Source organism: Rhinopithecus roxellana, chromosome 11 (assembly GCF_007565055.1).
Source record: "Rhinopithecus roxellana isolate Shanxi Qingling chromosome 11, ASM756505v1, whole genome shotgun sequence".
Taxonomy (NCBI): Eukaryota; Metazoa; Chordata; class Mammalia; order Primates; family Cercopithecidae; genus Rhinopithecus; species Rhinopithecus roxellana.
In genome coordinates this window covers 27,558,827-27,630,915 of record NC_044559.1, presented here as the reverse complement: position 1 = coordinate 27,630,915, position 72,089 = coordinate 27,558,827, and positions in this window count along the sequence as shown.

Here is a 72,089-nt window from a genome sequence, read left to right as displayed (position 1 = left end):
GACAACAGAACCTGTAGTTGTTTGAAGAGGAGGTTTCACTAGTGACCTGTACCCTTGGTAATAACAGGCTTTATAGGTAACAAAATGTGTTCTCTCCCTACTTAATCACAAAACACCAATCATGAGATAATGCTTAGTAAAGCTGACTCATTTCCTCCTTTACAGATGAAAGGAGTTGTCCAAGAAATGACAATCTCCCAGGGGAATTTTCCTTCAGGTCATTACGTGAGTCTCTTTAAAGCATGGCGGACTGTAACATTAGGTTGTCAGCTATTAGGTATATTAAAAAGTGAATTTTATTATGAAATAATATCATACATTTAAAGCCCGGTCCAATTTTATCTTGAAATATGTGAGAATTGCTGATTTCAGATGCGATTCAGAAGAAATAGCTCGACTTGTATAATCAGGTGTCCAGAAGATTGAAACTTCTATTTTATTAAAATGTGGACTTAACGTTTGCTTTCCTTTTTGTTTTCAGCCAAGCAAGGTTTGGAGATTCTGCAGCTGTCACCCCCAGCGTCTCTGTAGGATAGCCTCATGCCCCTCTTCACCCAGGTCTGCAGGAGGGTGGCAGTGTGGCTTGAGAAGGCTGGGTGGCGGGAGCTCGGAGCGGGTGCGGTGTTCCCACCACACTGCGGCGGCTCAACTGCCTGGGCTGTGGGGTTTCCAGCTGGGTCATGTTGACTTGAACCGACTCAGCAGGCGGTGACCTCCTGGAGCACCTGAAGGCTCCAGAGAAATATGATGGGAAACCAAGAGGCCTCCACCTCCCTGACTTGCTGCAACCTCCTGGGCTTTGCAGTCAGGCTGCTTTTGCAGATGCACTCCTCAAAGCTAGTTCGGGAGACATTTATTTTTAAATATACAGGAAGCCAAATACGTTGAGAGAAAAGCCGCCTAATGCATTCCTCCGCTCATCTCCAAAGTCATAGCTAGTGTTCTAGACCCGATTTTCGTCAGACTTTCCAAAGACAGAAAGAGCCTCCTCTACATAGGGCTTCCTTCTTTGCCTTCATCTGTAATGCGAGCCTTGCCCTAGGTTGCCTCTTTCTCTACTTGCTCTGTCTGCTTCACAATCCTCCTGTCATTTCAGCAGTTAGTTGTACCATGCTTTTTGTTGTTAGGAAATCACAAATTGTGAAACACATTCAAGTGAGCACATTTAAAAATAACCTAGGCTTCTCTACTATTTAGGTAAGGCCACTTGCTTGTTTGGTGTTGCTAATGGGAATAAGAGGCTATGTGTGATTACCTCTAGAGCCTGCTTGTTTGCTCTGAGGAAAGTTTTATTGAACAGCCACAGGCTGCGTTCCAGAACATTGGCCAAACACTTTGCAAGTGTGTGCTGTTGAGTCCTAGCACCGTCCACTCCACTGCTGGGAAAGGAATATGCCCTGGGGACGGAGATCTCTTTGCAGAATGCCCTCGTGGGCTGCAAACTCATAAGATTTTTAAGGAGTGGTTGTGGACCCCTGATAAAAGCCCATTGTCATTTTGAGCTTCTGGAAATCCACAGGTCTCTAATTTTGTAAAAGGTGCTTTCCATGCCTTGCGGTCTATTCTCTCAGGGAAATGTAATCTGAATACTGTGTTGCAGGGTGCTGGTTGGAGGGCAATTGCTGATACACTGTGGGCCCAGAATAGATTGGTCACGTTGTATTTCTCCCTTTTCACCCTAACAAATCAGAGACCCGATGGTACTGTTCCTAATTTGGAGTCTGAGAGTCTCAGCCTCGCCTTATCTTTCACCAGCTAGGACAGCAGCTAAGACTGAAGGTGCACGTATCCGTGTTTTCCTCCGGGCCACCCTGTTCCCCACTCTGTCCCTCACTGATCTGTGCATAAATTGGGCAGATCTACTTAAATCTGCTTTACACAGCAGGCTTTTATATAAGCGTTCATTTGAAAACCAAGAGATGTATAAAGGCCTTTTAGCTTTATTTTGAGGTAGATAGGGTCTCACTCTGTCACCTAGGCTGGAGTGCAGTGGTGGAATGATGGCTCACTGCAGCATTGACCTCCCAGGCTCAAGTGATTCTCTTGTTTCAGCCTCCTGAGTAGCTGGGACTAAATGAGCACACCACCACTCCCAGCTAAATTTTTTTCATTTTTATTTTTAGTAGAGACAAGGTCTCACTATGTTGCCCAGGCTGGTCTCGAACTCCTAGCTTCAAGTGATCCTCCTGCCTCAGCCACCCAAAGCATTGGGATTTCAGATGCCTGGTGCATAAATGCCTATAGATGTTGAAAAAGGAAGGGAACGTGAAGGAAGTACCCCAGAGGCTTGTGCAACCTCACCTGAGCACTCAGAGGAGGCCTCTCAGGCAAGGAATGGACAAGGGATTGAGCCAGCTCACATCTGTGGTTCCTCCTTAGGTTCATGGGAGCTCGTCCATAAGGCATAGATTGGTTCATGATAGAGATCAGGAGTATTGTCTTGGTGTCAAGTACCTTGGTGCCTGGCTGCTGTTCTGTACCATGTGGCCTCCAAGAGTGGCTGGGCTCTAGGATTCAGATGATCTGACTCCTAGATCATCTGAAAAAGAAAAAGATGTTGAGGCTTCTTTTTCTCCAGAGTCACCTAAATTTAAAGTCTGAGAGGCTGATAACTACGGCTGCCATTTATGACATGTTGAGCAGTGTGCTACACAAGTTCCATCATCTGCCTTGAGTTCTCGTAGCAACCTGCTGATACAGAGAGTCTATTCTTTAACAGAGGAGAAAAGAAATATGAGCCGGTGAACTAGGGTGATTTGACCAGATTCACACAGCCAGAGACTATCAACTCAGAACCCCGTCTCCTGGGTCTTGATGTCTTAATCGGTTTGGAATCTTATAACAAAATACCTGAGACAGGTGGCTTACACAACAGACAGTTATTCCTACCACTTCTGGAACTGGAAATCTGAGAACAGGGTACCAGTGTGGTGGGTTTTGGGTGAGGATTCTGTTCCTGGCTTGGAGATGACTGCTTTCCCACTGTCTTCTCACGTGGCACAGAGAGAAGCAAGCCTCCTGTGGTTCCTTTAGAATCCCATCTCAAGGCCGTCATTCTCCTGACCTCATCTAAACCCTCCCCCTCCCAAAGGCTGAACCTCCTAATACGTCACCTCAGGCAGTAGGGCTTCGGCATAGGCCTTTGGCCCAGAGGAGTTGGGGACAGACATTCAGTCCATAGCACTTGGGTTTGCAATCCATGGCTTAACTGTAGACCTTCAGAGCCTTGCTCAGCATAGAAAAATCTCAGTGTGATCTGACAAACACCATCATGAGGCCAGCAGAGCTTCCCCATGTGAGAGGATGGAGGTAGGCAGGTGAGCCCTAACTGCCCAAACGAGGCCTCACCTTTTGGTTAACGAGTTGATGGTATTTGCTTTCCCTCGAGCCTCACACTTGAGGTTCAAGAGCTTGTTCCCAGCCTGGTGAGGTAGCTCATGCCTATAATCCTAGCACTTGGGGAGGTCTAGGTGGGAGGATCACTTGAGGCCAGGAGTTTGCAACCAGCCTATGGGCCACATAACAAGACCCCATCTCCACAAAATTAAATTTTTTAAAAAGTTAGCTAGGTACGGTGGTGCTCACCTGTGGCCCCAGCTACCAGGGAGGTTGAGGTGGGAGGATCTCTTGCCCCCAAGAGGTCGAGGCTGCAGTGAGCTTTGATGGCACCACTGTACTCCAGCCTGGGCGACAGAGCGAGACCTCGTCTAAAAAAAAAAGTTTGCTCTCTTCCTCTTGACCTAAATGCTTTCTTCTTCTCAAAAACCAAGATGACTTTCCCCTTCGCCCTCTCAGTGATACCCCGATATGTCCCTTCTGTTGGGTGTTCCCAGGCGCTGCCCTGCTTCTGCCCTCCCTGCCTCAGGCAGGTCTGGGCTCTGCCTCCAACCTTTCCTCCCTCCAGTCATGCGTTCCCCTCTCCGTCTCTCAAGACTTCTGCACACAATGACCCGGTCAGTCTTAAAATGCTGCTTCCAAAATGTCACTTAGTGAAAATCTTCCCACTCATCTTAGTCTATTCCAATCTCATTGACTCTTTCACCCATCATTTTATTCAACAAATGTCTAAGAACACATTTAGGCATGGGTGTTTCATTGCCAAGCAACATGAACGTGCGTCTGCCTGAACACATCATTTTAATTAAACATGCAAAGTCATTTTCAATACAAGAGCAAAATACTCTCTCTCTAAGAGACACAGAATCAGAAAGTACTTAGGCACATGCACGTTTCTGCACTGCACTCGTCCATTCTCCATCCAAACAGCAGTTCGTGAGTGCCTACTATGTGCAGAGCAATATGTTCTCTGCACTGGGATTACAACATGAGTAAACAAACAAAATCTTCACTCTTGTGAGCTTGGATTTTAGTGCAGAGCTGAGGGGAAGAACCATTTCAGTTTAATGTATATGCGAGCTAGGTAGGAGATGCCTGATGTACAGTCATTTTAAAATAAATAACAATAACAGAAAAGGCATTTCTAGTAGCTCTTGACTAACAAACAGCCTTTTGAAATTGTGTGTGTGTGTGAAGTCTTAAAGATTTTAGCCCCTATTTGTTTTTTTATGTTGTTGTTTTTTTCTTTTGCTGTTTTTAGTTGTTTGAATGCAAAACAAAGGCGCGGAGTGCATGGGAACACATTTTAGGGGTGCCGCAGCTGGAAGTCAGCCTCTGACGGTCTCCTGCAAGACTCAGGCTCAGACGTGAGTAGTGGCCTCCGAGGGCCTGTACCTCACACAGCTCAAGTGATACCAGCCCAGCTCTTTGCCAAGCTTCCTCTAGGCAATATAGCCTGTATTCCTCTAGACAATACATTCCTAGACAATACGGACTGAATCATGTCCCCTCAAATCCATATATTGAAGTCCTAACCCTAATTGTGACTGTATTTGAAGATAGGGCATTGAAGGAGGTCTTTCAGGTTAAATGATGTCATAAGGTCGGGTCCCTAATCCAACAAGACTGGTGTCCTTACAAGAAGAGGAAGAAGACCAGAGATCTCTTTCTCTCCCGTGCACACAATGGGAAGGCCATGTGAGGACACTGAGAAGGTGGCCCTTTGAACCCAAGGGGAGAGGCCTTGTCAGACATCAACGTTGCTGGCACCTCAATCTTGAACTTTCCATCTCCAGAACTGAGAGGAAATGCATTTTTCTTTTTGTTGAAGTGCCCAGGCTGTGGTGTTCTGTTACAGCAGCCTGAGCTTCCAAACAAGGGGCTGTTTCAGGCACCTGATCCACCTGCCTTGGCCTCTCAAAGTGCTGAGGTTTCAGGGATGTGCCACCATGCCCAGCCTAATTTTTACTTTTTTGTAGAAACAGGGACTCACTATGTTGCCCCTGCTGGTCTTGAACTTCAGGGTTCAAGCAATCTTTCTACCTTGACCTCCCAAATTGCCAGAATGACAGATGTGAGCCACCGTGCCCAGCCAGGCAAGGTTCTTAATGTCTATGAGCCACAGTTTCCTTATTTGTAAACATAAGGTTGCACTTTGTTAGATGACTCCGTGTTATGATCTGGAGATATGTTTCTCTCCAAAATTCATATTTTGAAAGCTAACTCCCATGAAGATTAAGAGTGGGATTTTTAGGCCGGGCGCGGTGGCTCAAGCCTGTAATCCCAGCACTTTGGGAGGCCGAGACGGGTGGATCACGAGGTCAGGAGATCGAGACCATCCTGGCTAACATGGTGAAACCCCGTCTCTACTAAAAAATGCGAAAAGCTAGCCGGGCGTGGTGGCGGGCGCCTGTAGTCCCAGCTACTCGGGAGGCTGAGGCAGGAGAATGGCGTGAACCCGGAAGGCGGAGCTTGCAGTGAGCTGAAGTGAGCTGAGATCCGGCCACTGCACTCCAGCCCGGGCGGCAGAGCGAGACTCCAACTCAAAAAAAAAAAAAAAAAAAAAAAAAGAGTGGGATTTTTGGGAAGTGATGAAGTCATGAAGGTGAAGTACCCATGAATGGGGTTAGTGTCCTGATAAAAGGGCTTGAGGGAGGGTGTTTGCCTCTCCCACCATGAGAAGATACAGAGAAGGCACCATCTATGAGAAACAGGCCCTGACCTGCTCGAAAATCTGCTGCCTCTTTGATCTGTCCAGCCTCCAGGACTGTGAGCAATGCATTTCTGTTGTTCATAAATTGCCTAATAGTCTGAAGTATTTTGTTATAGAAGCCCCAGTAGATGAAGACATTCCAGGAAGAGCCCTGCTCAGCTCTCATTTGCGGTGTGTTTCTCGTCCACATTGAATCTGGACTTGGCCAGTGGGACTTCGGAACACATGATGCAAACACGGCTCAGCCAGCAGGATGCAAACATTGTTCAAGGGAGGGAGCACAAGACCCCAGAGCCTGGCTGCTTGGGACACAGCTGCGAGCCTCCATTCTGCAAAGCAGTTTGGAGAGAAAGACCTTGCAAAGAAAGAGGAACAGCATCCGCTATGCCTGATGCACTCGGCATGCAGGTGAGCCCTTCGTCCCGCCAGCCAGCACACTGACTGCAGCTGCACTGTGAGCTCAGGCTTCACATACAGGCCTAAGCAGAAAATTCACAGGTGTGTGGAAAATACCCAGGTATTGTTGGCTTAAGCTACTAATGTTGGGGCAGCGGGAGAAAACGGAAACACACATCCACTTTTCCATGTTGCTGTTAGGAGGAACTGCAAGACTGTGAGATCCCTGGGACAGAGCAAGCGCTCAAAAAGACTATCGTTGTCATTGCTATTTTCCATTGTACGAGATAGACCCAGGAAAAGGGCTTGTCAATTAGAGAAAAAGTCAGCACTTACCTTCTTAGCACCTACAATCTGTTTAGAGCCATGTGCTCTGGGGCTTTCCTTTAAGAAAATTACATTCTCATCCAGGCACAAGGGCTCACACCTAGAATCCCAGCACTTTGGGAGGCCGAGGCAGGACCATCTCTTGAGGCCAGGAGTTGGAGATCAGCCTGGCCAACATGGCAAAACCCCATCTCTCTCTACTAAATATACAAAAATTCGCCGGGTGTGGTGGCATGTCTGTAATCCCAGCTACTAGGGAGGCTGACGCAGGGGAATTGCCTGAACTCAGGAGGTGGAGGTTGCCGTATGTCGAGATCATGCCACTGCACTCCAGTCTGGACAACAGAGTGAGACTTGGTCTCAAAAAAAAAAAAAAAAAAGAAAAAGAAAAAAGAAAAAAGAAAAAAATATATTGCATTCTACAATGGAGTATCATTCAGTCACAAAAAAGAACAATATCCTGCCATTTGCAGTCGTGTGGATGGGACTGGAGGTCATGATGTTAGGTGAGTTAAGCCAAACACAGAGAGATAGATACTGCATATTCTCACTCATCTGTGGGAGCTCAGAAAGTGGACCTCGTGGAGGCAGAGAGTAGAATGGTGGTTCGCAGAGGCTAGGAAGGGAAGCAGGGAAAGGAGGATGGAGAGATACCGGTTAATGGACACCAAAGTACAGGCAGATAGAAGGAATAGGTTCCAGTATTTGATAGTACAGCAGGGAAATTATATTAGGTTGGTGCCATTAAAAGTGACACTGAACAGATTAAAAGTAACATTAAAAGTAATGGCAAAAACAGCAATTACTTTTGTACCAACCTTATCATTAAGAATTATTTGTTGTATATTTCAAAATAACTATTTTAAATATTTTGAACTATTTTGAATAATGTAAAAAAAGATAAATGTTTGAGCTGATGGATATCCTAGTTATCCTGATTTGATTATTACACATGGTATACATGTATCAGAATATATGTACCTCATAAATATGTAAACAATAATATATCAATACATATTTTTAAAAAATGTTAAAAAGAATAAGTGATTAAAAAATTACATTCTGGTTAACATACTTAAGATGATCAATGCATTTATTGCCCTGGGCTATCAACAAATGATCAGGGACCTCTCTCTATGAAACATATCAAATAAGTGCACATTTTGAAAATCGGAAATCAATAACAGTATCAATTTTCTGGAAAAACTTTAGAGAAAATGTATCCCTTGATCAAGGTCCTGAATGACAGGAAATATTTCAATAATGCCAATGCTAATGATACTATTAACATTTGACATTTATCGATAATGTATTCTGTGCTGGGAATGAAAAGAAGCACTTTACACGCAATGTCAGATGTAATCCTTTCCTCAGCCTGATGAGGTCGACTTTATTTTATGTGCATTGTACGAATGGGGACACAGAATGACAGGGAAGTTAAGAAACTCTGCAATCTGTTCAGTGTTGCTCCGCTAGCCAGTGGTAGAACTGGGCTTTGACCTGGGCTGCCTAATTCCAATATAGGAATTCTTCTTTTGGACAGAGAGGCTGGCAGATAAATTAAATGCATGTGTACTCTAAGAAAAATCATTCTAAAGTGGAAGGGAGAGTTAACTGGTACCATTGTTATGAGTCTAACTGGACCTGTATTCTAAAATGTTTTTATATATGTATAATATATATAAAAAGATACATAAATCAGTATATTTATATATATAAAGTGATGGATTATACATAAAATTATATATATTACTATATATATAATGATGGATTAATATACATACTTTGAGATGGAGTTTTGCTCTTGTTGCCTGGCCTGGTCAATATATTAACAGAAAGTTCTTTTAATAATTAAAGACATAGTGGCAGGGCACAGTGACTCATCCCCATAATTGCAGCACTTTGGGAGGCCAAGGTGGGTGGATCCCTTGAGGTCAAGAGTTTAAGACCAGTCTGGCCAATATGGTGAAACCCTATCTCTACTAAAAGTATAAAAAATTAGCCCAGCATGGTGGTGGGCGCCTGTAATCCCAGCTACTTGGGAGGCTGAGGCACAAGAATTGCTTGAACCTGCGAGGCAGAGGTGCAGTGAGCCAAGATTGCACCACTACACTTCAGCCTGGGTGATAGAGCGAGACCCTGTCTCCGTTAATAATAATAATAATAATAATAATAATAATAATAATAGACATATACCCTACAGTCCTAAAGCAAAATAATAAAAACGATGGCAGTCCGGGTGCTGTGGCTCATGCCTGTGAGCTGGTCATGGTGGCGGGTGCCTGTAATCCCAGCTACTTGGGAGGCTGAGGCAGGAGAATTGCTTGAACCTGGGAGGCAGAGGTTGCAGTGAGCTGAGATTGCACCACTGCACTCCACCCTGGGTGACAGAGCAAGACTCCATCTCGAAAATAAAATAAATAAAATAAAATAAAATAGAAATAAAAATGATGGCACATATGTAATGTGTACCGCATGGCAGGCTCTGATCATAGAGTGCTATGCAGCATGTACTTTTTTTTCTTCCCAACAGCCCTATGCTATAGCTTCCATTATTTTCTCCACTTCACAGATAATTTAACCTGCTACAGAGAAGTTACGCCAATGTCCAAGGTTACAGGCCTGAAGATATCATGGGTCAGTATTCAAAGCCAGGTGGCCACCTCCCACCGGGCGCTCTTACCGGAGAGCTCAATAGTTCTGTGAGCTGTTTCAAAATAGGAATTCAAATATCGGCAGAACCAGGAGACGGCAAAGTGTGCTCGGATTGCTAGATAACCTCTCGTGTATGCTATGTCTCGTGCTGAGCAATGTTTTCTCACTAAACCCTTATAGCAATTCCATGAAGCAGGCACTGCTGTGATCCCTTCAAAGATAAGGATATTGAAGTTCAGAGAATTAGTGATCGCGGATCTAGTTAAGAAAATGGGATTTGAAGCAAGACATTCTAACACAATGTAGACTCACTCGATTTTCTTTGGTCTTTTAAAAATTAATTGTATTAATAAAAGTCCTACATGCATGTAGTATGAAAGAAAATAGTTGTTTTACCTGGTCTATTATGAAAAAAGAGTCGCTTCTAGCCTTGCTCTAATAGTTCCTCCTTCTAGGGGTAACTATTTTCAAATCTCTTAACAGGCTCTCTTGGTCTCTCTCTCTCTGTCTGTCTGTCTCAACAGAGTCTCGCTCTGTCACCCAGGCTGGAGTGCAGTGGCATGATCTCAGCTCACAGCAACTTCCGCCTCCCAGGTCCAAACAATTCTCCAACCTCAGCCTCCTGAGTAGCTGGGATTGCAGGTGTGCACCACCACGCTTGGCGAATTTTTGTATTTTTTTTTTTTTTTTTTTTAGTAGAGATGGGGTTTCACCATGTTGGCCAGGCTGGTCTTGAACTTCTGGCCTCAGGTGATCCGCCCGCCTCAGCCTCCCAAAGTGCTGGGATTACAGGCGTGAGCCACGTGCCCGGCCATTCTCTTGGTATTTCTAACACAGCTCGAAAAGCCATCCTGACATTACTATCTTTTGAGTTTCCAGTTCTAGGCATCATCTATTGAAGTCCCACACTGGGAGAGGAGGGATTGTTCCCCTCTGTAACGACGCCTTCGGTGGGCTCTTCCTGTTCTGCTCACCCTTTTCTCTGCAGTTAATAATTACATGTTTGTTTCTACTTTGCTTAGTTTTTTTAAGTATTTAACCCAATTCTTCCCCAACTCTCCTCTGGTTGATGAGTCTTCTCCCAAAATGTTCACACTTGTTAATGACCCTTCCCTCGCCCTCTTCCCGGGGACCGGGACGCTGTCCCAGCAGACCCCCTCACCGGCGGACACCATTGTGCATGGGTTACTTTCCAGGCTTCCTGAAGAACTTCGTTCTGGAATTTTATTTTACCATCATCATGAAGTGACCCTTTTCTCACTTTTGTGTTTTGCCTCTATTTTCTGGATTCTGGCTGTCCTTTTTCTCGGTTAACTCCCTCAGTTTGGTGGAGCATATCTGTGTTAGCCTGTGTTCCCAACAAAGCTGACTCCAGGACGTGCATTCAGGGGAAACACCCGAGAAGGACACAGGGAGGGAGTCTGAGAGGCTAGGCAGGGGAAGGTGGCAAGACAGGTGTAACTCAGAGTGAAGGAGAGAGGAAACGGGGCAAGGGGAACAAGGAAGGAAAGCAAGGAGGGAGAGAGGGAGGCAGAAATCATCTGAGACTTCAATGCGGTCCTCAGGAATATTTGATAAGGCGGTGGGATGTGTGTGAGCTGAAGCCATCCTTCAGCCATGTCACAGGTGTCCCGGGAGCAGGCCTGCCTTAGCACCCCTGCCCCCCGAACTCAGCCATGGGTTGGGAGCAGTCCTGGGAGGAGTGGTCTCAGACAAACTTGGCCATGAGCTCCCGGTGCAGACAGGGGCTGCTCCTCAGGCGCCCCTCAATACCTCCACTTGCCTCCTGAGAAGGGGTGCAGGAGAGGTAGACAGATTTAGGGGCTGAGGTCGTGAATCTGTCCCCACACCACAGTGACGACGCGGCTGGGCGTAGAATGTTAGGGTTTTGACAGCATTGCTTCTTTGTTTTCTACATCCTGGTGTTAGCAAGTCTGAAGTCACACTGGTTTCAATTTTGCCTAGAAAATCTGTTTTATCTCCCTGGAGACTTTAGGACATTCTCTTTGCCCATGCTGTCCTCAGAGGTCACCCTGAGGAGTTGTTACTGCAGCCTGCCCGGGGCCATCCTAACTAGGCTGGCCAAAGAAGCACAGTCCCAGCTGCATCGCTGCCATTCAGTGAGAGTCCCCTTCAGTCGCTGCCATTTGGGGAAAGTTCCCTTCAGTGCCACCGGGTGATGTGTCTCTTTTCCAGCGACTATGACAACCAGGCAGGGAGCTGAGCAATTCACGGACATTATCTAATTTTATTTTCTAAAAAAAAAAAAAAAAATCAGATAACATCTATAAAGAATCTCACGCTGTCACCCAGGCTAGAGTGCAGTGGTGCGATTCCAGCTCACTGCAGCCTCGACTTCCCTGGCTCAAGGGATTCTCCCACCTCAGCCTCCCCAGTAGCTGAGACTACAAGCACTCGCCACCACCCTCAGCTAATTTATTAGTAGTAGTAGTAGTAGAGATGGAGTCTTGCTATGTTGCTCAGACTGGTCTCAAACTCCTGGACTCAAGAGATCCACCCACCTTGGCCTCCCAAAGTGCTAGGATTACAGATGTGAGCCACCACCGCACCTGGTCTGACATTATCTAATTTAATCCTTCCACTAAAGTAAGAGTTATCCTCATTTTCACTCAATCCCACTATCCCATTCAGTTGTTTTTCCTAATTTAACCTAATTTTCACAGTAAGGTCAGTATTATTGCTCTCATTTTACTGAAGCTCCGAGAGGCTTAGAAGCCCATTTAGTGTTCTATTAAACACAGCAGAGCCTGGATTTGAACTCAGTTTTTTCTAATGCCAAAAGTTTCTGGGCCGTAAAGTTGCAGAGATGAAGACAGCCTTTTAAGCAACTCCTAGTCTTATTCCTCCGGTTCTTTAAGAAGTTTCAAAACATCACAGAGTTCAGAGAGCAAGAGCAAAATCTCCTCCGCAAAATTCTCACCAATTTTGCCAAGAATTTGTAGTGGAAATAATACTGAATTCATTAAAAATAATTGTATTTAAATGCATGCATTGGAGTGTTTTTAAGGCACTAAAATGCATCCATTTGTATTTGGCCTTTCCAGAAGCTACTTAAGATAAATACCTGCTTTTATGTTTTTCGAAAGTTCATATATATACATTTATACAAATGTATATATTTATACATATATTATATATAACTTAAACATTATAATAAATATATGTAAGTATATTTATAATATAAATATATAATTATATAAATATTATATAAATATATATTTATATATTTTATACAAATGTATATAAATATATATTTGTATTATATATATAAAATAATTATATATTTATATTATATATAAATACTTATATATTTATATTATATATAATATATTATATATAAATACCTATATATTTATATTATAAATATATATTTATATTGTATAACTAGTATATATAAATATATAAAATATATAAACACATTTACTTTTATATATATTTATTATATATGATTTTTATATCTGTACAAATATATGTAAATGTATGTACATATATGTATTTCTGGCTCTCTTGCTCTTAGGTTAAGAAGCATTTCCAAATGATCCTTAGAAATGATTGCTTTCCTGTGTTGAGGTTTCAGTGAGGTTTCACTATGTTTGTCACATTACACATAGATAAAAGCAAAGTTTTATACATTAATTCAAGTGGCTATTTGTCACAATTTTCCACTGCTATATGCCATGGTAAAACAAACCATTGAGGTTAAAGTCTTGTTTTGATCCTAGCTGTCTGAACTCTGTCCTACCACTTCATTTCCACGGGCAAGTAAGAACCACAGAATATTTTCTGCTTTCATTGGAGGACTCAAAACTGTCATCGAGAAAATTAGTAATGCAGTAAATAATACAATACCAGTTACAATGGATTGAAGTCATTGCATAGTTCATTCTGCCAAAGGCTACATTTATATTATAGGCCGCATGATAACTTTGCCTAAATCTTCAAACACCTTGAGAAGATTCCAGAATATTTGACTCCTGGGTCAAGGGTGGGTCCCTTGTTCAAAACAGTTTGGAGACTCCTTTTGGGTGCCCCTCAGAGTCCTCCCAGCCTCTGGGTCTGTGATATGATCACCTCCGTCTGAGGCACTGTCTTTGGCTCATTCGTACTGAGAGCTGGTGATTAATCTGGGGAATGTTGATTCTGACAAAAACAACAACATTGAAGTGTGATTCTAAAGTCATGCCCCTGACCATCTTGTGTAATGAATTAAATCTGAAAACATTTCCAAAAGAGGAATTTCCTGATTCCCTTTCAGTACATTTTTAAATTTTTAAACCGTGTGACTGTATTACTCAGCCATTTAAAAAATTAATGGAAAACCAAAACAAGTACATTTTTTGGATTATATATAAATAGATCTCTCTCTCTCTCTCTGTCTCTCTCACACACACATACACACACACACGGGACTTTACATGATTGCAGGGGAAACACACTTCAGAATACAAAATGTCTAGTATGCTTATTATTATTTTTCTTATTTGAGGCAGAGTTTCATTCTGTTACCCAGGCTGGAGTGCAGTGGCACAATCTCGGCTCACTGCCACCTCCACCTCCCGGGTTCAAACGATTCTCCTGCCTCAGCTTCTTGAGTAGCTGGGATTACAGGCGCGTATCACCACGCCTGGCTAATTTCTGTATTTTTGGTAGAGACGGTGTTTCACTATGTCGGCCAGGTTGGTCTTGAACTCCTAACCTCAGGTGATCCACCCGCCTCGACCTCCCAAAGTGCTGGGATTACAGGTGTGAGCCACCGCGCCCAGCCCTTGTTATTATTTTTGACAACACTCTGTGACTTCATTGTCCCTGGCCTGGCATCCCATTCAGCATATGCCCATCCCTGCTGGTGAACATTAACTCTCACTGCATGGAAATTGGACCGAGTCCCCACGCTGTCCTGAGCACTTTGCACCACAGTGCAAGTCAGCGATCACGCTCTGTTCCTGACAGTTGTGTCTCCACCGTCACAGGCGTCCTGGCCTTTATAGCGAGTCCAGCGGTTTCTTCCTGCTGCCTCAGCTGATCTCCCCCACTGAGCACATTCTGTCTGGGCACCGTGACAGCACGTCCCCCAGGGCCAATGCGGCCACAGCCTCACGAGCTGCCTTCAGCACTCCTGGGGGTTCCTGCTGCGGCATTCTTCGGTTGCCATTATCCGCATCGTTTCCAGTAGAGCATTTCCAGTGTTTTTCTTGCTCTTTCCACAGTATCTCACTCAGCACTGCTGGCCATTGGAGGCTGCTGTCTGCCTTGCTCAAAGGAGAACCCCAGGGGTGATTCCACGTCCTGTCGTTACTTCTTAGGGGCATCAACAAATGGCCATCAGGTGATCCTAACTTCAAGGGCCCAGAGTCCCTCCTGTCCAGCAGGTTGTACACAGGCAGCTCTGGTACTGGCATCCCTGGATGTCACTCATTGCCACCTCAAGGGACTGGGTCTTTATTTTTTTACTTTTTTGAAAATACAATGTTAATACAATTTGTCACTATTCTCTAGGGAGCACTTATTTATTACGCTGGGATTTTATGTTTTACAAATTTATTTGTTGTAACGGCGTGCAATACCTTAGTTTTAAAACCTTATTTCCTAGATCTTTTGAGAGCCGGCTATAACCCGAGATTATTTTCATAATGGGCTCCTTATATAATGTACTTCTTAAAAGCTAAACGGTACTTATCACTTCATTTTGCATATCGAAGGACATTTTAGCTCAGTATTAATAACCCAACATTATAATAAAAATAATAATAGTAAGGATTTAAAAATCCATTACAAATCTCCCAAACCCAGGTGCACTCATTAACTCTTAGATAAAAGAAATGGAAATAAAAAAATCCAGAAGTACTTTATTTTATTCTACCTAATATAACGACTTTGAAAGAGAGAGAAGCAGAAGACAATTCTCTTGACTTCACATCTCATGTTGGGGCCAGGCACGGTGGCTTATGCCTGTAATCCCAGCACTTTGGGAGGCCGAGGTGGGTGAATCTCTTGAGGCCAGGAGTTCGAGACCAGCCTGGCCAACATGGTGAAACCTTGTCTCTACAAAAATAAAAAAAAATGGTTGGATGTGGTGGTGCACACCTGTACTCCCTGCTACTTGGGAGGCTGAGGCATAAGAATCGCTTGAACTTGGGAGGTTCAAGGCTGCAGTGAGCCAAGATCATGCCACTGCACTCCAGCCTGGGTGACAGAACAAGACCCTGTCTCAAAAAAAAAAAAAAAAATGTAGTGCTCAGTTTGCTAGGCTTGCCAGTTAAAATTGGCTGTTAGATTGAAAAACAAAAGCAAACAAGCACTCCTATCTTGCTGAGTTATTTTATTTTATTTTTGAGATGGAGTTTCACTCTTTCGCCCAGGCTGGAGTGCAGTGACATGATCTCAGCTCACTGCAAACTCCACGTTCTGGTTTCAAGCGATTCTCCTGCCTCAGCCTTTCAAGTAGCTGGGATTACAGGCTCCCACCACCATGCCCAGCTAAATTTTGTATTTTTAGTAGAGACGGAATTTCACCATGTTGGCCAGGCTGGTCTTGAACTCCTGACCTCAAGTGATCTGCCCGCCTTGGCTTCCCAAAGTGCTAGGATTATATGTGTGAGCCACTGCACCCGCCTGCTGAGTCATTTTATTAATGAGAAGGTAAAGGCCATGATTTCTGTCTTTGTCATCTTGAAGGAGGTGGAACGAAGAGAAACAAGAAAATGGGATTATTAAGCCAAAATCATGCAAACAAAATCACATGCACACAAGTTGGGCTTTTCAAACATTAGAGCCTGTTAAAATCCATCCAAATGCAGGCAGGCTGGGCATGGTGGCTCACACCTGTAACTCCAGCATTTTGGAAGGCCAAAGTGGGGGAATCATTTGAGCCAAGGGGTTCTGAGAGCAGAGCCAGAACCTGTCTCTGCAAATAAATTTGAAAATTAGCCAGATATGGTGGCATGCACCAGTGGTCCCCGCTCCTCAGGAGGCTGAGGCAGGAGGTTCCTTTAATCGAAGGAGGTTGAGGCTGCAGTGAACCATGATTACCACTGCACTCCAGCCTGGGTGACAGAGTGAGATCCTGTCTCAAAAAATAAAAAAATAATATAAAAATAAAAGTAAAGAAAATATTGGCATATTGGTCAGCAAGGCCTTTGTAAGGGCAAGTGGAGCCATTTGCAGGATTTGGAGGCATCCTCTAGGCACACAGCCGTCATTAGGTGTTATGGGTTGAATTGGGTCAAATTCATATGTTGATGCCCTAAACCTCAGTACCTAAGGATGAGACCTCATTTGGAGACTGGGTCTGTACAGATGTGATTGATGTAGGACGAGGTCCTCAGGTGCCCTAATGCAGCATGACTGATGGCCCTATGGAAACGGTGATTAGGACACAGGCACACGCCCAGGTGAACATGAAGACAGAGATCGGGATGATGTTTCTACACACCAAGGAAGGAGCACTGAGGACTGGCAAACACCAGAAGCAAGGAGAGGCCTGGAACAGGTTCTTCCTCACGGCCTCAGGAGGAACCAACCCTGCGACACCTTTGTCTGGGACTTCCAGCCCCCAGAACTTGAGACAGTCCATTTCTGTTGTTGTGGCACCCTGTCTGTGGCACTTTGTTAAAGCAGCATAGGAAACGAATCCACTAGCCATACAGTGACTCCAAACCACTAAGACATAACCCAGTCCCTGCAAGAACTTCTGGGGACATGTCTAGCGTGTGATGCCCACGACACCTGCAGGGATAACAGAAGGCAAATCGTCAGCTGAAGGCCACAGGAATAACTCAAACAGTAAGTCACCTCAGGATGCAGGTCACAGGAGACAAATAGAGAATCAGCCCTCCCAGAAGAGTCCCACAGGCTGAATGGATGTGTGTGGGGCAGGGGAGGACAGCCCATGGTATTGGAGATGGAAGTTGGAGCAACACCCCACCTCCAAGTTGGCAAAGCCCATGGTTCTCACTGGCAAGAGAAAGAGGCTTGGCTTTCAGGGAAATGTAAGCCCAGGGGTAGCAGCAGACACACCTGGGGAGGTAAAATGCATATATATATATATATATACACACACACACACACACACACACACACACACACACACACATAGTGGAAGAGAGAAGGCTATTTGTTATGCTTAACATTTCCAGGATGGCCGGGCGCGATGGCTCATGCTTGTAATCCCAGCACTTTGGAAGGCTGAGGCAGGTGGATTACTTGAGGTCAGGATTTCAAGACCAGCCTGGCCAACATGTTGAAACCCTGTCTCTACTAAAAGTACAAAAAAATTAGCTGGGCATGGTGGTGCATGCCTGTAATCCCAGCTACTCGGGAGGCTGAGACAGGGACAGGAGAACTGCTTGAACCTGGGAGATGGAGATTGCAGTGAGCCAAGATCGTGGCACTGCACTCCAGCCTGGGTGACAGAGTGAGACTTCATCTAAAAAAAAAAAAAAAAAAAAATCCAGGAGGATGTACATTTACTCTACTACATATCCTATTTGAAATAACAGAAAAGCAAAAAGCAAAATTTTATTTTGCGACCTCTATAGAACTCTAAAAGGAGTATAAAAATGCATAAGTGGCTTATATAAAATACTCATGATCATGGGAACGTGCTTCTTGCATAGTAGCGACTTTAGCATTTCAAATCATTAAAGAATATTCAATTTTATTCATAAAGATGAAAACCGTTATTACCATGTATAGAATTTAAACACACATATTTTCAATATTCAATCACAAGTAGTGTAAGGCAATTGTATTTAATAGCTAATTGACTTAGATTTCCTTTAAATATAGTTTTTACCGTCTTTTGAGAGCTTTACTTGTTAACGAATTTTCTGTCGGCAGGCAAAACCACTTGCTCATATATACTATAGCATATTAGAGTCAATATCATTCTTTCAGCAATTCATTCAAGTCTAATTTTACTATGCAGAGCATAGCATTACCGTAAGTTTATTTTCCACAGAGGAAATTCTCAATGTGTAACTTAAAATACCAAAGTTAGTGTGATGAGGCCATAGTGTACAACCACAATGGAAATTTGACTCATTCTGAGACTTTTTGAAGTTGCAATGTGCCACTAAAAATAATTAAAGATCTCTAATACTTCTCATGGTTTCTTTTTGGATGTTCTATAATTGTGAAGGATACTATGAATAATTCACCTTTCCTTTAACCTCTTGGTCTGCTATAACCAAATGATTCTGGGATGGCAGTTTTGCTGGTCTACAGAATAATGGTGAAATAATCATATTTCACCCATCTCTCTCTCTCTCTGCACCAAAAAAAGAATATAAGAGCTTTATCTAGGTTATGTGTGCTTATAAGGCTACCAGTTTTTTACTTTCACATATTGAATTAAGAATTACCAGTGAGTCGTTCTAATATGTTATTACAGTAGTGAAAATATAGATAGAGAACTCTATGTTAAATTTGAGAATGATCGTTTCAGTGATCAGAGAGAGGAGCTCTGATAAAGTAGTTCTTTAAGTTAATAAACCTGACATACTACAATCTATATGAGATATCCTGTTTAGCAGACTCCTGGCAAACTGTTACTGGTTTAACATTGTTTTCTCCCAGGACATTCACCATTTTAGTAAGGTACACTCAAGCTATTCCCACTTGTCTGCAGTGCAGTAGAAACATGCATCTTGGCACAAATGAAAGAGTGACACCATCTCTCACGAGGACCGTGCTGTTGCTCATCATGTTTCCCAGAAATATGTGACATATGTTAGAGACCAAATAGAAGCAGTTCCTTGACACTTGTCCCAGGTTGTCAGAGAACTCAACCAGCAGCAAAGACAGAAAATAGACCAGACCATCATGCAAATAGCGTTCTGAAAATAAGTCATATTAGTCTCTGGTTCAAGAACAGTTTTAGCTGGTTGTTGCTCACTGCCACTTCACACATGGTGATCACTACGTAGACATATCTGAAATGTAGAACCATTGCCGTAGCAGCCCTTAAATCTGGTTATTTTATGGGGTTTGTTGTTTTTGTTTTTGAGACAGGGTCTCACTTTGTCTCCCAGGCTGGATTATAGCTGTGATCTCGGCTCACGGCAGCTTCCTCCTCCCGGGCTCAAGAGATCCTCCTGTCTTAGTCCCAAGTAGCTGGGATTACAGGCTCGTGCCACCACACCTGGCTAATTTTTGTGCTTTTTATAGATATGGCTTAGCCATGTTGCCCAGGCTGGTTTTGAACTCCTGAGTTCAAGCGATCCACCTGCCTCAGCCTCCTAAAGTCCTAGGATTGCAGGCATGAGCCATCACGCCGGGCCATTTTATGTTTTATTTTTGTAAAATATTCTTGTTTTAGATTGGTGACATAATTGGTCCTAGTTCATCTAAATGCTAAGTGTAAGTTCCAACTCTAATTTTAATGATGATCTGGAGTAGAGGTTTCCAAATATTTTGAGGATACACACCTCATCAGCAAAAAGTTTTTGATCATGAACATACGAAGACATTAATATTTACTGATGTGTAAAACCAGTAGGGGCAGACCCTTCCTGCTGAGTGGCTTCCATGGGCAATTAGACAGTGATAGGAACAAACACTGTAGAGGCAGGTACGTCTTCTGTCATATTTTGAGCATTATAAAGGATACACAGAAGCATAAACGTAATAAATGAATCAGCTAAAAATAAATGTGCATAGAACTCTAATGTTCTTTTACCTGTATTGCAATATATCATTCTGTACAGACCCTTGGGTGTATGCACCTCACCTTTGGGGCCCCTGAGCCTGTCGGTGAGGCCTGAGGTGCTGTCACAAAAACAACTTCACTTGTTGTTTGTCCACTGTGATAACTCTGGCTATATGAGCATATTTTCTTTATCACTGAAGTAGAGTCACGCTGGATAGCAGGAACTTTGATATCTTCATCAGAATGATTCATTTTAATGTGTATTGCTTTGTAATCATAAAAGTTGAAGTATCACTTTTTTTTTTTTTTAACTAGAGCACAGTTACAAGTAGATGTTTGCCATAATCACAACAAGAGGAAGTAATGGATTTTATTTTAAGACACATAAACTGAGATCATAGGCACATGATCAAGTATCAATCTTCTATGTTGGGAGAAGACAGGGACCAAGGTTTACGAATTACATAACATGTGACAGGCACAATTCTAGATGGTTTGAATATGTTAAAAGATATCATGGCTCTAAATTCCTTTATATAATGTTTAGTAGATAACACATGCTATTATTATGTTTCTCATTTAATCAACAAAATTATCCAGACAACTAGGTATCACTACACTAGTCATTTAAAGTCACCTAAAAATCAGCGCGCTTCAATGACTTTGGATGTGGTCACATCTTAGTAAGAGGCAGAATAGACATTTCTGATTCCATAGCTCGTGTTCAGGGTTTTAATTTTTTTTTCTTTTTTTGCTCCTTTCACTGTATAATTGCTCATGTAAGAAGCTCCAGAGTGAATAGGCTGCCCTTTGGATATTGTCACATATAAAGACAATAAGAGTAAATAGTTGCTTATTTGAAGACATCCATAGAATGGCTCATGTGTCTTGTTTTCTGCTTTTGTTTGCTTGTTTTTAGACAGAGTCTCACCGTCACCCAGGCTGGAGTGTAGTGGTGCAGTCATGACTCACTGCAGTCTTGAACACCTGGGCCCAAGCTATCATCTCGCCTCAGCCACTTGAGTAGCTGGGACTACAGGTGCACACACGCCACTGAGCCCAGCTAATTTTCAATTTTTTTTTTTTTTTTTTTTTTTTTTTTTTTTTAGACAGAGTCTTACTCTGTCATCTAGGCTAGAGTGCAAAGGCACACTCAGCTCACTGTAACCTCTGCCTCCCGGGTTTGAGTGATTATCTTGCCTCAGCCTCCTGAGTAGCTGGGATTACAGGCGCCCACCACCACGCCTGACTAATTTTTGTATTTTTAGTAGAGACAGGGTTTCACCATGTTGGCCAGGCTGGTCTCGAACTCCTGACCTCAAATGATTTGGCTCACCTTGGGCGCCCAAAGTTCTGGGATTATAGGCGTGAGACACCATGCCTGGCCAATTTTAAGCTTTTTTGTAGAGACAGGGTCTTGCTCTGTTGCCCAGGCTGGTCTCAAACTTCTGGCTTCAAGGGATCCTTCCACCTTGGCCTCCCATTCTGCCACATTCTATTTCTTTAGAAGCAAGACACAAAGTCCAGCTGACACTCGGGGGAGCAAAATTGAACCCCATCTTTTTAAAGCAGGATTGTCAAAGGATTTGTAGATGTATGTTCAAGACACCACACAATGCATTTGATGAGATTCTGATTATAGACTGTTTGGAAGATTTTATGTGGACTGTAAGAAACTGGGAAGGATCTAATGTTTTACCTTATTTGTAAGCTTCCAAGTTGGCCTGTCCCAGTTGGTGAATGCTGACAGAAGACATGAGTGCTCTGGGTCAAAGACCAAAAGGACTTTATGACTCAAGCAATAGCAGTAGGCAGAGTATCAGCAATTTTAGTTCTCCTACTCCCAACCCCCACAGGGTGACTACAGGAGGGTCAGGCGACATTTGCACATGCAGTGGATTGCATTTCAGGAGGTGAACCTAAACTTGGAGGATGGGAGGCCGCCTTTCACAAGAAGCAGTAGACATAGCGGCCCTTTGCTTTGAAGGACACAGGCTCTGTCTTCCAAAGCTGTCCACTGTTTAACCATCTGTGACAAGATACTCCGGGACAAAGACTCTCACTGCCTCCACTCAGAAGATGTGCAGAAATGTGAGGCTCACGGAGAATTCTCTTCCGAGTTTATGATAAAGGTGGTTGCATTAGTCAGGGTTCCCAGAGAAACAAACCAACAAGAGATAGATAGGTGGATATTTTAAGGAATTTGCTCACGGGGCAGTGGAGGTTTGGTGAGTCCAAAATCTGATGAGGGTGGTAAGCAGGCTGGAGACTCAGGAAAGAGCTGCAGTTTGAGTCTAAAGGCAGTTTGGTGCAGAGCCAGAAAGGGCTGAGGTTGCAGATGAAGTTTGAAGGCTGTTTGCTGCTGAATTCTCTCTCTCTTGGAGGAGGTCAGCTTTTTGTGCCCTTCAAGCCTTCAACAGATCGGATGGGGCTCACCCACATTTTGGATATCTCATCCAAAATAATATCATCCAAGATATTTTGAATATCTCATCCAAAAATACACTCACAGAAATATCCAGAAAAAGATTGACCACATATCTGGGCACCATGGCCCAGCCAAGTTGACACATAAAATTAACCATCAAACTAGCAGTATGACTGCTAGTTTGATGAAAAGAAAAAAATGCAAGAGACGAAAAAAAAATTTACAAAGGCATTTGGCTGAGGAACACAGAAGTGCAGCCTATATTCATTGTGAAGTAATGTGTTCAACCGCGAGGGTTCATGTTTGAAGAGACTTCTAAATAAAAAAAGATGATTTTTCTTCATTCCCATTGCTATATTTCAGATTCCCATTTGATAATTTAAAAAATGCATACTAGCAGCCAGACGCGGTGGCTCGTGCCTGTAATCCCCGCACTTTGGGAGGCTGAGGCAGGGGGACCACCTGAGATCAGGAGTTGGAGACCAGCCTGGCCAACATGGTGAAACCCCATCACTGCTAAAAATATAAAAATCAGTCAGGCATAATGTTAGGCACCTGTGATCCCAGCTACTTGGTAGGCTAAGACAGGAGAATCGCTTGAACCTGGGAGACAGAGTTTGTGGTGAGCGCCGCTGCACTCCAGCCTGGGTGACAGAGTGAGACTCCATCTCAAAAAAAAGAAAACAAAAATGCATACTGGCATGGTCCACCCTAGTCAAACAGTTTCCAAGAATTACAGACTTGGAGGAGACCCCAGAGTTAATGTAATTCATCAACATCATGCTACAACTTTCTGAATATCATGCAAATAGCTACCTGTAGAGCTGGGACTTAAAACCCGAGGCTCACACTGTACTCTGTCCAAGAGCATTGGAACTGTGGCTCATGGAAGCCGAGGTTCCACAAAGGTTCCCTGCGAGCCTCCAGGAGGATGGGCATGGACAGGGCCCCAAATCGATGTTCACTAGAGGGGCTTCATTTCAGTCTGAATTTTATACCAGAATTCTGTGTAAGGTTCCATTTGAAAAGGGATGATTTTGCTAAAGCAAGCTTGCAAATGACTCTTGTTTGTGATGGATATTTTTGTTGCTAGTGATGGATGTTAATATGTTCAAATTACATTTGAGAACCGAAGTTCAAAAAATAACCTTCATTTAGAATTTTCAAGTTTGAATTTTAATAATTTGATCCAATTTGAGTTTATAAACTCAAGGAAAATGTTAACTTATCAATTTAGTAGTGTTTAAATTGTTCTATTACATATTTATTTTATCCTTAAAAATCATGACCATAAATTTAATAGGATAATTCAAACTGTTTTTTTTTAGTAAAAAGCAGTACATATTCATGAAGGAATATTGGAAAATACAGAATAACAGAAAAAAATATATAAAATACACCTGCTACCTAAACGTATCTGTATCAGTATTTTTATGTATCACCTTTCAGCATTTTTTTCTAGGCAGACGTCTCTTTCTCTACGTAGTTTACGATAAACTGTGTACATACGTACAATTTCATGTGACCATTTGCACTTATCCTATACTCAAGGCCTTCTCTATGTCATGGAACAACCTTGGAAAGTATAATATTGAATGACTATGTAAGCTTCCACAAAGTGGTTATACCAGTTTTTAACTAACAACCTCTTTTCTGTTTTCGATTTTATTTTACTGCTAAAAAACCAAGCTGGGTCCTGATGCAATAGGATTAGTGTCCTTATAAGAAGAGACTCCAGAGAGGGAGCTTCCCTCCGTTCCTCTCTCTCTCTGTGTCTCCCCCCAAACCCACCTGTCATACAAGGACACAGCAAGAAGGCGGCGTCTACCAGCCAGAAGACAGCCCTCACCAGAAAGCGAAAGGTTGGCACCTTGAGCTTGGACTGGTCACCTCCAGACTGTACCATGGACATTGCCGTTGTTGGAGCAGAGGTACCAGCTCTGGAGGTGACTATCTGAATGATATTCAGTCTGCAGTATTTGCCATGGCTGCCCGAGCTGCCTAAGACAATCTCACTGTGCGTAAAGATCTTCTCCTTCGTCCCCCATCTTTGTCTCTCCTCTGATCACACATATGCTTCCTTGTTGCCACAGACTTCACTTAAAAACCCAAGTTCCATGAGAAAATAATTTGGGAATTCAATACGGAGATGGCAGAGCCTGAAGCCCAGCATGGGGACCCCTGAGCGTGAGGTCTCGTGACCTCAGAGGCCACTCACCTGGGAAACCACCCAGGCTCTGGACGGCTTCTTGGTTCCTTTCTGAGCTGAGCACCAGAGCCTTGGTCAGCCTTGACGCCAGCCAACAACTGTTCTGGGCAACTGATAGATGTTCAATAAATGTCCCCCGCTGTTAAATGTGCCTTGATATGTAATTGAGAGACCCTTAGCTCCACGTTGAAGTGGGTCCACAAGTCCTCTGGTTGGGAATGCTTTCTTAATGGTTCTTTTATCATTCACTATGCATTGAAAAGTAACCAGAGAGAATCGCAGAAATAGAAAGCTGAAAGGGATTTCCTCTCCAGAAGTTTTCAAGGTTGTTCTCGATTGTTGTGAGCAATGAAGCCAAAACTTTAAAGAAAGCATTTGAAGAAGTTTAGGTGAGGGGAGCAGAGCTGTTCTTATGAGGGAAGGAGGCAGCCTCCCTAGACCCACCCCCTAGGGGTCCCCCATGCCTGAAACAGAATTTGAAGACTAAGGATCTAGTCTAAACTCCTCATTCAGAATGTTTATTTGTTACCCTCTGAGGGCGATCTTAAAAAATGACAGAATTCCAAATTTAAACAAGAAAAAAGCACTATTCTAGAGTTTTTAAAAGGCCAGAATACATAGTCCTATATTAACATGAAATATTTACTTACCAAAATCTTTTAAGAATCTGGGAACCAACAGTTTAGGAGAAACATGGCTCTTGGCTCCAAAAAGACTGCTCGGTCCATCTCTGAGTGACTTGATTGATAGCCGGAGACATGAGAGAGGCGGAAGGGGTGGCTCTGGAGAGTGCGGGCGAGGTTGGCCCTGCGCCTCTCTCCTGTGCTGCAGGCGCCAATCTGCATCCCTCCCTCCCTCTGCATCGCTTTACTTGGTGTACAACCATCACCTTTTCTTGCCTTTTCAAATGAGATGAGATCAGTTTTCACATAACTGAGCCAGCTCATGTAATTATTGCCAGGGACTTGACATTACATTGCATTCTGTTGTCTTTTTGTGTATTTGTTTGTTTTATCACATTCGATTCCTTTAACAACTTCATCCCTTCATTCCACCGTGTGGCTCTCTCCTGTGTGCACAACAGTCTGGTCAATATCAGGAGATGCAAAGGGAAGACATAGTTGCTTCCTTCCAGCAGGACACAATGAAGCCAGAAGACTGAAATTACAACTCAATAAATGTCTGTGTGTCTTTTAATAATGATTTCAAAGGGTTGCAACGTTAAAAACAACAACAACAAAAACAAACAAAAAACCAACTAACTTTCTTTTGATAGCCCCGTTTAAAATTGTGTTTGGTAAATATTATGGATGGGTCTTTTAAAAAAATTACTTTATAACTTCAAAACATAACTGAGTTAAACATATGCTTTCTGCATTTTTTTTTCATGTTAACATTTTTAGAAAAAGTAAGTTGGCCTTTAAAATGCTGTCATAGTGAAGTTGAGTCATACAAAACAATGTTCAATAAATGTTCTTGTTAATTATAAATAGGTTATGATTTGGACAGTTAAGAAGAAGATAGAAACTAACAAAAGATAGTAGAAGACACAATGAAGGTTTTGAAAACTTAGCTTAAAAGTTCTATCATGAGATTAATAACATACGTCACAATGCTTTTTTTCTTACAAGAAAATATAAAAATTTTCTCCCCGCAGGTCCTCATTCTTTATTCTTTTTCTTAGAATTCATATGCTAAGTTTACTAGGTTCCTCTTTTCAGTATCTTTATTTACAACACTGTCACTGTTTCCATAGATACAGTGAAGGTCGGTTTCCATAGCAACACTCTTGGTCTCCTAAACAAATAGTATCATAGTGTTAATCTTGTTTCGGTGTTATTGTACTATGTTATTAGATACAGAATTCAAAAAAATAACTTAAGCAGGGTTTGAAACTAGGCGGATTGGTTTTATTGCTTGGTGCTTTAGATATTACATTTCAATTTCGTATTAAATATATATCCATTTGAAAAATAGCGGGGATTTTGCATAGTAAACATGATACCAATTTTATTCACAAGTTATAAAACACTGTAATTTAATAAGAGGATATTCCAATACATGAGACAGACTCAGGCAGAGGCTCACCGTCTTCAGATTCAAATGACTACTTTTCCGTTGGCTGGATGATTTAGCGTCCCCAAGTCTCCACAGTCGTTTATAACCTACCCAGACTGATCATTACCTTTGCCATTTTTGCATTTTAAGTCATTTCTACCAGTCTTGCCTTTTATTTCATGGCCCCAAAGGAACAGCTCTGAAATAGATTTCAAGGAATCTTTACTACTTCCTTTTTCTCTCCAACTGGAACAGGAGAAACGTAACTTTATTAGATTTTTGTTTTTTGCCTTTAAATTTGTGTATCGTTATCTTTATTTTTATTTTATTTTATTTTGTTGACACAGAGTTTCCTTCTTGTTGCCCAGGCTGGAGTGCAGTGGCATGATCTCGGCTCCCTGTAACCTCCGCTTCCTGGGTTCAAGCGATGCTCCTGCCTCAGCTTCAGAGGAGTTGGGATTACAGGTGCACATCACCACAACACCCGCCAATTTTTTTTTTTTTTTTTTTTTTTTTTTTTTTTTTTTGGTTTTGAGACTGAGTTTCGCTCTTGTTGCCCAGGCTGGAGCACAATGTCACAATGTCGGCTCACCGCAACCTCCGCCTTCCAGGTTCAAGTGATTCTCCTGCTTCACCCTCCAGAGTATCTGGGATTACAGGCATGCACTGCCATGCATGGCTAATTTTTGTATTTTCAGTAGAGACAGGGTTTCTCCATTTTGGTGAGGCTGGTCTCGAACTCCTGACCGCAGGTGATCCCCCTGCCTCAGCCTCCCAAAGTGCTGGGATTACAGGCGTGAGACATTGCGCCTGGCCTATCATTAACTTTAATTTCTTCTCTGAGAAGCAAATCTTGTGGACTCCTTTAGAAATGGAACTGAGCCTTACCTCCAACTCACAACCCCCGTCCGGTAAAATAGTTTTGTGTAATTGATTATATTTGACTCCTAGAGGTGAGTTTTCAGCTCACACAGGGAAAGGAGGGAAGCAGTGCCCGTCACAGAGGAAATGTGCACACTGCTTTTATTTGAGGGAAGGAAGGGGAGCTGTCTGCACAATCCCATGACATTGCGGTTTTCTGCAAGATGCTTGGAGAGGACATACTCCGCTGTGCACATCTGCTTCTTTGCACTCTGACCCGTTTAACAAGCCAGGTCAGAAGCCTGCTTTTTCACTTTCCTTTTGAATATGTCCTCCTTTAAGGACATATTTATTAATAAATGGGGTTTCCCTCCTAAGTTTGGCACTAAAAGGGACTGGTATACAAATACAACATAATACTTTGCAAATGTAAAAAAAAAAAAATGCACTTCTTTGGGGGAAGAGTCAACAATGAACTGAAGTTGGTGTCAAATGTAAACCCAGGACTTCTTAGAGTGTGCATTTTAGGCAGTCAGACAGGTAAGTGTGAACCTCAGCTCAGACATTTAGTAGCTGTGTGAATTGGGGCCCTGACTCGACTCCTCTGAGCCTCGGTTTCCTCATCTATAACATAAGGAAAATACCACCTACTGCGCCGAGTTGTTGAAAAATCAGAGATGTTAGAAGTCACCTGCATTATAAAACTTGAAGTGATGCATTTTTTCATCATTTCTGACTTGTCCCATGCCTACAAGAAAAGAGTGTGCCACATTTGATCGTGGAGTACTTTCATTTTGCTGTATCTGTAGTTACATTTTATTGATGTACATGGCCATTGTTACATTTTACTGATTTTCCTTCCTTATCAATTGGATCTCGAGGGTCAGAAAGCTCTAGATTGCTCTATATCTGCACAAAGATACATCCATGGAAGTGCATTCCCCCCCATCAGGGAGTTCCACCAGCTTCTGCCGGTCACCTTTCCATCTCCTGACCTGACTCCTGGCTGAGGTAGTGTTTTCTGTTCAGAGACAAAAGCTCCTGAGAGCTTCCATCAGTGTGGTTCTCTGAATAGTCAGCTGACTTGCAAAGAAAAAGCCCTAGAGAAAAACAGCTCCTTCTCAGATCTCAATCTTAGCAGTATCACCTAAGCCAGTGTTTGCAACTTTTCATGCACACAGTGTTCACCCACGGGCCTTGTTGAAAAGTAGATTTTGGCTCAGCCTGGGTGGGGGTTGAGTCTCTGCTTGGCTGTTGAGCTCTCAGGGGATGACCAAGTACCTGGTCTAGGAGCCTCACCTCCAAAGAGAAACTCCCCCAACACAGATTTTCTCAAATTTGTTCAAGCCCTAATTAGAGGCCACCACCCAAAATAGTGTGTCCCCAGATGACTTTATCCTGGGTATATTAGGGGTTTTTCTTCTAGTATAAGATTCAGATTATTCAGTCTTTGTTTGTTTGTTTTGTTTTTTGTTTTTTGAGATGGCGTTTCACTCTCTCTTCCAGGCTGGAGTGCAGTGATGTAATCTCGGCTCACTGCAACCTCCGCCTCCTGGATTCAAGTGATCCTTATGCCTCAGCCTCCAAGTAGCTGGAATTACAGGTACGCACCACTGCGGCCGGCTAATTATTGTACTTTTAGTAGAGACGGGGTTTCACTATGTTGGCCAGGCTGGTCTCGAACTCCTGACCTTAGGTGACTCTCTCACCTCAGCCTCCCAAAGTTTGGGATTACAGATGTGAGCCACCCTGCCAGGCCAGTCCAATCTTAACTGAATTTGGCTCCCTTGTAAGATGAAGAGACTGGGTTGACTGGAATCTCCTGGGTCCTTTTCAATGATCAAATGCAGCATACTCTCTTCTTACAGAGGTGGGACACATCAGGGAAGATGCAAACATTCAACTGTTCACATTGTCACTACCAAATTCCTTTCAGCTCATTGAAATCTTCTCTGAACCTTAGGATCAATATGATTCATATTGTTGGGAAAAATACATAATGGAATTATAGCTGATTGCCAGAAACAGGTTAATGCTCTAATCAGACAGTCAGTGACTGACCTGTGAATGAGTTTAGAAGCTGCCTGTACCATATGAATTCCCAGAATTTACAATGCAATTGAAGTTTCTGAATTCTCTAAGAGAGGGTGGTCTCATTTCCTTTTGTTATGTTATTGTGTAATAAATGCAGTTGTTTTCTTAAACAAAATTCTGCTTTTCTGTTCTCCCTTACTCTAGAAGCCTGATGGCACTTTACTGCTTGTTAAGTTACAACAGCAGTGTTCCCTGTATGGAAGTCTCCCAAAGGCGATCCACTCTTCTGAGATCATATTTGTGAGGAAGAACATATTTGAAAGTTCTAAAAAAAAACATTTAGGGTTTTCTAGGGGATTTTGTTCCATGGATTTTCCTTGTACATCATCTCATTGTTAAGAGGATTGTATCGTATTCTAAGAATCAAGAGGTTGTCGTTTCTCATAAATAGATGCAATCAAATAATTACTTTCGCTTTTATTTTTATGCTGAATAATTTCACTCAATGGCATCAACTTCAGAATGAATCATAATGAGTCTACCTGACCTTCTCAAAACGGACAATAAAATGGTAACCAAGTCATTTTCCTTTGAAAAAGGAAGCGGCCAGCTTTCTAATGCTGGCTTGGTGGTCATAGAAGATGCCTTCAATGGTCAAAGAAAAACATTTTGATACATGAATGTACCAAAAGTGTGAATGAAAGCAGTGCCATCCTCACGTGCTAAGGAGCTTGTGAGTGGATGAAAACAAGGCCCTTAGAACAATACCTAACACACACCAAGCGTTCAGTAAACCCTGGGTACTATCATTCCTGACACTCTCATCTGCATGCTTACAACAAGCCAATGTGCAGGCTCTATGCATGTGTTAAGATATATACCTATATTTACACATGCACATATATATATATAATACCTATGTATACTTTTTAGTGGAACCCTTTTATAGATGATAGTTTCAGGTAGTTGTGAAAAAATCTGGCACAGCACCATAAAAATAAACAATGCAAGCATTCTTTGAATTACTTAAAACTGAATGTCCAACTAGCAGATTATAATTTTCAATGTTTTCTGTTGATAGAGTATCATATAGAGAGTTGGGATTTAGAAATAAACTGTCTTCCGCCGGGCGCGGTGGCTCATGCCTATAATCCCAGCACTTAGGGGGGCCGAGGTGGGCAGATCACTTGAGGGCAGGAGTTTGAGACCAGCCTGGCCAACATGGTGAAACCCCATCTGTACTAAAAATATAAAAATTAGCCAGGCGTGGTGGCATGCACCTGTAATCCCAGCTACTTGGGAGGCTGAGGCAGGAGAATCGTGTGAACCCGGGAGATGGGCGTGACAGGGAGCTGGGATCATCTACAGCCTGGGCAGTAGAGCGAAACTCCATCTCAAACACACACACACACACACACACACACACACACACACACACACACACGGAGAAATAAACTGTCTTCCAAATAAAAGTGCAGGAAATCTTAATGGAGAAAGTAACATATTAGTGCCTATGACGCACACAAGTGAATGTACAGGTGACCCTTGAACAAGGCCAGTGTGAACTGCATGGGTCTCCCTTTTACAGGGATTTTTTCCAGCAAATCGCAGATCCAAAATATAGCATTGGAAGGAGACAAAATTCACATCTATCAACAGCTGACGTTTTGTACATGCCTGCAGATTTAAGTATACCTGGGATTCCTGACTGATCCACCTCCTTTACCCAGGATGACTGTATATATTTCTATGAGAAATGTGTGTATATTTTTCTGCCGGTCACATTGATTAAAAATTAACAGTCAGTAGTATAATTCTTAAAGTACTAAAACTAATACAGTGTTTTCATAAAACAAAGAGAAAGGGAACCCTAGTAACAGTTGGTTCTGTAAGGCCAGTCTATGTTTCAAGTCACCCAAGCCTCACACTCATCTGGATGGATAGTTTTTACTTGTTGAGATTATTTAAGCCATTATTTTGTGTTTGTTCTGTGTAACTCCGAAGGGAAAGGGAAAAGGAGACTCTCCGCTCTTTTATGGGTGCTTGGTTAGGGTTTAGTTATGCAAGGTGAAGTTTGGAGTTATTTCCCTGTATGAAAACTCTTCATGATAGATACCAGGTGTGCTGGAGACTCGCAGCAGCAGAAGAAAGGCCGGGGTGACTCCGGAGAAAACAGCTGACCAGGAGCAACCCAGGATGATGACAGAGTCAGCTGACTCCACGGTCAGACTCGCTGCTTTCTAATCCAGAATCAACTCTTTATGAGCTGTCTGACCTTGAGAAATCCCCCTAACTTCTTCGTACCACAGGCTATTTACTCATCTCTGTAATAGAGGTAGCATATTTCCTATTCAAAAAGCCTATTGTTAAACATAGTAATACACTTGGAGTGACATCCTTAGGACTCAGTAGATGTTAGTGACTATTAGGAAGTGAATAATATTTCCCAGAACTGCCATAAGATCATTTTTATGTCTTATAGTTTGATGAGTTGCTTTGCATTTTGTCAAGGTGGACTATTGTTTGATTCTGTAATCCTGGCAAGCATTCAGACAGCAGAAAGCTGCTAAGTCATGTTAAGATCTCAACTTCCAGAGAGAGCTTAGGACTCAGAGTCAGGAACCCTTAGTTCAGAAAGGGCTGCAAAGCTCAGGAATTTGAAGGTCATGTCCAGATGGTGTGAATATTTAGTTATTAATCTTGGAGTTTCACTATGCAAACAGAATTAATGTAGTAACCATGTAACCAATTGTGTTTCTGCTGTAATAAAACATCACAGTCTGGGCAGCTGAAACAGCAGACGTTGATTTCTCCTAATTCTGGAGGCAGGAGGTACCTGCTAATTTGGTTTCCAGAGAGGGCTCTTCTTCTGGCTTGCAGACAGCCGCCTTCTCATGGTGTCCCCACATGGTGGACAGAAAGCAAGTTCTCTCTTGTCTCTTCTTACAAGGACATTTATTCTGTTGGATCAGGGTCCCACCCTTACAACCAAATTTAGCCTTAATTAATTCTGTAAAGACTCTATCTCCAAATATAGCCACATTGGGGTCAGGACTTCCACAGATTAATTTGGGGATGGGAACATGAACATTCCATCCACAGCACCAATCGTCGGGTGCATTTATTTCATCAGCGTCCTGTAACTCTGGAATGAGGCTGATAACATCTCTCTCTCTCAACAGTTTCTTTCCTTGAGCCTCATCCTCCATCAGCCCTTGTCCCTGTGGAGAGCTCTTTCCAGTCTGGGGTCCCCTGCTTTATGGCAGGGGCAAGGGGTATGGATATACTCCAAATGACTTCTGTCTGTTCTTTTGTCTGATAACTTCTAAGGTCAAACATCTATACAGTCTTTCTATCATTTGTCATTAACCACACTTTGCATTTTAATTCCTTGCAACAATTGATTTTGGTGAGATTCTACGATCTCTGTTTTCCTTTCTATTTGTCCTCGGTTTTAAATATTCCGCTTGTTCTTTTTCTCCAGGAGATGAAACCACTCAAGAAGTTTCTTCCTGCCTGGTGCATGAAGAAAGACCATGGCATTGTAGTAAAGAAAAAAAGTCTAATAGACGTGAGGACAGCCATGTCACATGGGAGATACAGTTTGTACTAAAATCATATCCTCCAAAGCTTAAAGGATAGGGTTTTTTATTTTTCTTTTTCTGTGTTTTTTTTTTTTTTTTTTTTTTTTTTTTTGAGACAGAGTCTCACTCTGTCACCCTGGCTGGAGTGCAGTGGCACGATCTTGGCTCACTGCAACCTCCACCTCCTGGGTTCAAGCCATTCTCATGCGTCAGCCTCCTGAGTAGTTGAGATTACAGGCATGTGCTACCACACCGGGCTTTTTTAGTAGAGATAGGGTTTCGCCATGTTGTCCAGGCTGGTTTCAAACTCCCGACCTCAGGTGATCAACCTACCTCGGCCTCCCAAAGTGTTGGGATTACAGGCATGAGCCACCGCGCCCGGCTGGTTCGGGGTTTTTCAAAGACAGTTTGAGAAAGGGGTGGGAGTGTTCAGGTAACAGGTGCTGGCTGCTGATTGATTGGAGCAGAGATGAAATCATAGGGTGTTGAAGCTGTCCTCCCACAGGCTGAATTGCTTTTGGGCGGGGCCACAGGAGCAGGGCTGCAGGTCCAGGTGGAACCATGAGTGTCAGACTTGCAAAAAACCTGAAAAATCTCAAAAGGCCCTTCTACAAGAGTGGTGTTACTTGCAGGAGATATTGGGGAATTTGCATGTCTTATAACTTCTGGAATAATCGCTGACAATCCTTCGTGGCTGCACCTTAGCAGGACTTGGCTCCTCTCCTCCCCCAAGACTGACAGCCTCCCATTAGCTTTATAAAAGCTGTTGAGTTTTGGATAAGGCCTATTATTATTTACAATAAGGCCTATTATTATTTACACTGTAGCCTGAAGGTCTTCCAAAGTCAGCTTGGCTCAATATCCCAGGAATAATTAAGGGAAAGGCAAGAGGGGTAGGGGTGGTTAGCTCAGCCTACTGTTACAATTTTTCTCACTGATATCATTTTTGCAAAGGTGATTTCAGAGGTGAAACTACTGACTGAGTAGCAACTCATAAGTTTAGTGTTAGCATTTGTCGAGTAGGTACGATAGCATTCCACGTACAGTCTCCTTCAGGTTGTTTGACACAGAGAAGTAACAGCTCTTGGGAGCACCATTCAGGCATACTTTAGATGCCATAGGAGGTGTGCTCAGGAAGCCAGATGTGAGACAGACATGGGTAAAGAGCAGGAGCAACACCTATTGGGGGTGAGTGAAGCAAGGCTTGGAGGAGGGAAGAACTAGCCCATGGAACACCTGCCGAAGAGGACCCACTTGATCTCACAGAGAGCTCAGAAAGGGGGATGGTGCTTCAGAGCTGCCCCCAGACAAGCCCAGACAAGAACTCTGCACCCCTGAAGGGACCTGTCATTGGATGCTGGCTGCTCCCAAGGAGCAGGGTGTAGCCTTGAGCCCACCAGCTCTCATCAATTGAAGGCAAATGCTGTAAGGACCCAAATGTAAGTGAACACCAGACAACACTTCCCACACGGGGGAAAGAGGCTGTATCACTCCATTTTCATACTGCTCTGAAGAAATACTTGAGACTGAGTCATTTATAAAGAAAAAGAGGTTTAATGGACTCCCATTCCACATGGCCGGGGAAGCCTCACAATCATGGCGGAAGGTGAAGGAGGAGCAAAGGCACATTTTACATGGCAGCAGGCAAGAGAGCATGTGCAGGGGAACTGCCCTTTATAAAACTATCAGATCTTGTGAGATTATTCACTATCATGAAAACAGCATGGAAAAGCCCCACTCCCAGGATTCAATTACCTCCCTCTGGGTCCCTCCCACGACAAGTGGGGATTATGGGAGCTGTAAGTCAAGATGAGATTTGGGTGGGGACAAGGCCAAACCATATCAAAAGCCTTGGTTCCAAAGTGGAGACCCATGTAGGGCTCCCCAGAGTCCACACCCGTGGTAAAAATTGGAAAACTGCACTTGAATTTGGTTGAGCATTTATGAAAATGCTGCTACGGATTTTAGTGGTCAGTTATGCCCCATTAGTCAATGCACTTCGTTAAGCTCTTGGTCAAGAAAAATTATGACGAAAGGTCTTATGCATGAAGCTTGGTATCCACTTCTCAAGCAATGGCTTATCTGGTCCATAATCACTGTTTTTAAGACAAGTTTGAAGGATCCTATGGGGAGACAGAAACCACTTCAGTTATTGGAGCAGACAGCATTCAGTATGAAGAAGTGTGAACTATCAATACAATTGTTAAAAGGTAGCCCTGAGGTGCTGTGTAGGTAGCAATTGCAAGAAGCAGCTCTCACCCTCAGGGCAGCAGGACAAAGGGAAGTGTTGGAAATATTGATGCTTAGTCACATAGAGAAGGGACCGCGCAGGTCTGAAGTGGAGGTGCTCCCTGGTCTAGTCAGTATTTCTGAGCTCAGAGCAGGGGCTCTGGGAGGGGGTCCCTGTGACTACAGCTGGGATCGTGGGAACTAGCGTGTAATAAAGGTGGTTTTGGAAGGATAAGCTCCACACTGGAGCCAGTTCCTGCTCAGAGGAAGCAGTGTGACCAGCGTGATGGTCACAGAAGCAGAGGCCACCAACAAGCCCCAGGAAGCAAACACGAAGGACCTAGAGCCTTGTTCCTCCTCCAGCTTGTGGGCCCATCTGGTGCCCTGTACTGCATGCGGCTTGCAGGTCGCAGCTTTGGCATCCTAGATCCCAAGACGGAAGGGAGGTTGTGGAGCTGACAGCAAGTTAACAGAATCCCCAAACACACGGATGTGTGTTCCTTTGATTAAATCATAAGGGTCAGTCACTTTCACACTTTGAAACCTATGACTACGTATATGATATATGTGCTATATTAGCATTCCTTGATGTGTGTGTCTGTTTGTTTGTTTTGTTTTGTTTTGTTTTTGTTTTGAGACAGAGTTTTGCTCTTGTTGCCCAGGCTGGAGTGCAATGGAGCAATCTCTGCTTACTGCAACCTCCACCTCCTGAGTTCAAGTGATTCTCCTGCCTCAGCCTCCCAAGTAGCTGGGATTACATGCATCACCATGCCTGGCTAATTTTTTATATTTAGTAGAGATGGGGTTTCATCATGTTTGTCAGGCTGGTCTCGAACCTCTGACCTCAGGTGATCCAGCCACTTCAGCCTCCCAAAGTGCTGGGATTACAGGTATGAGCCACCACGCCTGGCCATGTTAAATTAAACAAATGTAATACTCTTTTCATGTTAATTGCAGTTTAACTGTGTTTTAATTCATGGGTGCAGCTTTGGTCTATGGACTAGAAAGGTTTATAAGGAGGTTAGCATTGATGATGTAAAAATGGTTGCAGAGGAATTTTCCATCATTCATGGTAAGCATTTGATTTTATAAGATGCTTGTCATGAAAAGACATTCCCGATATTCCTTAATACAAATTGCTGAAATTGTGAAATGCGGTAGTCATTTGCATGCAAATCAGATACAGAAAACCAGAGACTATTGTGATGTGGGAAAATTTCAGGTAAGTGGGGTTCAGGAAGGAGTAGAGGAGGAGAAACCGAGGGCAAAAGGATGCTGGCGGGGTCATCATGTTCCAGGGCTGAGTGGCCTGGGGTGCAGGGAGTGCGGGAGACGCTGATTGATGAGCGGGGGTAATGCTGTTCAGGCAGCTGCTTGGAGCAGAAAACGTGGGGTTCACAGTGCTCACCTGCAGGGAATGAGTAACAGAGAAATGGCAAAGGCAAATCATCCTTTACCGAAAACAACAACACAACAAAGCAGAAAGAGAGTTCAAGGTGGTAACCGGAGGATACAGCAGAGCCAACGATTTCTTCCACCTCCAAAAATAAAACATCAGACCCAACCACATCTTCTACCTCTAAAATAAAACAGGATCCAGACTACAGGAAAGAAGGAGGAAGACAAAGTGAAACAGAAGAGGTTGAAATTGTAGGAAAAGGGCAAAATGGAAACAACCAAACAAACACTGTGTCCGTGCAGAAAAGCAGGGAGTGATGTGTAGGCAACACGTGGGGAAATTATGTTTAAAGCAATGTAAAAAAAATGGAACCTTACAGTAGTAAGTGGATGTATAAAAGAAATCACAGGGAAACCAAAATCCCTTTAATACCATCATTATTTAAAATCCATCACATGGGCCAGTCACAGTGGCTCATGCCTGTAATCCCAGCATTTGGGAGGCCAAGGCGGGTGAATCACTTGAGGTCAGGAGTTTGAGACCAGCCTGGCCAACATGGTGAAACCCCGTCTCTACTAAAAAATACAAAAATTAGCCAGGCATGGTGCTGCACAACTGTAATCCCAGCTACTTGGGAGACTGAGGCGGGAGAATCACAAACCCGGGAGGTGGAGGCTGCAGTAAGCTGCGATCGCACCATTGTACTCCGGCTTGGGGGACAGACCAAGCCTCTGTCTCAGAAAAATAAAATAAATCCATCACATGGATACGAGGTTTCCATGTCAAGTCTCTGGAGACTCCTAGACTTAGAAAAATGATATTGATAATTTCATCACGAGAACCGAATGTAATTTGTGCAGCATTTTAAAAGAAAGATTTCTTAGCATCTAGCTGCTCTCAAAGTTAGTGTGGCCTAATTTTATTATCTTTATCAAACTAACATTTGTTTGCAATCTTTCTTAATTATTTCCCATTTAGCTTTTTAGGGGTAACCCTTTTTCCCCCATGCAGACACAGAGCGGCATTTGAGTGACGTTAATGTTTGTAGTTCTATTAAAGGAGGCTCCCAGGCCTGCAGGCAGGCTCCGTCGGCCTCCTCAGCGCGCCTGCTCTATTCCCTGGAAGGTCGTTGAGCTGGATGATCTATAGTCACAAATAAGTCACTTTTATAGGATTCGAATGCAGCTTGAAGTAATCCTGACTCCAAAATGCTTCCCTCTTTGCTTGTCTGTGACCAGCATTACATGGATGACAAACGGGACTTACCCGCAAGGAGACTGCGTAGATGCTGGAGTTATACCTCCCTACTTCACCTCACTTAACTCATATCCACCCAGCAAAGCACTCTCCCTCAGGCGCACAAAGTGGCAGCAAGCCCCATTTCCTAGACACTCAAGAGCTGTGTTCTGTGCTGTAGTCTGGGCTGGCTTCAGACCCCTTGGGCGGGCTCCCAGGTAACCTACAGTGCAATGAGAGCGTCCATCTCCCCCTCCCCCTCTCCTGCAGAAGGCCACGTTACCATCTTCACCGTTTTTCGCATCATCAATGCTAACCTCCTTACCAAGCTTTCTAGCCCATAGACCAAAGCTGCACCCCTTAGTTAAAACACAGTTAAACTCCGACTAGCCTAAAAAGAGGATTCTATTTGTTTAACATCAGGGAGCACTAATATAGCAAATATATCAGGTAGCCGTACACCCAAGGTCTGGGGGCTCCTGGGATTTTCACCCCCACTGAACAAAAACAGAGCCCGATCTTTTCCAGGGGCTGATATTAAGCATTACTCCTTCATTATTATTATTATTATTATTATTATTATTATTATTATTGTAAAGGAGGCTGTGGGAGCTCCACTTCAGCTGCTCAGGAAGAAGGAAGCGATGCTGACTTGACCTTCTGCAGCCGTGGAGGGGGAATGGATGCTGTCCTCGTGCTGGATGGTGCCTGGAAGCCCCGCCCCATGGATCTGAAGAGCCCTTCTCCCCTCCCCTCCCCTCCCCTCCCCTCCCCTCCCCTCCCCTCCCCTCCCCTCCCCTCCCCTCCCCTCCCCTCTGGTGCTGTTTAGGCAGCTTCAGGGAGAGACGTTGGAGTAATCCTTTTCATTATCTTCTGCATATCAACACTTTTTTATTTTCTGAAATGCTTACGAATTTTTTCCTTTCGTATTTATCACCTTGTACTTTGGTAGCAGTATTTTGGAAAACTGTTAACGCCTGTCATTGTTTGGAAATTTCAAATAACTCTGACATTGCCTTCTTGTATTGGTAACAGCAGTGCGGCCCCAAGCTGCCTGGCTTTGGGAGACAGAGGAGCCACGCTTGAAAATGCTTTGAAAGTGAGAAACTTACAGAAACCTAGAAAAAGGATTTCTGACCTCAGTATCTGAATGGTTCCCGGAGTTCTTTGCAGATGAGGTAATGTTTTGGTTAACTCACAGGTCAGACCTGCTGTCCTTAGGTAACTTGGCGGGGAGGTTTTTAACTGAAGGCCTGTGTTAGCACAAATAATATTTCCTGATGACAAGCAGAGACCTTGATCTGGTCTTAAAGAATGCATTTGCTAACTTTCCCTGGGACTTTTTTGAATTGGCCGGCCACATATACCAGGGTTCTCAGAGGATTTTTTTCCCCCTTTCTCTTGTCTCTTTCTGGGTTTTTCCTATTACTAATTATACAGGCAAGAAGTTAATGATTTCTGGTATTCTTTCCTTTAAACCTCTACTTGGAGATCAGCAGCCCAGAAGCATAGATAAATAGGTCAGTTATTACTGACGTCACAGGGAACTCCTGGCTCAGATGAACCACCCAGAGATGGAAGCCTGAGCATATGCAACGGGGTTATTAAACATAAAGTGCGGTCAGTTCATTTAACAACAAATTCCAGCAACAGATGATAGATAAAAATAGATCCTGAAGGATCTATATAGATCTAAATAGATGATCCATGAACCACGTAGTTAGGGAATAAAAGGACTCCAGTGTTTACCAGCGAATGTATAATTGGGTAGGCAGATTCAGACCCTCCACTTATCAGTGGAATTAGGATCCCAGCCCTAATTCCAGGAGGCCTACCTCACCATGGGGGCTTCTGTTTCCCTAACCTAACTGGTTAAGCCAGGAAAGCCGTGAAATACCTTAGTTACTTGGTGAAGAGCCATGATTACCAGATTATTATCACATTCTCAAAAAGCCTGGCTGTGGGCTGGGCAGGTGCGGTGGCTCACGCTTGCAATCCCAGCACTTTGGGAAGCCAAAGTGGACTTGGGGCCAGGAGTTCAAGACCAGCCCGGCCAACATGTGGAAACCCCATCTCTACTAAAAATACAAAAAAATAGCGGAGCATGGTGGCGCATGCCTCGTAGTCCCAGCTACTTGGGAGGCTGAGGCACAAGAATGGCTTGAACCTGGGAGATGGAGGCTGCAGTGAGGTGAGATGGGGCCACCGCACCCTAGCCTGGGCGACAGAGCGAGACTCTGTCTCAAAACAAAGGAAAAAAAAGAAAAAACTTTGCTGTGTTTCATGTTTTAAAAATTTTATTTTCCATAGTCTCCAATTCCCAGACATTTCCTGAGACTCCTCTTCATTCAAGAAAGGTGGAGAAAGTCATAAATGAGAACAAACCCGTCCTTCTCACTCAGGGGAATTTCCTGGCAAAATGGAGCCTGGCACGTCAGTGTCTGGGGTTAGTTACTATCACTGCTGCTCTGGGATTGAGTCACAGCTTCCTCCAAGGCTTAGGGTGCCCCAGACACAAGCTAGTTTTCTAAAACTTTTCAAGGCATTCCAGCCCTGCTTCATTCCAGCCCCTGGTGTTATTCACTCACCTAATTCATCACATGTGCATTGTGTACAAAGGCACTCCTGCGACTCACTGAGGATACACATTGTTGTTAACCTCAAGGGACATTCCTCAAGGAATTAACCAAATTAGGAGATAGTTACCTGCAGGGGTCAGACAGGAAGCTGAGGACAGCGCCCGCCCGCCCAGAGGACAAGGTCCTGAAGGCCTGGTCTGTAGCTTCTGTGCTGTGCTTATCATTGTGCCTGGCACATTAATCTCTCCATAAACTGGTGTCACTTAAATGAATGATTGAGTCAGAGCACAGGGCAGAGAGCTGTTTTGGAGGCCACTTATCTTCATGGCATAGTTACCCAGACATGAGACCAAAGGTGTTATCCAGACGTGAGACCAAAGGTCTCATATATACATATATTTATTGTATTTTTCCCCAAAATTATTCCTTTATATTATTTTTTTCAATTATAAACGTATATTTGCAATCTGAAATGCTGAGTTTCTTTTTCACACCAGGAGTAAATATCCACATTTTCTTTTCTTTATTTCTTTTCTTTTTTTTCCCCTGAGACAGGGTCCTCACTCTGTCACCCTATTGAGGTGCAGTGGTGAGATCACGGCTCACTGTAGCCTTGAACTCCGCAGGCTCAAGCGATCCTCCTACCTCAGCCTACCAAGTAGCTGGGACCACAGACACCCACCACCATGTGTGGCTAATATTTATTTCATTTATTTGTTTTTGAGATGGAGTCTTGCTCTGTCACCCAGGCTGGAGTGCAGTGGTAAGATCTCGGTTCACCACAACCTTTACCTCCTGGGTTCAAGCAATTCTCCTGCCTCAGCCTGCTGAGTAGCTGGGACTATAGGTGCACACCACCACGCCTGGCTAATGTTTTGTATTTTTAGTAGAGACGGGGCTTCACTATGTTGGCCAGGCTGGTCTCAAACTTCTGACTGCCTGATCCACCCACCACAGCCTACCAGAGTGCTGGGATTACAGGGCTGAGCCACCACACCCGGCCAACTAGCTTTATTTATTTATTTTTCTTGTAGAGATAGTGTTTCGCTATGTTGCCCAAGCTGGAACTCCTGGGCTCAAGTGGTTCTCCCACTTTGGCTTCCCAAAGCCTCACAGAGTCCTGGGATTATAGGTGTGAGCCACTGTGCCGAGAAAAAATTTCCTTTTTACTTCTGTACCCAGAGCTGACCTTACTGAAGCTGTAGAAGTTAAAAAAACAAAATCATTACAGTATTAGTGGCCTCAGTTGGAGCAGTTATTTCGAACTAATTGAAATCAGAAAAAAATTTTCTTTTTAATTTGGTACCCAGAGATGGCCTTACTGGAGCTGTGGAAGATTAAAGAAAATCACTACAGTATTAGTAGTCTCAATTGAAGTAGTTATTTTGAACTAACTGATATGTATATATTTTATTCGTAATTTAGAAAAATACTAATAATTCTGTCTCTTAATATACGTTGGGAGTAGTAACTCTTAATGAATTGTTAGTAACACCCTTCACCCCCATCCCCTACACCCCCGTCTTACGTACAAGTTAAATTAAAGGGGTTGATAAATTCACGTTTCTGTCATTTTATTCAGCTCTAAATGCTCTGGTTATTTCAGAGCTCCCGGCTTAAGGAATTAGGATCCTCATCAAATACATAAACCAATGAGTATTCCTTTCCAAGATCAAAGCCAACCTTTGTTTGACGATTGCTTTATATAAAAAAAAAGTGGTGTTGATATTTGTACACATTGTCCCTTTTGTTTATTGTCTAACATCATAACAATATTGCTGCAACAACAGCAGAAATGGGTGGAATTCTGTTGTCTTCACATTTCTCCAGGAAGTTTTTTTCTGAATGTGCTGTGCACTGTGTCAGGCTCAGCTGATACAGTTAGAAAGCACTGCCCCCTCCCACTCTCCCTGCGCCCATCCATCCCTCAATCCTTTTATATCACAGACTCTGGCCACAGAGGAATGTTTTGCTTTCATCCTGATGCATGCTCTCCTCAGGAATGTTCAGCAAGAGGAGGGGGAAAAAGAAGTTTCATTCAAGGCCAGATGATCTCAGAGGTCATTTCCCACAAATGACCAGACCTTGACTTTAACTTTTTCTTTCCTTATGCTGGTCTTCTTTGATAGCCTCTGAATGTCCTCACAAGCTAATGAACCAATTTACTGAATTTTGACATCAATAAGACAACCTCTCAACTTCTAAGCCCTCCTCTCTCGGCCTGTTGTCGTCTTGCCTCAGGAGGAGGCTACTGACAAATGGAACTGATTGCACCTGTGTTTTCTAGACACAGTATCAATCCACGTGGTGCTTTTTGCAAGGGGTTGGGTGGTTCATAATATGAGCCAAGGTTCAAAAACGGAGTATTTTACATACACGTCTAGATTTCTATCTTTTCTTGAAAACCCTGGAAATCTAGGAAGACTAGATCAAAATTTACTTGATTGGAACAATTGGCCAGAGTTGAGTTCTCACTACGCTTTGCCACAGTCTCCAGTACTCCCTACAGCCCTACACTGAGGCAGATGACCACTTGCCAGTCACTGGGATGCTTTTGCACCTGTGTTTATCACTCCCAAGCTTCACTTCTCAGTACATAACCTTCTTGGCCCATGTCAGCATTTGAGTTTGCAACCTCGACTCAACATCGTATTTTCTTCATAAAACGGTAGCTTTGTCAGAGACATTTGAACTAGAGCAACTCCATCTTAAACAGGGGCTGGATAAAATAAGGCTGAGACCTACTGGGTTGCATTCCATGAGGTTATGCATTCTAAGTCACAGGATGAGATAGGAGGTCAGCACAAGATACAGGTCACAATAAACCTGATAAAACAGGTTGCAGTAAAGAAGCTGGCCCAAACCCACCAAAATCATAATGGCGGTGAGCGTGACCTCTGGTCATCCTCACGGCTCATTGTATGCTAATTATAATGTATTAGCATACGAAAAGACACACCCATCAGCACCATGACAGTTTACAAATGCCATGGCAATGTCAGAAAATTACTGTACGTGGTCTAAAAAGGGGAGGAGCCCTAAGTTCCGGGAATTGCCCACCCCTTCCCTGGAAAATGCATGAATAATCCACCTCTTGTTTAGCATATGAGAAGCTATGCTAAAGAAATAGCAAGTATCCTTAGACAAGCAGCCCATGTCGCTGCTCCGCCTACGGACTAGCCATTCTTTTATTCCTTGATTTTCTTAATACACTTGCCTTCACTTTACTCTGTAGACTTGTCCTGAATTCTTTCTTGTGCAAGATCCAAGAACCCTCTCTTGGGGTCTGGATCAGGACCCCTTTCATGTAACAGCTTTGAGGGTTTTTGTAGAGATAATCCAATTAAATTGCATTACCTTTTCTTAACCTGTGCCACAGTAAGGTAAGATTCTTTGCCCTGTCTTTTACCAGTAGCCACCTGGTATCACTGGCGTCACCTTTAACACCTAACAGGGGGCCTTACCCATAAACATCATTCCGTCTACATTTTATAAAGCATTCTTCAAATGCATGAACTTATTTAGATCTCAGAACTTATTTAGACAATTCAGAAAGGCAAGTTTCATCATCTCTAGTTTATAGATGGGAAACTCAAGTTTAACGACAGTAAGTTGCCCGAAGTCACACAGTGAGCAAGAGATTTGAGAGGAGGAGATCTGAACCCAGAAGACCTGGGACTGAGCGCCCCACACTCCATCCCAGGTCTTCTGGCTTCAAACCTCACCCTCTTTCTACAATAAGATGTTGACTGCTTGATAAATTCTGGTCCAAACAGTTTAAAATCTGTATGTGTTATTGTCAAGAAAAATAGGCACTGGCCGGGTTTTGTGGCTCAAGCCTGTAATCCAGCACATTGGGAGGCCAAGGTAGGTGGATCACATGAGGCCAAGAGTTCAAGAGCAGCCTGACCAACATGGTGAAACCCTGTCTCTACTAAAAATATAAAATGTAGCAGGACATGGTGGTACATGTCTGTAATCCCAGCTACTTGGGAGGCTGAGGCATGAAAATCGCTTGAACCCGTGAGGCAGAGGTTAGGTTGCAGTGAGCTGAGATTGAGATTGCACCACTGCTCTTCAGCCTAGGCAACAGAGTGAGACCTTGCCTCAAAAAAAAAAAAAAAAAAAAAAAAAGAAAGGAAAAGAAAAGAAAAGAAGACTAGGTACCTAACCAGCCTTCTAGAAGTATCCAGCTAGATGTTTTCAAAGACAAAGATTATGAGTATTTAATAACAAGGCGAAAAGAAAAATTACTATAGAGAGTGGCTTCTGGGTTTAGAGAATCTTTGTAATCGTTCATCAGAGAACCGACAGCATTCATTCCACTGTTACCATATATACTTCTGACTTCATGCATATTTTCATGGTAACAGAGTGGTATGAATGCTGTCACTTCCTTGATAAATCATCACATGGCAAGTCATGATTTGATGGTGGGAGATACGGAGTGTGCTGACTTTTTGATGTTCATGTTGGTATTATAATAGAAATTTTCCTTTCCATATAGATTTCTGGATAGCTCTATATTTGGTTGCTAACTGGTGGTGAAAGCAAACTGATGATAGTGTTACTATCTTTCTTTAGCCAGTTTAAAATGATGACAACAAGCTAGGCTTGGGAGGGCTTAATCCGCATGTGTATTCAGCTGAGACCTGTTTTGGTTGCCCACATCTTTATATCTGTGTGAAGGTGTGAGGTTTCCAAGCAAAAGGTGGCTGCAGTTAATTTGCTCTCAACTGCCTGTCAGAACTCAGTGGCCTGTCAGGGTCCTAAGGAGAAGGAGGGCTGCTTTTCTGGAGTGGAGGGCTCTGATTTCCAGCCCTCCAGCAGCCCGCCCTCCACCACTCCCCACATGGGAGCAGATCTGATGTGCGTCCACCTCGCTGTCTCGGGCATGGCTTCAGCTGTTTCTGTGTCAACGATTTCCTCTGAGGGCCTCTGCTGCGCGGCGTTACTTCTCCATTACATGTGGCCAAGACATTTTCCCTTCTTTTTGACATTTTTGAAATGCCATTAGATATGTTAACTGACGCTGTTCTTTTGGCGGGAGCAATTTATAAAAGGTGTGTTTCTTTCCACTTCTGCTTTCTCCCACGACTACCACTTACACACTGGAGAGCTTTCTCTGGTCATGTGAGACTGCTGTCTGTGACACTGTGAAAAAGCAGTGGTGATACTCTCAAGGCTGTTCTGTAGAACAGGATATATAAATATATTGATGAGTTTCAAATATTTAAAACAAACATATTTTGTAAAATCATGTACCATAAAGGAGAAAAAAGCAATTCATGTGATGTCCCAAAACCACCAAATGCATGACCTAATTCATTTCTGGACAATGGTTTTGAATAGAATCATGAGGAAGGAATAGCTTGATCAATGCTTTCATATGTCCTCCCGGAAACTGAATTTATATCAACCCATTCTCTTGCAGGAGAGAGCAAGTCATCTTTGAACTTTCTTTTTGATTTCCAGATCAATATGAAAAAAAAAAACTTTTTGCAGGAGTCCTTTCTTGGCTTGAAGACACTTGGGTGTATTCAATCTGATCATGAGTCTCTGTCCACAGGGAAACATGTTCTTATGACCCATATTCCAGCCCTTACCCCCCTGTTTTCTATGGGAACATCACAGCCCCTAAAAAAATCAAATTGTGTAAGGAACTGCAGTAAGAAATTTGAAAATGAAGGGAAGAGTTAGTTGAAAGCCACGTCCACAAGTATTTACATCGAGGTTCAATGTTAAGAAATTCCCTCACTGGGACTTTTTATAATTGCAGTGAATTAGACAAAAATAGATTTCAGTTTAAAAAATGGACTGTTGACTTTCTTCATCAGTGAAACTACATTTCACATGATGGACTAGAGGAGAAAATCCTAAAGGGGGAAATATAAATTGGCTGATTTGTGGTTGTAACTTGACATTCTAAAGACAGAGGAAAATGAAGTCAACTTGCCTGTAGACAGCTGGGGGTGTGGTTTTCAGCTGTTGTTTAACCTTCTCAAGGTTTATCACTGTATGTGGACTGTTTACCCTTTTCTCTCTTTCTGCTTTTCTCTTAGGCATTTATCTGATTTCTTACTTTCCCATCAGCCCCTCCCTGCCTTTTCTCTCACTTAGCCCTTCCCCTCAAAGCCCTCAGTATTGATGTGGGATTGAGGAGACTGGATCAGAGATAGTATCAGAGAGGGGTGGAATCTGTTTCTGGTGGAGGGAAGGTTGCATCAGCCACTCCCCTCTGCTCCCATAGGCCATTCCTAGCGAAGCGTGTCTGTCTCACTGTGAATCCAAAACAGAGGTGCTCAGAGGAGATTTACTCCTTCAGTAATATATCCACGAAAAGATTCAGCCCTATGCCAGGTAGAGTAAGTTAAAAAAAAAAATGTTGACTGGTCTAGCCTCTGCAGTTGTGATATGTACAGATATTATTGACGGATTCATATATAAACCTCTGAGTTCCCCTGCAGAAAAAGCTACTTTGGGCTGGGTGCAGTGGCTCATGCCTGTAGTCCAAGCACTTCGGGAGGCCGAGGCAGGTCGATCACTTGAGGCCAGGAGTTTGAGGTCAGCCTGACCAACATGGTGAAACCCTGTCTCTTCTGAAAAAATATAAAAACTAGCCGGGCATGGTGGCATGTACCTATAGTCCCAGCTATGTGGGAGGCTGAGGCAGGAGAATCGCTCGAACCCAGGAGGTGGAGGTTGCAGTGAGTCGAGATCACGCCATTGCACTCCAACCTGGGCAACGAGAATGAAACTCCGTCTCAAAAAGAAAAAAAAGAAAAAAAATGTTGGAGTGTGCGGTCTAGGAAGGAACGTGCTATTCCACCCCGTTTGCCTCACTCCTTGCTTATCTCAGCTCTACTACTACTTTTCTGTCATTATTATTGTTACCGTTATTTTTGGGAGGTAGTAAGATGGCTCTCCAGCCAGCCTCTCTTGCTCCTATCCTGGCTGCATCCTTTCCTGGCATGTGATGTTGGGTGAATCACCTGGTAAATCTGTTATTTCATAAATGCTGATTATTAGCACTGGTTCCTCCTCTAAGTTCTATATTATTCTCCCTTTCCTGCCCCTGCTTATCATTCTTGTGCTACATTAGTCCTCTCTGTCCTCCTGCTGGTGGCTAAGGCATCTTATCCTTTGACTGTCCTGGGGTGGGCCCCCCCACAAGCTGACTGCGTGGCCAGAGCTTTGCTTATTTCCTTAAGGGCACTGACGTCCACGCGCTGCTGTCCTCTTCTGAGTTTTCTGTCACCCTGACTGGAGCGTGACTCCTCAGGGAAGAGAGCATCTCCCACATTTGTCTCCATTGCCAGTATCTAGGGCCTAATACAGAGTATTATAAAGAAGGAAAGAAATGGATGAATCAGTGAATGAGTAAATTATACATTTGCTTTAAGCCACAAATAATGTACATTTGGAAAGTGTTTGAGGCAAAATGTTTCTGAAGCTGCTTATGTGTCTCATAAATTATCTTTTTCCGATGACTGATATGGCAGTTTACTTGACTGGCCATAGATATTATTTTATTTTATTTTATTTTACTATGTTTTTTCCTTTTTTTTCTTTATTGAGACGGAGTCTCGCTCTGTCACCCAGGTTGCAGTGCAGTGGCGCGATCTCAGCTCACTGCAACCTCCACCTCCTGGGTTTGAGCGATTTCTCCTGCCTCAGCCTCCTGAGTAGCTGGGACTACAGGCACCCACCACCGTGCCCAGCTAATTTGTTGTATTTTTAGTAGAGATGGAGTTTTGCCATGTTGGCCTGGCTGGTGTCGAATTACTGATCTCAGGTGATCCACCTGCCTCAACCTCTCAAAGTGCTGGGATTACAGGAGTGAGCCACCATGCCTGGCTGACTGGCCATGGATTTTTAAAAAGAAGTTGCAGGGGTCAAGAGTCCCAATAGGAAGATTGGTGGCGTTTTTCTAACCTTCTTCATCTCGAGATAGCAGAATCTGATAATTGCAATTTATATGTTCCTGTGTTTTGTGGAAGGCAACCTATGTATTTAATCAGAAGTGGATTTTCCATGGAACTAAAGCAGCTGTGGGGCCTCCCTCAAGAGTTCACATGGTCATACGTTGTATGTATTTCTCAAAAGTGACGCAACCACACTGGTTAAGGTCGCTGTTTCTTTTCACTTTGACTTATCCACACTGCAGCTGGTGGTGGAAGCTACAGGGAACTTTTGGGGCCTCAGAGGAAGTTAAGCTGGGATCATGCCATTTTAGTAGCAATTGAGAAAGTCATTTTGGAATTTTTCAATAAAGTGAGAAATTCCAGACTTCTAAATTTGTGACTTTAGATGATACCATTTTTAGGCATCCTTAAAGTTATATGCAGGCCAGGTGTGGTGGCTAACGTCTATAATATCAGAACTTCGGTGGGAGGCCAAGGTGGGAGGACTGCTTTAGCCCAGGAGTTCGAGACCACCCTGAGCAATGTAGGGAGACTCCATCTCTACAAATTAATTAAAAAATTATCTGGGTGTGGTGGCATACGCCTGTGGTCCCAGCTACTAGGGAGACAGACAGGAGGATCGCCTAAGTGCAGGAGGTTGAGGCTGCAATGAGCTGTGATCATGCCGCTGCATTCCAGCCTGGGCAACAGAGTAAGACTCAATCTCAAAAATAAAATAAAATAAAAGTTATTTACAAAAGAACTGAGAGAAAAATCAGATAAAAATCAATAAAACATGAAATAGAAGCAATAGGAATAATGACATCTGTAGAAGTTATTCTCACGCGGAGAAGGAAATTGTACAAGAATGTTTAGGATCATACTGAAAGTAGCAATTTACTGAAAAACAAAGATAAGTTTCAAATAGGAAGATTAAACAGTAATTTACAACTAGTTATTCCACACAAATAATGAGATGCCCTGACATTTTTAAAGTTAATGTGTGAAAGAAGTTGATGGTGGTTTTCCCAAATTTGACCAGGAACCTCAAAAATTTATCTGATATTATCAACAAGGAGTTGCAAAACTGAAAGTCACTTCTCTAAGCTATGAAAAACTAGTTTTGGATGACAGCTACTGTGGGAAAAATGGAATAATCTCTCTGCTATCTCTAGAAAAGGATGTTACAAAATCATTGACACAAAGAAGCACTCAAAGAACAGGTCACTAAAAAATATAGGAAAGTTGTGTTTGAAATGTGCCAGGCAGTGACTCAATCAAGTATTATGCAATTCTTCTGGAATGTGTGATGCTTATGGTATTTGTCATCTTTATAACATTCATAATTTATTGTGATTTCTCTTTCCCCAGAAATGATGACTTTAATATTTGTATTTTGGATTCTTGTTATTATAATGAGATCCTTAAGGTATGTAAGCATCAGGCTCCACAAACCCTGGATCTCCTCATGGAATCAGTTTGCATGCTCTCTAGTTCAGATTTTTTTTGTTTTTTGGATGGAGTCTTTCTCAGTCACCTAGGCTGGAGTGCAGCAGCACCATTTCGGTTCACTGTCATCTCTGCCCCCAGGGTTTAAGTGATTCTCCTGCCTCAGTGTCCTGAGTAGCTGGGGCTACAGGAGCAGACCACCGTGCCCAGCTAATTTTTTGTACTTTTAGTAGAGATGGGGTTTTGCCATGTTGGCCAGGCTGGTCTCAAGCTTCTGACCTCATGATCTGTCCGCCTTGGCCTCCCAAAGTGCTGGGATTACAGGCATGAGCCACCGCACCCAGCTTCTATTTCAGATTTCTGATGGCTGTACTCTCATTGCACGAATATCCATGAACTTGAGAGACTTTATATCACTCCTCCACTGTCTCTAGTTAGTCAACTGTTAATTATTTTTGTAAGCCTGTGTGAAAAACTTCCATTTCTTTTTTAAAGAAGATTTCCATTTGTATTAATGTTGACTAAACTTCTTTTGGAAGACTGCAGTGATCAAGGCAGAGAAACGCTGAGGTAACATATGAAAATTGGGTTGGCACATATTTAAAATAATGCATCTAAATTATGGGAACTCGAATATTGACTCATCTGGGTAGCAAATAACACTGTCAAAGAATTCAAGTCACAGAATAGACTATCATTCCAACTATCTGCCTACTTTGCAGAAAGGAGTCCTAGATTAGAAGGACTTCGAAGATTTTTGTAAACAGCAATTCGCATTGGCAAGGGATATAAATTTGGGTGGAAGTGTCCAGCTTTAAAATTATTTTATAGGCAATTATCTCTCCTGGTAGGGTTAGAGTACAGACTCCTAAAGAATGTGGTGGCTGTTGTTATGAAAGCTTAGTTCTAATTTTTGAAGGAAACGAACCAATACCCTCTGTATGACCAATACTGCTTTAGCAGTGAAAGTAGTTTGTTTCCAAAGAGGAGAATATTTGTTCAGGCATTTGCTTAATGCATGGTTAAGTAATATATATATTGTTTCTATTTAGAAGGACAACTTGAGCTAGACTTGCCTACAACTTTTCCCCCATCATTCCCAGATTTCTGTGGTGTGCCTCGTATTGCTCTTTCCTATTCTTGAATTACTTTCTTTACTTGTCATCCAGAAAAAACTCTGTCTTCTGATTTTCCTTCTACCTACCTTTCTTTGCGTTTTCAACACCTAAACATTAAACATTAGCACACTTGGGGCCTTTTGACTCCTCAGAGTTCTAAATACCATATAATGATAATCTCTCACTTTTTGTCTCTATCCAAGTCCTATGCAGTGAACTCCAGATTTGTACGTACAGTTACCGTCTCATCCTTTCCACCATATGGATGTTTTAACTTCACACGTCAAAAGCCAAACTCCTAACTTAATCTTTCCCGACCTGCTCCTCTGGCAGGTGTATCCACCTGTGTCAGTCATCTCCATCACCCCAGTGGCTCAGGCAAACATCTTGGATGCATTCTTGACTCTCCACTTTCTTTAGATTTCATATCTTATTTAAGTGTAAACCCAACTGATTTCACTCTCAACATCCCATCATTTTCCCTGCTACTGCTACCCTGGTCTAAGATGTGACCACCTTTGCCCGCATAATTGCAACAGCCTCTTGCCCTTCAGTCTTCAACCATTGTGTTGTGAATTAGCTACCTGTTACCATGTAACAAATTGCTCCAACCTTAGTGATTTCCAGAGTAACATAAATGCTTAGAACAACAAACATTTATTATCTCACAGTTTCTGTGGGTCAGGAATCTAAGTTCACATTAGCTGAGTACCTGTAGCTCAGGGTCCCTCAGGAGGTCACAGTGAGGTTGTCCTCCAGGGCTGCAGTCTCATCTGAAGGTGCGACTGGGAGAATTTGCATCAAAGCTCACTCACATGGTTGTTGCTGGACTCTGGGCCTCACAGGTTGATGGACTGAGGGTCTCTGTTTCTCACTGGCTGTTGGTCAGAGGCCACCCTAGTTCCACGACAGCTGTCTGCCCTCAGAATGAGTAAGCAAGAGAGTGGAAAACTGCACCCAAGTTGGAAGCCACAGTCTTCATGTACCCTAATCCCAGAAGTGACCTTCCAGCACTTCTGCAGTATTATATGTGTTAAGAACAAGTCCATAAGTCTAGTGCACATTTAAGGAAAGGGTATTACACCCGGGCATGAGCACCAAGACATGGGGGCTCTGGGGGTCGTCTTGGAGGCTAAGGTGTATTCTCCACAGTTCAGCCATTACATCACAGTAAAGTGGGAAGGTTGCTTCTAGCTCCAAATCCTTCAAGGATGTCCCATTTTGCTCAGAGCTTGTATTGCCTAGGAGCCCTGTACAATCTGTCCCCACCTTATGCACCCTCATTACTTCTCTGATTTGATCTCCTATTACACACCCCCTTTTTAATATTTTATATATATACACACATATATATGTATATGTATGCTTATTCTATAAGCTTTTTTTTTGTTTTTTGAGACAGGGTCTCCTTCTTTCGCCCAGGCTGGAGTGTAGTGGTGTGATCTTCTCGGCTCACTGCAACCTCCACCTCCTGGGTTCAAGCGATTCTTCTGCCTCAGCCTCCCGAGTAGCTGGGATTATGGGTGCTCGCCACCATGCATGGCTAATTTTTGCATTTTTAGTAGAGATGGGGTTTCAGCATGTTGGCTGGGCTGATCTTGAACTCCTGACCTCAAGTAATCCACCCACCTCAGCCTCCCAAAGTGCTGGGATAACAGGCTTGAGCCATCCTCCTGGCCCTCTTTAAATATTTCTTCCTCAGGGTCTTTGCCTCTACCTGGAATGTTCTCCCCTTGAAGACCCCTCCAGGTCTTTGTAGGTATCCCCTTCCCCTGTCTGGCCCTGTTGTCCAGCTCTGTGCTTTATCTAGAGCCATGGTATAGGAGGCGGCCTGAGACATGACATGGCTGCCTCATGCCCAGCTTGTTGAGTACCATGTGACCTCCCTGCAGGAGAGGACATTGGTCTGCATTGTTTTCTGCTTGCTCAGGACCTGGCATGAAAGAGGCACTTGACACATATTTGCTCTTCTTGCATTTTTTCATGATTAGGCATATTCTGTTTTGGCTCCTTGTAGAGATCTTCAATTAGGTTCAATTTGCTAAATATGTAAACCTATAAATTTTAGGATGCTTTTATCCAGAGCTGTTTCATTTCATCATTTTTCCAACCCTGGGAAGTAATGGTTTTTATTGTTATTACTTCTTTACCTTTGAGGAAGCTCAGGCCCAGACAGCTTCACAGTCAGGACCCAGTAAAGCCAAGCTGATGCTTGGATCTTTGATTGAAACTGTGCTCATTCACCTTTTTATACTGCCCTTTAGAAAGGGTCAGTGATGGCTGGGCCTGGCAGCTAATGCCTGCAATATAAGCACTTTGGGAGGCTAAGGCAGGAGAATTGCTTGAGCCCAGGAGTTTGAGACCAGTCTGGGCAACATGGCAAAACCCTGTCTTTACAACACATACAAAAAGTAGCCAGTCATAGTGGTCCACATGCCTGTGGTCCCAGCTACTCTGGAGGCTGAGGCAGGAGGATTGTTTGAGCCTGGGAGATTGAGACTGCAGTGAGCCATGACCACACTCTGCACTCCAGCCTGGGCAACAGTGAGATACCTTGTGAAAGAAAAGAAAAGAGGAGAAGAGAAGAGAAGAAAAGAGAAAGAAGAAAAAAAGAGAGAGGATCAGTGAGATGGTAACAATTTGACACACTTTTTGTATGCACTTTTTTAACTGAAGATAATTATCTAGGAAACTAGGAAGAAACAGCAAAATTAAATAAAATAATTGTAAAATTGAATGAGAGTTAGCTTATGAAGAATCAAAAGCACTTAACCAAGACACAGTGTAAAGATGACTGAAGTAGGCCTGGCATGGTGGCTCACGCCTGTTATCCCAGCATTTTGGAAGGCTGAGGTGGGTGCATCATTTGAGGTCAGGAGTTCAAGACCAGCCTATCCGACATGATGAAACCCCGTCCCTACTAAAAATATAAAAATTAGCTGGGTGTGGTGGTGGGCGCCTGTAGTCCCAGGTACACAGGAGGCTGAGGCAAGAGAATCCCTGGAACCCAAGAAGGGGAGGCTGCAGTGAGCTGAGATCATGCCACTGCACTTCAGCCTCGGTGACAGAGTGAGACTCCATCTCAAACAAACAAACTAAAAAACCCACTGAACTAAAAGTCAGGATACATGGTTTAAGGGCTAATTGTTCTTATATAAAATATACAACTTTGGAAATTATATTCACACTTGCTGAACCTTGGGTTTCGTATCTAGAAAATGGGATTAAAAATATCTACTTCAATGGCAGAGCATGGTGGCTCACGCCTGTAATCTCAGCACTTTGGGAGGTCCAGGTGGGATGAATGATTGAAGCTAGGTGTTTGAAATCAGCCTGGGCAACATTGCAAGACCTCATCTGTACTAAAAATAAAAACATGAGCTGAGTATGGAGGCACATGTCTGTAGTCAGCTATTCTAGAGGCTGAGGCAGGAGGATTGCTTGGGCCCAGGATTTGGAGGCTGTAGTGAGCTATGATAGCACCACTGCATTCCAGCCTGAGCCAGAGATTGAGACCCTGACTCAAAAAAAAAAAAAAAAAAAAAAAAAAAAAAACTGCAAAAAAAATGTGTTCTATGCTCGTTCCGTGGGTGATGGGACTTTTTGTGCCCCAAACCTCAGTATCGTGTAATATAACCATGTAACAAATCTGCACATGTTCCCCTGTATCTAAAATAAAAGTTGAAGAAAAAACAAAAAGAAAAATCTACTTTATAAAAGTGATTATGTGAGAACATACTGTGGAAAAAAAACATTTCAAATTATATCCCTATATGAGGGTAAGGCATCACTGCTATAACTTTGAAAAATAGTGTGTTTTAACCAGAAACACTGAACCTCCAAACAATCTAAACATTTAAATGAATGTATTTTAAATCCATCTATGTGAAATGTATAAAATTTATAATAGTCACGTAATGACCAAGTTATATAGAGACTTATTAGATCAACCAATACGTATTGAGTTCTCATTATATTCTTAACAATATGTCAGTTTCTATGTTGAGAATCAAAGGAATATACACTCCCAGTCTGGGTGTAGTGGCTCACAGGTGTAACCCCAGCACTTTGGGAGGCCAACATGGGTGGATCACTTGAGCCCAGGAGTTTGGGACCAGCCTGGGCAACAGAGTGTACTTTTTTTCTACAAAAAGTACAAAAAATTAGCCAGGCATGGCAGCACAGGCCTGTGGTATACAGGTATACCTATGTAGCTGGGGCTACATAGGAAGCTGAGGTGGGAAGATCTCTTGAATCTAGGAGGTTGAGGCTGCAGGGGGCCACGATTATGCCACTGCACTCTAGCCTGAGTGACAGATCAAGATCCTGTCTCAAAACAAAACAAAACAAAAACTACCCTACCAGATCCTTTCCATAAGAAAATTAACAAATGACTACACATGTACTTACACATTCAAAATAATTTAAGTAATGAAACATTGTATGAGAAAGTATACATTTTCCCCTTGATTTATTAATGCTGTCAACATTGAATACACGTCTGTTATAATTAGTCTCAATTTCTAAAATGGGATCATTAGCTCTTGCGTGTGCTCTTACATTTGTGAGTCCAGCACCACACTTTCAGTTCAATGTACTGAGGGGACACAGGATTCAGGTGCACTGCTACCAAGTGGGATCTTGATTTAGACGTCATGACTTAGCAGTCAACTCCCTTTATCCCTTTAACAGGACAGGGTAAAAGTGCAGTCTGTTTCAACTCTATTAGATTTCCTCTTAATTAGCTTATTTTCACACACAAAAAATAGTTATGAAGAATAGTGCACAGTTTGGATAACTTTAAAAGTTATGTATCAGGTTTGGGGCAAAGGTACCAAAACTTGTGGTTGGTTTTAACCTCAGTTACTTTCGCACCAACCCAGTGAAATGTTTGCTCCCGTGACCCAATGAAGAGTTAGGGCATCATCTTATTAGGACATCACTCAGAAGGCTGGCCACTCTCTGGGCATCATAATCCTGAAAGAAATGGTCGTAAAACATCTATTGTTTCGGAATTAATTGACAGCAATGCATAAAGGTGTGTGGTTGATATGTTCTATTGTTTTTCATTTGAGAATGTATTAAGCCATCCAAGGAATATGTTAAAACAGACTGGACTTTTTTGTCTGTTTGTTTTGTTTGGCAACCTATATTGCCAATCATTATAAGCACAAGTACATTCAAGAAACCATCAATACCTTCTGTAGGGTTCTCTACACGCTTTCCAGGGGATGTTGGCTCAGGGATGGGCCGTTAGGGGTCCTTCATCGAGAACAAGGGTGATCTCACACAACCTTTTCTAAAAATTCTCTCACGGAAAGTCCCTTTTCTATTTACGCCTCTTGATTCCTCTTTAGCCTTTTTTTGTTTCACAGCAAAACAGAAGTAGAAAGAAGTGCTCTTGCGACGGCAGTGCCACGTCACTTCACAGGCCTTTTGTGATGACAGCTCCCTGGCCACTAGTTAGCTTCTAAGTATTTAGGTTGGTGCAAAAGTCATTGAAAGTAATGGTGGTTTTTGCCACTTAAAGTTAATTGTTGCCATTTAAAGTAATGGCAAAAACCACAATTACTTTTGCACCAACCTAATATTTAAAAGGCAGAACACGAGTTTCTGGTAGTGTTAAATAATTAATAACACTTCACAGTAAATATTTTTTTCCTATATTTCCTAGCACTGGATGAGTGTCCAGTCTCTGAGTCAGCTTTTACTGACAGTTCAAGCTTAGTAGAAAATAACTTCTAAAGAACATGGAAACCAAATAGCATGTGATTCCTAAGCAGAAATGAAGGGATTTTAATACAAAGTAGTTGATGTTCAGAGATCATTGGGGCACAGTGTGATCCAGAATGGAAGAGGAGTTGGAGTTGTGTATGTAAGGATGGGAGAGAAGGCGAGGATCTAGAGAGAAGGGGAGACAGTGAAGGATGGCAGCACAAGCACATGCCAAGGAGGGTGAGCATCCTGAGATACTCAGGGCAAGGGTGCTTTAGGGGCGCAGTAGCTGCCAGGCTAGTACGGGGACTTGATGGGAAGCAGGACCACCAGTTGGGGGTCCCTACTGCAGTGTGCCACATAAGAGGTGATGAAGGCTTGTCCTCAGGTGGCACAGACGGGGCCATAAGAAGCTGTTAGATTCAAGATATATTGATATATTCTGTGTCTCTTTCTATTGATATATATATATATATACACACACACACACATATCAATATCTATATATATCTTATTCTGTTGATATATATACAGAACAATATCTATATATGTCTCACTCTATAGATATATATCAATAGAATATATCTATAATATCTAATATAGAATATAATATCTAATTCTATTGATATATATTGATATATTAACATACTGATATATATAGATATACTCTGATGACTGTTGTTGTTGTTGTTGTTGTTTGTTTGAGGCATGGTATCACTCTGTGGCTTAGGCTGGAGTGCAGTGGCACAATCTTGGCTCACTGCAACCTCTGCCTCCCAGGCTCAAGGGATTCTCCCACCTCAGCCTCCAGAGTAGCTGGGGTTACAGGCGCCTGCCACGGTGCCTGGCTAAGTTTTGTAATTTTAGTAGAGACGGGGTTTTACCATGTTGGTCAGGCTGGTTTCGAACTCTTAGCCTCAGGTGATCTGCCTGCCTTGGGCTCCCAAAGTGTTGGGATTACAGGCGTGAACCACCACACCCTGCCTGTGATGACTGTTGGTAGGACATGCTAATGAAGGTAAGTGAAGGAGAAGAAAAATAGATGACTTTATTTTCTGACCTGAGTAATGAGGTAAAAGGCTAAGCTATTTCCTGAGATGGGAAAGGCTGAAGATGTGGCAGCATTTGGGCAGGATGTCAAAAGTTAAATGAGGACCAGGTGACGCTTTAACTCTGTTAGATACCCAAGAACAGGTGGCTTGAGGGCATTTGGATATAAGTAGGTAAGACATGTTGAGTGCTGGCTGAAATAAGACTTCATGTGACAATGGACCCAAACTCAGACCAAATATTGGTGTTAGGAGTAATATATTCAGTCCTCAGATTATGTACAGTCAGACAAGAATTATTAATTTCCTGCCATGTCCAAAATACTGTCTTAAGCACCATGGGAGCAAATTAGGCAGCCCTAGAAATCAGCCTGGAGGAAGACACAGATGGAAACAATTCTGATACCAGGTTTGCTAAGATATGTTTATAACAATAAAGCCAGCTCTATTGGTATCGGGGGACAGAGAGAGTGAGGTCTTTTGATTTGAAAACACCCCTTGAGGTAAGATTAGGAACAAACCTAAAGGATTGCATAGACTAAAGGATAAGGCTTTTTAAACAAACAAATTACTTTAGCAACAGTGCACTTGAGGAGGTGCTTGTGGAACGACAGGCAGGCTGATCGGGCAAGGATGTCGGGTGCAGAAGGTTTGCAGTGGCAGAGAGGGCAGGAGAGGCAGACCAGAGGTCTGATAAGGACTTTGGCTTTAATTCTGAAATAATGAGGAACCCACGAAGCCTTATCACTGGGGGATTTCCATGCTCAGGTTGTTGTTTTAGGAAACAAGAGAAAAGATGGACCACCATGAGGAAGACGCTAGAAATACTGGCCTCATCTTTCCACCTGGATAGTTACTAGCAAACAGTGTGGTTCAGAAACTGATTCTAAATTTGTATGTGGTTCTTGATGGCCCAAAAAGAGGAAAAACAGAAAATAATAGAGGAGTTTCTGACTGAGTTATTATACAACAAAGCCTAGGAGGTTGAGGGTATTGAAAGGAAGAAGTGGCCAACTCTGCCATGTTGGGGTTAGGGAGATAGGGAAGAAATCTCACCAAAGAAGAGACTGCAGTTATCTGAGTCAGGTGGTCTGGAGGGAGGATATTTTCAAGAGTCCAGGAGAACACAAGTGAAAGTTGTAATCATCCATCTCTCCTATATTGGGTTCATAACAGTAGTTAAAGTATGATAATATCACAACAATTTAGGTCAGAGTTTCTCTGAAATGAACCATTCCCCAGAGGACTTAAAAAAAAAAGGAATGGCCGGGTGTGTTTTCTCACGCCTGTAATCCCAGCACTTTGGGAGGCTGAGGTGGGTGATCACGAGGTCAAGAGATCAAGACCATCCTGGCCAACATCCTGTCTCTACTAAAACTACAAAAATTAGCTGGGTGTGGTAGCCGGCGCCTGTAATCCTGGCTCCTCAGGAGGCTGAGGCAGAAGAATTCCTTGAACCCGGGAGGTGGAGGTTGCAGTGAGTCGAGACAACGCCACTGCACTGCAGCCTGGTGACAGACCGAGACTCTATCTCACAAAAAAAAAAAAAAAAAAGGAAAAGAAAAAAAGAGACATAATTTTCTCAACATAATTTTCTCGATTTTTTAAGCTTATTGACAAAAATGTATTAGCCCTAACACTCACTTATCTTTGCAATGACTTTGTAGTTTTCTGCTCTCTTTTCTTTTTCTTTCTTTTATTATTTGAGCCCAAGCATTGAATACAGTTACTTTTAGACACAAACAGATTCAATTTTGTAGTGACAGCTGTGTTTCTAAATTACCAGTCTGCGTTTCTCTTCAGATTCTTTATCTGTAAAATTAGCAAAGTGGCAATCTTCTGCTATGGACCCTGTGGGGACTGAAGTGATTAGGTGACCACATACCTTTAAAATAGAAATTGTTTCGAGAACATTATAGCCTCAGAGCCTTATAGCTTTGGCCAAAATGGCCACAATAGGGTAATTTCCTTATTACTATTCTTTAATGAACCTAATTCTCTTAGGCAAGATTAGGAGGGAAAAAAAGGGGGAGAAAAGTGAGAACAGGCAACAGGCTGCAGTGATTTCTTCTCTGACTTAGTATTTACAAAAAGCCCATGAAGAAAATACCACTGGAATTTAGAGAAGGAACAGATGCTCACGGAGTGGTCAGGAATGCCTGCAAGTCACACAGCTAATTAGTGATGCGGGGGTAGGGCGGGGCGGGGGTGGGGGGGGCGGTGTGGGGAGGCGGTGGAAGGCGGAGGAGGAAGGGGGACTCTGAAATCAATTCAAATCATGGTTAAAAACACCATCTCTACATAGGTTTTCTAGAACCAAGCCAGTCCTATCATCAACATGAGGCATCCCTTAGATCCTTTTACAAAAATCGGTATTAGTTTAAATCTCTCTCTCGTATCTGAAGATTGATATGATTTACCTTGAAATTCAGATATCTAACAAGATTTCACCTATCGGGAGTTCCACAACGACTTCTGAACATGCGAGTTGCAGGTAAATTATTCTTCTGGGTTCAGGCTGACTTTCTCGCTCTTAAAATCTGTGTTGTTACAAACAAAAAATCATCTAAGGAATTTATGAGTCATGAGCTATGATGTCGTTAAAACTGAATCACAGAGAAAGCATGGAAGAATCAGGCCCTGCATGCAGTAGATGAAGTCTTAGGTACCCGAAGGGGACTCGCCTGCCAAGGCGAAGTGTTTGTATACGAAAACATTCCTATGGTAAGGGGCGGAGTAAACATGAGAAAACAATCCAGCCGCATGTTACGGTTGAAGCTCTTCACTTCCAGAGGGAAGCTTTAGACTCTCTATTTCTCCACAACTTTTGATCACCAAAATGTGTATTCAGCTTTCTCAATTTTGTTTGGAAAGAAATGAATGAACAACAGCGGAAGCAACATTGGAGGAAATACTTGCCAGTGTACCGAGCAATTGCTTTGGCTTGTTTTTAACCAAATACAGCAGAGGGGCAGAAACACCATGACCTCTACACACTCATCCTCTCCAGGAAATCTTTTGGAGCCAGTGACACGGCACCAGCCTCACTGCACGTCTTCGTTCTTCTTGGTGTTTTCTAAACTATGAGTTCCTTTAAAAAAAAAAACAAAAAAACCCCAACGATTTCAAATTCTATGCCTTGTTTTTATCAATGAGGTTCCTGAAGGAAGCAAAATTCATGCAGGGTGACTCAAACGAGAAGCTCTCGGTGGAGACAACTCAGAGTTAACTCTCAGCAGAGTGAGGCCTCAGCACACCTGAAAACATAGTTGCCGTGTGCTGTCTGGGTCTAAAAGACCCTTCATAATTGTACATTTTAAGTATTTTTTAAGTTTTTTTCTACAGATAGTTTATAGGCATGAGAATAAAGGCATAATGAAAAGTAAACTTTTCATTAGAGAAAAGGTTCCTGGTGGTCCTTAGAGATATATTTGTGGTGGGCAGACTTCTAAAGAGCTGCTGATAACACCCGTCCCGTGATATTCACACCACCCTTGGGTGCCCCCGCTTCTGGAGAGGGGGCTATACTTAGTGGCTTGGTTCTCCCTGGCAGAACTCAGAAGAAGTGAGGGGGTCTCATTTCAAGTATTAGGTTACAAAACGTGACTGCCGAGGTAGCAGGCTCCACTGCCCTCCAGAGTTGGTGCTTCATGAAGCAAGCTGCCATGGTGGAGAAGGCCCCCGTGGAGAGGCAGGGACCTGAGGGCGGCCTCCAACCAACAGCCTGTGAGCAGCTATGTCTGGCCAACAACCCTGTGGCTTGGAAGTGACCCCTTCCTGGCTGAGCTATGTGGTGACCACAGCCCAGCTGCTGCTGGCTGCAGCCTGTGGAAGGTTCTGGCCGAGCTGTGCCAGAACCCAGACCCAAAGAAGCTGAGATGGTAAATGTATGCTGTTCCAAGCCACTATGTTCGGGGGTAGTTTGTTATACAGTGATGGATAATCAATAATTTCAGTGTTACTGAGGCATGCTTCACATACAACAAAGTTCAAACATTTCATGTATATAATTTTTTTAAAAGGCATAGGTAGAATAATAAACGTTAAGAATCAACTCATAAAACACTTCCATCACCCCCCAAAATTTCCTCCTACTTCTTTTCTCGGCCCCTGGTAACTATCACTCAACAATTCTTGGGCTGAGGAAAATTGATCTAAAGTATCCTCTCCTGAAAGTACACCATCTGTGATTTCACTTACACTTCCATTCTGACTTCACTGGAGTCTAGAGAACTCATCTCCGTCTCTTTGCTTCCATCTTCTGATTAGTATGTGTGGATGGATTTCCTCTGTCAGTTTTCTGATTTGTCATTAATAAAAAATAGAAAATAAAAAGTTCTGATTTCTCAATGCTGGTCAGTGAGAACTACAACATTTCACGAAGCTGCTGCCGCCAGTCTTTTTCCGAACCTTCTCGGAAGATTGTGCAATCGTTTGGAAACTGGAAGAAGAAAACTGGAAACTATTACTTGTTTGGCATTTGCATCACCTCCTAGGCTTTCCATATCGCCTCCGTCTCTTATTATTTTAATATTTTTTAGCATTATTAGGAATAATCGCTGAGTAAGGATGAGTAATAATGATATAATCCCTCAGATTAAAAAATAATGAAACTTTTTTTTTTTTTGAGACGGAGTCTCGCTCTGTCGCCCAGGCTGGAGTGCAGTGGCCGGATCTCAGCTCACTGCAAGCCCCGACTCCCGGGTTTACGCCATTCTCCTGCCTCAGCCTCCCGAGTAGCTGGGACTACAGGCGCCCGCCACCTCGCCCGGCTCGTTTTTTGTATTTTTTAGTAGAGACGGGGTTTCACTGTGTTAGCCAGGATGGTCTCGATCTCCTGACCTCGTGATCCGACCGTCTCGGCCTCCCAAAGTGCTGGGATTACAGGCTTGAGCCACCGCGCCTGGCCAATAATGAAACATTTTAAGACAGGGGAAAAGTAAGACCTCAAAGATTCCATAATGTATCTTGATTTTCTAACAGAATTCAATGGACTTATATGACAATTAGAAGATTAAATACGTTTTAAAAATCGGTTATAAAAATGGTAATTTTTAATAACAGAATCCAATGGACTTATATGACAATGAAAAGATTGAATGTTTTATTGTGCTACAAAAATGGTTTTTTTTTTTTGAAACAGGGTCTCACTCTGTTGCCCAGGCTGGAGTGCATTGGCACGATCATGGCTCACTGCAGTCCTGACCACTGGGTTTAAGCGATCCTTTCACCTCCACTTCTTGAGTAGCTGGGACCACTGGTGAGTGCCACCATGCCTGGTTCATGTTTAAAGTATTTATAGAGACAGGGTTTCACTCTGTTGCCCAAGTGGGTCTTGAACTCCTGGGCTCAAACGATGTGCCTGCCTTGCCCTCCCAAAGTGCTAGGATTATAGGCATGAGCCACTGCACCTGGCCAAAAAAATAAAAAAAGTGTATTCTTTTTCTTTGCCTTTTGGAAGACCTCTAAGAACAAATAAAAATCATGAGATATCATTCAAACTACTTAAAAACAGTCTCAATACACTGGACCTGGCTCCAGTGTCTCCTGCTGATGGATGTGGTAAGGACACATGAGACCCCAGAGACCAGGAAGTGGGGAGCCACAGCACCCCAGGACTGAGGGCAACATGAAGACACGCGTTAGTGAAGGAGCCCAGCCAGAGGCAGCACCCTGAAAAAGGCCACCGGGATCAAGGGACGCAGGAAGAACCCCGTTATCGCCATGAGGTGGTGCCCAAGTAGGGACGGCACAGGGGAGGAAAACCTGAAGTCGCTCCTCCCTCCCAGACATCTCTGCTGTCTTCGCTCAGCCAAACTCAATCAGCCGCCACCTTCCAGGGCTAAGCAGACAGAGAATGGGGCTGCGCGGTGATGGTGGAGAATAATCGGCACGTGCTTCTGCCCATTTCCTTTAAATGTCATGTAGCTCAAGCGTTTCCATTTTAGCACATGTGGATACACGTCATTCTTTTAAGCTGCTCTAAACAATGAACCATGGATGTCCCACATCCGGGAAGAGCTCATGAAGCAGCTGATATTCCCTCTGCGCCTGGAAGGATTTTAGCACGTGTTGCTGCCTGTGAAGCAGAAATCGCACCCGAAAATGTAAAGGACCAAATAAGGGTAGAAGTTGAGACAAGGTGGGCTGTGTGGACAGAGGCAGGCTGCCTAACCGGGCAGAGGACGTGAGGCTTAAAGAGTGATGTGGGCTCAGTCACGCCAACTCACGCCTGTAATCCCAGCACATTGGGAGGCCAGGGCAGATGGATCACTTGAAGTCAGGAGTTCAAGACCAGCCTGGACAACATGGTGAAACCCCATCTCTATAAAAAATACAAATATCAGCCAGGCATGGTGGCACACGCCTGTAGTCCCAGCTACTCAGGAGGGAGGTGGAGGCTTAGTGAGCAGAGATTGCTCCATTGCACTCCAGCCTGGGCGACAGAGTGAGACTCCATCTCAAAAAAAAGAAGGCCGGGCATGGTAGCTCAAGCCTGTAATCCCAGCACTTTGGGAGGCCGAGGCTGGTGGATCACGAGGTCAGGAGATGGAGACCATCCTGGCTAACACAGTGAAACCCCGTCTCTACTAAAAATACAAAAATTAGCCGGGTGTGCTGGCGGGCGCCTATAGTCCCAGCTGCAGCTTGGGTGACAGGTGGTGGCGGGTACCTGTAGTCCCAGCTACTCCGGAGGCTGAGGCAGGAGAATGGCGGGAACCCGGGAGGCGGAGCTTGCAGTGAGCCGAGATCGCGCCACTGCAGTCCAGCCTGGTGACAGAGCGAGACTCCATCTCAAGAAAAATAAAATAAAATAAAATACAATAAAAAATTAAAAATTGTGAGGTGATGTGGCCTAGGCTGCAGAAAACATGGTCTGCCTCTTCCGAAATCTTAATTTTTTTAATCAGGAGAAAGGCTCATTACCACAAGCTTCCTTTTTAGCACAAAATAGGTGTTTAATAAATGACCTTGTTGATGAAGAGAATTAATGAACCAAATCTGCATTTGTTTTGCTTAATTAGGTATATTTATTTAGGCATGTATTAATAGCAAAGCATTTTGGAGATCTGAGGCAATGATCTGGACAATTTTAAGACAGAAAGCCTGATATTTAGCAAGCAGTTATTTTAGGTATAATCAATGATGTTAAGTAGATTCAATTAAATAATTGTTCAAATCTATTTTGTCTCCTTAGACAAAGGGTAGATATAAACTATCCCACGTGGCGTATTCTTTTTGTTCAAAATGGTAATCAGTCTGTCTTTGAAAGATCGACTTGACCTAAAATTGTAATTCAATGTGTCTTCATATAAAATTATTAATTTTTTAATCCACAGAATTATTTTCAACAGTATTGATTGCAATAGTTTTGCAATTATGCTTTTCTTTAGATAATAACCCAATGACTTCTTCTGTCTTTGACTTAATGCCTAATAGGAGAATTGTTATAAGAGAATTAAACCTGAGAGTACTTCCATTATTGGAAGAATTTTTCTCCTGTCAGTTTTTTGTCAACTACTTATAAAACTGTAGAAGAAAAATTATTCTTCAATATACAGTTTTCATTATGCATTAGATGCCTTTAATATTCCTTACTAAGTGCCATGATTTCACATATGCCGTGTGTCACCTGGTGTATGTAAACATGAAATTACTTGGAGATTATTGCATAGTTACATCAAAATGCCGAGCAGAAAAAAAAATGACATCCAATATTCACCCAGGGTTTAGACAAGACATTTTTGTGTGATGTGAAAGCGTTCATAATTTCATCACAGAAGAGCGTTTTCCAGTGGTGCTCACAGATTGCCTGTAAAAAATGATTCCTCCCTTGTAGACAGGCTTCTATCTCATGCCCTCCACTTGCCGCTGGTTTATCTGTGCAGGGAGACACACCCAAAGGTGACCGTGAGTCCACTGCGTCTTTCAGAACCCAAAGTGAGTCACTGCAAACCTCAGGCCATTGAAGTGACTATTGGCTAACTCAAAAGGCTGTGAAGATGACCACCGTATGTATCCGAATAAGTTTTTTCTTCTTTCTCAGTCTTGAAACCAGGCATGGTTATTTTTATTTTCGGTGTATGCAGACTTAACCTATGTGCCTATATTCACAATGAACTCTTGAATCGGATCCTCCGTGTTTTGCTGGGGGAGCATTCATTCCCCACTTGACCTGCTTTGTTGCTCAAAACTTTGTCGCTCATCATTGCTTTCCTGTCTGTTTATTCTTGGTGTGGGGTTGTCAAGGAGAAATGTTGGAAGGGAGAGAAGGGAGCAGGCATCATAGATGGTATTACGGGCGGCTGGTCTCTCCTCTCTCAGCCAACTATGAGAACTATTTGGGATTGAAGGAGATAAGCTACAGCAAGTCGTTACTTGTCCTGAATGCACAACCTTCTTTCTTTGAGCAAGAGGACAAACCTGGGTAGGGATCTCTATGATCTTTTCTGTGTTGCCTGTGGACGTTCATCTTTCTGATTTGTTAGCTGAAGATGAGGATCTGGAGCAGGAGTTTGGAGTGCCATTGTTCCATGGGCAGAAGTTCGGCAGAGATTGTGAGTGGGGTCTGTTGGGGTGGGCAGAGGGCCCTCCTGGGCTGGCCTCTCTTGCCTGGGGCTTCCCAGTGTTTGCCCTGAGTCCAGCGTTTTCACTGGACAGAGCTACAGCTGGGAAGTGCTGTTTTTTTTCTAGGTGCTCTCAGCTGCTGTTACCTCTTCTATCTCTTTCCCTCTGGAAAATATTATTTGGGGCCTTTTTGTCTTAATAGAAGAAGAAGTAGATTCATTCACTCATATATATATATTTTTTTTTCTTTCTTTTTTTTTTTTTTTTTTGAGACAGTCTCGCTCTGTTGCCCAGGCTAGAGTGCAGTGGCATGATCTTGGCTCACCACAACCTCCACCTCCCTCCCGGGGTTCAAGTGATTCTCCTGCTTCAGACTCCTGAGTAGCTGGGATTACAGGCTGCACCATCACGTCTGGCTAATTTTTGTATTTTTAGTAGAGATGGATTTCACCATGTTGGCCAGGCTGGTCTCCAACTCCTGACCTCAGGTGACCCACCAGCCTCCGGTCTCCCAAAGTGCTGGGATTACAGGCATGGGCCACCGCAGCTGGCCAATATTCATTCATTCTTTCTCACCTCTTCCTCCGCTCTTTAAGGTTGAGCTTGTCTGGCCCAAGGCACAGAGTCCTGGGAAGGATGGAAGAGAGAGGAAGGGAGAGCACTGATGTCACGGACCGCCTTTCACATCAGCGGCAGCAGCAGTAAAATCCCCAGAAAACCTGGGGTGGGCGTGGGGGTCTCTTTAGATCAGCCCTGGAGGCAGCCTCCCATGTCCCTCCTGGACATTTGTTCACCTTCACAGAACCCACTTCTTTCCCGTGGTCTGTTCGGATGTCTGTTTCCTGCACCAGGCAGGTAGCACAGCACACTCAGGGGTTTCTCTGACTCACCTTGGTAGCCCCAGCCCTCAGCACACTGCCTACCACTTAGTATTGAGGGGGATGTATGCTCTTTGTAAAAAGTAGGTAAATGGTAAAATATTATTTTTACCGTTGGAACAAACAAATATATGCTTGATGAAATTCAAACAGTACAAATGCAAGAAAAAAAAGGCTTGTTAGGTGCAAATATTGGAAGAAAAGAGCTTGGGGTCAGAAGTGACCCCAGACAGATGCGCTGGAAAAGAAGGGCTTTGCAGGGACCTCAGTGGCACACAGGACCTAGACCCAGAGATGAGCCTTTTCGACAGGACGCCTCTGTCCGAGGGCATGGGTTATGCTCATGTCTGTAACATATTTTTAAAAAGATGCCGAGAAACCCCAACTTTTCTGGAAAAAGTGGCAAAAATAATGAAGAGTTGTTGACCAGAAGGCTTAGGGCACTGGGCTGTATTGCTGGAGAGTAAGAACCACTTGCCCTGGTACAAACCAAACTGGCTTTGATCTTCTGCCCTTCTCTGTAGAGGACTGAGCAGGAGGAAATAAGAGTTACATGAAGAGCTTCCTAGGGAGCTTTTGGAAGAAAATCTTAGTCCCCTGCCCTGGGGACTTTCGCCAGCCAAGGGCAGAAAGTGGCTAAACAATAGGACGGTTGACGGTTGAGTATCCCTTATTCATAGTGTTTGGGACCAGAAGAGTTTTGGATTATGGATTTTTTGGAGCATTTCAGATTTTCACAGCTTCAGGTAGGGGCATGGGTTGATGACAACCCCGCTCTGTCCCATGATTTGTGACAGACATCTGTTTTCTTCCTTATTCCAATTGTATCATCTTGGATTTTGGAATATTTGCATCATACTTATCAGTTGAGCCTCACAAATTCGAAAATCCAAAATCTGAAATGCTCCAAATAAGGATTTCCTTTCAGCATCATGCTGGTGTTCAACAAGTTTGAAATTTTGGAGCATTTCGGATGTCAGATTTTCAGACTTGGGGTGCTCAACCTGTACAGGTTATTCAGGCTCCTGAATTCTGTGATTGCTTTTTTTTTTTTTTTTCTAGAGCAAAGTTCCTGAAGAGCAGATGGAGAAGTGTTGATTAGGATCAATATCTTAGTTGATATTTATCGGACACTTAACTCTGTGTCAGGTATTGCTCTAAGGGTTTGTAAAAGCATCAACTCAATTTATCCAGGCCTCATACTGCCCACTCCAGCATGCACTGTTATATTATTAGCTCATTTTATAGATGAGGAGCCCGAGGAATAGCAGTGTTGAATCACTTGCCCGACATTGTGTTTCTCGGGTACAAGAGTAGGTATCAGACAGGGTTCTGAAACAGGGCAAGGGTGCAGTTGAAATAAAGAAAGGAACAGATGCCCGTCACAAGTCACTGGATACAGCTGAGCTTCTGTCAACACAACTTAAGTGTGTGCATCTGGTACCTGTCAAGTTAGAGAAATTGGTTGTTGTGCAACACGACCTCATAATCAAAATATTGTATCAGAGTGCCTTCTGGTAGCAGATATACAAACTTCTCTTGTCTCTTGTTCAAGATGAATTGTCTCCTAGCTTATTTGATTCAGTTTGGAGATCATTTGGTTCCATGGACAGTCTCTGTTGGTGTTTCTTCTGGGGAAGTGCCTGCCTTGGTCCTGGACTTGATACCACTAAAGCTGATAATGAGAACTGAGTAGGGTTCTATTAGGTGAGAGCAAGGGTTCAGATGGGAGCATGCTAGGAAGCCCCCATCTCTTCCAACACTTGCCTCATCCAGCCTCAGCTGGAGCTGCAGATGCACCTGCTGGTGCCACTCAAGCACCACCAGGTGTGACCTGCAAGGCCCTGTCAGGGTTGGCTCTCGTTCCTGTCTTGCCATCATCGTCACACAGCCATGCCCTGTGTTCATGTGGCAGTGGCAGGCTGGCTGCATTTCCTGGCTCAGCTATGTCTCCTTCCGCCTCATAGCCTCTGTGTGCACGTGCTCCCGCCTGGAATTTTCTTGTCCCTGGTTATTCCTGTGGCTGGCTCCCTGCCATCCTCTGCTCTATTCAGGTGTCACCTTCCTAGAGGTGCCTTTTCTTATAGCCCCTGAGTGATGGCCTCTCCTCCCCAAGTCACACTCTACATTTGCTTTATTTTCTTCTCACCTTTTATTGCAATTTGAAATTGTCAAGTTCACTGATTTACTTGTTTATGGTTTGTCACCTTTCACTAAAATGTAGGCTCCATGAAGGCAGAGCCCTACCTCTCCTATTTACTGGTCTATCCTCAAGCCCAGGAATGGTATTTTATCAATAAATATTTAATGAATTGACAGATGAATTGGTGATGAAGGTTCTAGTTAAAAAACAAAAAAGAAAAGTGGTATTTTGGTAAAAAAAAAAAAAAAAAAAAAACAACTCTGATTTGTGGTGTTGGCCTATTTCCATGGTGTAAATATTCTTATCATAGCCATTAGTAGTTTCAAATTTACACCACAGAAATCAGACAACACTAGAGCATGCATTATTTTCTCTTTGTGTTAACAGTTGGGGCCTATTAAACTAGCAGATTTAGGCAAAATGGTGATGTGAGTTTATCCAGGCTGGTGGGGAGTTAGAAGTTAAAGATCAATGGCCAGATATGATGGAACATGCTTTTCATTCCAGCTACTTGGGAAGCTGAGGCACGAGAATCGCTTGAGCCTGGGGGTAGAGGTTGCATTGAGCTGAGATGGTGCCACTGCACTCCAGCCTGGGTGACAGAGCAAGACTCCTTTCCAAAAAATAAATGAAATAAAATAAATAAATAGAATAAAAAATAAGTTAAAGATCAAGAATTGTCAAGAAAAAACAGTGTAAAGCATTTCCTGTCAGGCTTTCTGTAAGCATTTCATGTAGATGATGTCTTCCAATCTTCCCAAGACTCTAGGAGTGAGATATTATCATTCTCATCTTACAGGTGAGTTACTGAGATTCAGAGAGGCTAGTAACATGCATATCTTCACATGGCTGGTTAGGAAAGATTCCAAAGGGTCATGATCTCTTTGGTAGCCTTAATACTGGTCCAGTTAATGAAATACTCCCGGATCTGCCTATATTTATAACATTTTTATGAGACCTAGAGGCTACAGGAGGCCTTCCTCCAACCTCCCAGGTAAAGCTATGTGATTTCATTCCATGCTCCAATTCCAGGGTCCATGAAATTTCAGCTGAGAGGCAAAGTTCATCCTGTTATGCCACAGAGCGTGGTGGGATGGCCGGTAGGTTTGGAAATGCTGGGGTTATGCTGGCTAGGTTTTAAGGCTGATTTCCCATTTACAAGCTGAGTGGTCTTAGGTGAGATTCTCAATGGCTTGGCAGCCTCAGTTTTCTCATTAGTTATATTAAGATCATATTGGCTTCTCCCTTCTAGGATTGGTGTGAGGATGACAGATGTGATTGCATATAAAGTGAATAGCAGTGCCTGTCCTAGACTAACTGCTCAATACATCTAAGCTCTTAGTTTTTTAGAGAACACACTTTATAGCTTTATTGTGTTTTGGGGCTTTCATCCTAACTGTATTCTTTCTTCAAAACAAGAAAGTTGCCAAATAATTTTTTTTTTCATTTTTTTGTTTTGCATCAATAAACCTCAAGTGAACCTCTTTTCTTTTCATATAAACCAAGACCAATCTCAGAGACAAACACCACTGTGGTATACGCGTCACCGTCCAAAAGGATTTAGACCATTTGGAAACTCTTTGGAAAGCTCTGTTGGAAATACTGAGATGTTGTGGGGCTGTCACTTTAACCCCTGATTCTCAAGAGAATCTGTGTGGGGAGTGTCCCTTCTATGGATTTGCAGTGGGTAGGGCCATTATGTGGTCAGCATATCCTTTCTTCCTACATTGCAAAATACAAGATGCTCCTGTTATCTCTGTCCTACCAGTGAGGAAGCAGAGGCTTGGTGAAGCAATTTGCTCAAGATTTCATGGAATTTCTTCACAGTCAAGGAAGAGCTGTGATATGAGATCACATGAAGCCCATGCTTAGACCCAAGGCCTACAGTACAGAGCCTCTCTGTGAGACAAATGCTTGCTAGGTGCTTAAAAGGCTGAGGGATTCATGTGTTTGCCAGATCTCTCTTTAGGTCCCATGATCCAGTCCCAGAAATATGCATTACTCTCTAGTGATACCTTTTGTTGTTTGTTTTTAGTGGGTAAAGGATCTTTTTTTTTTTTTTTTTTTTAATAAAATTTAGGCCAGCCACAGTGGCTCACACGTGTAATCCCAGCACTTTGAGAGGCCGAGGCAGGTGGATCACCTGAGGTCAGGAGTTCGAGACCAGCCTGGCCAATATGGTGAAATCCTGTCTCTACTAAAAATACAAAAATTAGCTGGGTGTGGTAGCAGGCGCCTGTAATCCCAGCTACTCAGGAGGCCGAGGCAAGAGAATTGCTTGAACCTGGGAGGTAGAGGTTTCAGTGAGCCAAGACACTCCAGCCTGGGGGACAAGAGTGAGACTTTGTGTAAAAGCAACAACAACAACAGCAAAACTTTATTGTGTATATCTGAGGTTTACAACATGATATTATGGGATACATATAGGTAGTAAAATGATTACCATAGTGAAGCAGATTAACACATCTATCATCTTACATAGTCACTTTTTCTGTGTGATAAGAACAGCTAAAATCTACTTACTTAACAAAAACTAATATGATCCAATCTTA